Here is a 70674-nt window from a genome sequence, read left to right as displayed (position 1 = left end):
GTTTGCAGATGGGTCATTTGAACTCTTGAACGCAAAAACTTTGTTTCATGCCCCTCACGCGCTCCCACATTCTCCCCCGCAGAGATCAAATAAACCTGTTACTCGTCTTACTTGCATCTCCCTTTATGTTAGGCAACATTAGTTTTCTTGACCCAGCTCACATTGTTCACATCAAAGCATAGTATAGTATAGTATAGTATAGTACAGCACAGTACAGTATAGAATAGTTTAGTGAAGTATAGTATAATATAGCACGGTACAGTATAGTATAGTTTAGAAAAGTATAGTATAGTATAGCATAGCATAGTACAGTACAGTATAGTTTAGTACAGTATATTATAGTATAGTATAGTATAGTATGCATAGTGTAGCATAGAACAGTATATATCACAGTATAGTATTGCATACTATGGTATGGTATAGTATACGTTTGCACATTGTTCACTTTACATAGAATTAGATAGAATGTAAAGCTGCTACCTGACTGACAGCATCTGCTACTGACTATTGCTATATGGTCACTGTTTACCGGCTGCACGTCACTTTATACTGCAACATTTCAGCCATTAACATACTCACACCACAGGTGTGTCCACATGCACCTAAAGATGCATTGCACCTTACATATTTATTCCTCTGTAAATATGCTGTGTATCTCTATTTTATGTTATCTTATTCTATTTTATTTTATTTTAATTTTAATTTTTCCTTTTGATTTAGATAGCTTGTAGCAGAGTGCACACTGAATCTTGTTGTACTTGTACAATGACAATAAAGGTATTCATTTTTGTAAGTAATCCCAAACTCATTCAGTGATGTTGAGGTCTGGACTAGGGGGTGGTCAGTCCATTGTTCTGAGAACACCAGCAGCTTTTTGATTTTCTGATTTTCTTTTTTCAGTGAGGCTTCTTGGCAGCTACACATCCTTTCAGACCCATAGCACCGAGTTGTCTTCTCATAGTGGAAGGATGGACAGAAACACCTGTGGATTTTTTCAGATCTGAAGCAGCTTGATTTTCTCCTCTCTCTCTAAGATGAAAGCTTCAAGTGCTGTTTATCTGATGGGGACAGTTTTGATGGTCTACTAGGTCTTGCACGATTGTTAAAAGTCCCATTTTCTCTGTAGCTTTCAATGATTTTTTAAACTGCTAAACTGTTTTGGAAACTTCTGTTTTTTCAGTTGTTTTCCTTTGATTTTATTCTTCCTTATGCAAGTAGATTATCTTATATCTAATCTCTTCAGAAATGTGTTCTGAAAATAAAAAAAAAACTTTTGTGTACCAGTGTGTTTCATCAGAAAACAAAATAAACATTTCACTAATGATTAGCTTATAGGCCACTGTTTGTGTACCTTAATCTGTCTTTGATCATGGTGAGTAAAGCTAATAATGTATGAGTATATTTTTTTATTCTTTTAGGGGAAATAAAGGTGAACATATCCCACAAAATTTGCTATTACAGGATCTAATTGACGAAAGTGTTTAGGCAACATTGGTGGGCAGTGTATGAATGCCCTCCCTGAGTAGTTCATTTCAGTCAACTTTAGGCCACTGTGTACTGTGTGCAGATTCTAAATGTTGAACACTTGAATGCGTTGGTCATCTGCTGACAGAACACTAAGCAATGACACTCACAGGAGAACAGCTTCTTCTTTAATCTTTGTCTAATTTTGTCCCATCCTCGTGTACCCCCCCCCACAGCAAAATAAATAGGAGGGTGACAAACATTAAAGGGCTTCCTGATTCTTAAATGATGGAGCGAGCATCACACTCTTTCTATCAGCTGAAGTGACCTTAACACTAAGATGCTTTTGCAGAACTGGACCCATGATCTAATGATCTGGTGCTTCTTATTGCTTAGCATTGCTCTGTGACAACCAACAAGCAGTGCCATTTCATGGAGCAGGACAGCAGGTGCACAGGCACACGGCATGATTTCAGGAGCGCCTATGTAGAATGCAATGTGCTGATGCTGTCCCTGGCAAGCTGTTGCCTCAGGCGTATGTCCATGTTGTGTATGCCAGCAGTTTCAGTTCTAAGCTCTCCAGTGGTTTGACTGGCTGTCCCAAAGTGGGTTCAGCACTAATTAATGTCCACTTAGTAGTCAGATACAAGACCATTGGCTACAAATGACAAATGACCCCTCTGAAACAGTGATAGAAATTGACTAGAGCCATATGCCTAAAGCTGCACTATGTAAGATTTGTTCTTGTTACAATTGAAAGAAGTAGCATTACTTAGTCGTTTTCTGAATTTTCATAAATCTTGTTTTTTTTATTGTGCATTACAGGTGATATCAATCAAACTGCTGTTGGATTTTTGATTGAATAAAAATAACTTTAAAAAACACTTTTTAACTTTTTTTTAAATTAAAGTTTGTTTTTTGGCGAAAGCCAACAACTCCAATGACAACTGCCATGGTCATTTCATGTTTCATTTCAAAGTTAACCAAAGCCATGTAATATATACAAGTTTTTTTTTAAGTGCAATATTTAACATTCTTTAACATAAAACAAGCAGGTAAAGTGCTGAAAATTGTAATGGAAGCAGCTCATTAATGGATGATATTAAACATGTATAAGATCACACCTCGGAAAATTCTAAGGCTAAATCTCAAGTGGCTGCTCATTATATATTGCTCGATGTGAGTTCTAAAATTTTGGCTTTTGCACCCAAATATTGGTCTTGATGTCTAGTATAGAATTGTGCACATATGACTGAATTCAAAGTGTTTCTTTGTTAGACACACTGAGCTGTTTAGACACAGTATTTTTATTTTTTAAGACCTAAAACAGTTTGTGGCAGTGTTGCAAAACTCTGTGTTCTTTTTGGTCAGCAGTGGTTTGCGCCTTGCAACTCTCCCATGGATGCCATCAGTGTCTTTCTTATTATGGAATCATGCAAACTGACCTTAACTGAGGCAAGTGAGGCCTGTAGTTCTATAGATGTTCGACTGGGTTGTTTTTTGACCTCCTGGATGAGTAACTGATGCGCTCTTGGTGACATTTTGGTAGGCCACTCCTGGGAAGATTCACCACTGTTCCAAGTTTTCTCCATTTGTGGATAATGGCTCTCACTGTGGTTTGCTGGAGTTCCACAGCTTCAGCAATGGCTTTGTAACCCTTTCCAAACTTGTAGATTTCAATGACTTTCTATCACATCTGTATTTGAATCTCCTTAGAACGTAACATCATGTGCTGCTTTTTGAGATCCTCTAGCTGCTTCACATTGACAGACAGTTATATTTAAGTGATGTTTAGATTCAACAGGTCTGGCAGTAAGCATGCCTGGGTATGGCTAGTACCATTGTACCCAACAGTCAATTGAATTTGGTTAAATGCCTGATTTAGTATCTAAGGGGGCAATTGGAGGGGCTGAACAGCATTTTTCCTTCAATAAGTGAAATCATCATTTATAAACAGTGTTTTATGTTTACTTGGGTTATCTTCGTCTAATGTTAAACATAGTTTGATGATCTGAAACATTCAAGTGTGACAAATGTGCAAAATATAGAAGAAACTGGGAAGGGGGCAAATACTTTTTGAAACACCGTAGCTTTGAGTATCTTTTCAATGCAGAATGTTGTCTGCTCCAGTCAGGCAGCACTAAAGGAAAAACGAAATAACGGCTGACTGCTTTAATGTCTGAAGACTCTCAATCTGAATTATGGCAGGAAAAGGTGTGTAAAAAGTCATTACCCCTAATCGTGAAACGTAGAAGGTTTTAGCCTATATTTCTTGCGCTGGCTGCTAATTAGCTTAGTGATGCCATTCTCTTTGGTACTGTTTTATATACACTAAGTGAGAGTAGAAGCTGCTTTGCCCTATAACAATGTGAACAGAATGAAATGGGTGATGGAAGGTAAAGTGATACACAATAGATCTTGTGTTGTGATCCTTTTTGGGGAAACAAAGCCCTGCTTTGCAGTGTTCATGTTGGTGTCCTCCACCCTACATTCTCAGAAGGAAAGGTACTAAACTGTCCCTGGGATGGTACCCCTCTAGGCACTAGGGTGGTACCCTCAAGGGTATGTCTTCAGTATTTTCAGCTAGGAAACATTTCTATATTTTATTGAAATTATAGATGATTAATAAACTCTTAATAGATTATCAGTAACACATCAACAACATATCAGTGAAGTAGCAGTAGTGCAGCATCTGAATACACTGAAGTAAATATCTTGTAGATGTTCTGTTAATACATTACTTACATTAAGTAGATGTTTTGTTAATATGTTACTTCCATTATGCAAAACCTAACCTTACCAACCTTACCCAAAACCTAACACTCACCCTGGCCCTAATCCTAACCGTAACCTTAACCTCAACCCAAAACCTAATCCCAACCCTCATATGTTTTGACATGTTACTGAGAGTCTGTTTCATTTAAAAAGGACCACTCAAAATAAAGCGTCACCTTAATAGGAATATAACAGTTAAATAAAGACTGAATGCATAACAACATGTAATAGGAACAATGTGATCATATATTGGAGAGGTGCATTAGTCACTGGAATGAGTGTAAATCGTTGTTTTATAATGTGGCTTACAGTGTGGTGAACCACTGTATATTCATTGCTGGAGCTATAATAACAGTACAGTTTTGTGGAGAACTAATATGTTATGATTTAGATTTTAGATCATTTAGATGTCCAGTATATTTCTATGTGAAGATAAACATTGTTGAGTTTAACTATTTTTTTTATCTAGAAAAATTTTAAAAAGTAATGGTTAAAAAAAAAAACAGATTTAACAGCGGAGATTTGGGGCTTCAGACTGTTCCAGAGTGCACAGAAAAAAAACATCGCTTCACCAAAAACCAAGCTGTTTGGACGATAGACAAAACCAAAGCCACCCAAGTACTTTGCTGGCTATATTTGGTCATTTGGCAGCCTAAGCACGTGGAACATTCCGGTTGTTATGGACAAGGCCCTTTCATGTGTTACGTTTTGGTTTAGCCGTTTTATAACCAAGATTTGGGGATTTTAAATTGCGCAACACAAAATCTTTCTTCAAAACAGAAAGAAAAAAGAAAGCAAAGTCAAAAACATGACAGTGGAGACAGGCACTTGCACAATCAGTGCAAAACATGATGCAATTCAATCTTTTGCACCTGCATTTTAAACAGTCTTCAGTGGATTCATGTTGGCTCAGTGTTTTCAAAACAACAGACTGTTTAGCAATATTATACTCATACTTACAATATTAAAGAAGATTTTTTGTTACGTGAGGTACAGCAACCCTTGTCCACACCATAAGATCACTGTTGCAATTTACCCTCTCAGATGGTTGAAGTACTGGAAAAAGACATCTGGCTAAACTCTCACCCTCCTTGCTTGTATAGTTTGTATGTAAAGTCATAAATAGGTCAACAAGGGCCTTTACAAGAGGTGACTCTATAATAGCATTAGGGAAAAGTGCTTTTGGTCAACCTGCATTTTCTTTCAAATGCTTGGAATTCTTACCCCTCTGATTGAAGAAGTCTGACAAACACTCATGTATTCTACACTCATGTATTGCATCTATTTTCAAAACAGCTGGATACTCAAATCTGCAAACATAATATTTAATTATATTACACTATTTGTACTTTTGTAACCTTGTCACTTACTTTGTTCTGTGTGGTGTGTTTGTCTTTTACGAATTTAGTTTAATGTGTTTCAAAATTGAGCACTTGTGAATTTTTTTATTTTTTTTTTGCCAGTGTGAGAAGCATTATTTACTTATAGCATATTAGCATCAACCTGCCAGTGACTGCAGAGGAAAATGAGCCATTTGGCTAAAAAAGGAAACTGTACAAAAAATATAAAACATCCAGCAGCAGGAAGGCAAGACAAAACCTGCTAATTAACGGTAAAAGTGTGTTTTCTCAATGACAGTAAAAATCTGTATACTTAAACTCATTTAAACTGCTATTTACTGTAATTCAGCATTTCACTAGTTCAAAGTAGCCATCACGACTTTCAGAATTTTACCAAATAAATGTGAAAGTCTATGACATAAAATTGATAATTTGTTTTTGTGAATTTACATTCTACTTCTGTAAATTAAGAGCAGCAGTGTTAAAATACAGTATGTGTTTGGTTCATTAATGTGCATTTAACTTTTTTTCAAAAAACAGGTATTGACCATGACATTTTACAGTACTTTGACCATTTTTTGATGTTGGTTAATTTGTATTTTACATGTGAAATAAGCAACCAAGTAAATAAAATAAATAATAAATGAATAATTTCACAGGCAGGGGACCTCGCCCTGGGACAGAGCGAAAGTGAATGAGTGCATGCACCAGATCACTGAACCACAGTTGACTCGAGCTTGCTGCTCCTGATTGACACAAGGTCAGTGGGTTCAGTAACAAGCTGACACACATGTATGTGTGCACTGACACACACATACACACAGCTCCACATACATCAGACAAGGGTTTCTTGATGAAAGATGTTTACCAGCATTATCTGAGACCATTGATTAATTGACCTGCAGGAATGCAATCTTTTAACAACTTGTTGTAATCATGACACAGAATAAACATCTTCGCTGTCCTAAGAAAACCTGTCTGCTTTGCACTTTGTAGGACAAAGAAAAACATCCTTGAAAGTTCTTTAATTTAGGTGTTAATGCGGCTTGAAATGTGGCTTTACTTTTCAAAATGATTGTTGGTCCATTTCAAATGAAATGTTCAGTGGAAAGAGCAAATGGACCACCAGCGAAAAACAAAGAAAGTGAGTTTTTTTTAGGGTGGTGATACACTAAAATGTTTACAGAGCAGACATACATACTGTAAGCAGGGCACGTGTACATGTGTCTATGTGTACAAGTCATGTGTCTTCCTGACCGACAATTCAGTCTTTTTACAGAAAAAAACATCATAGTTTTAAGGCCAAATCGTCTCTTCAGTCTGTTACGAGACCTGAGTTCACTCTTCTAAGAGTCACATTCCAAAACGGCATCAAGGTGTCAACATACGTTTGCCTACAACATGAAAAAAATAATGAACTCACATCATCCAACTTAAAACACATGCACATATATCATCACTGTCCAAAGAAAAACTTTCCAAAGAAAGTATCCCCAAAATGGCAGCTTTACAGGAGAAGGCAAAAATTTTCTTTACTTTCAATGCAAGTTAATGTAAACATATTTTATTTCGAGCAATTTTAGACCATTTCTATTGGTGTGTTCATCTTAAAATTTTCAGGCAGCTGATTCTCTCACATTATGTCAAAAATTGAAAAATGCGTGGTGCAAAAATGGAGATACTTAACTTTTTTGACAGGGACGATATGTGAGCATGAGTGAAAAATTCAAAATACAATGGTTTCTTCTTTTGGTGGTATTTCATGGATGACGTGAAAAATAGAGCTCAGTTCAGAAAACCTCGATGAACCTAATGACCTCCTTTACAAGCAGCTACAGAAGAAGAGGCTGACGGGCGGTGGTGTCCCTCTGCATAAGAGACCTATAATCAAAGTCTACCTTTTCTCTACTTAACTTATCACACACAAGTACCAGCTACTCACTACATGGTCTAAATACCTAACCATTATCTGCTAAAGCATGAACGCATGAATTACAGGCTTCCGCTTGCTCATGATTGTGAAAGTGATATCAATAGTTTAAAGCCATTTTGAGTTGTCGCAACAACACCTTGTATCTCCAAAGTGGTACCTTTCTAGGAGAAGGAAACTAAGTTTTTAGCTTCAGCCTAGATTACTGGCCTAGATTACAGCTTAGATTACTGTGTCCTATGAAAGGCTGTCAAATCAATAAAATACTGAATCACATTATTTAGTGCAGGTATTCAGGAGTGCAGTTAATAGTGCAGTTAATTATTCACATTCACTTTATTTACTAAACTGCACAGACTTGTTGACGTGGTTTAGGACAGAGTATGATTCACTGTGAACTATTAAATAGAACAAAACTTTGAAAAAAAAAAAACATGTAGCTGAATGCTGCAGGCATTTGCAACAGTGATCACCACACAGAGGGAGGAATCTGATCCAAAATCAGTCCTGCTTTGTGAATAACAGCCCAGGTTTTGTCTGCAATGGCTGCCTTTAGCGGTGAAGTTTTATTTGTTTTTATTGTTCACAGTAAGTCATACTGTCCTCTGAATCACACCTACAAGTCTTTGCAGCCTTAATGAAAACCTGGATGTGGGTTAAAAGAAGTTTTAGGGATGTATTTGCAGTTTTTGTATTTGTATTTGCAAATTTGGACTCCGAACATTTTGTCTGACATCTGGGGTAGGTGGAAATTTCATCTTTTATTTAATGTTCCAACCAATAAATGTATGTATCATGTATCATATATAGAGTCAGTGGTTCTAACTCCTCTGTGATTGCAGCCTCTCGCTCTCATCCAGCTCACGGTTTCTTGGTACAGTGGACGCTCTCGAGGGGAACTGGAGCTCCACTTTGCTATTGCTTTTGTTAGTTTGCTACTCGTTGATTTATTCATAGGTCTCCCACAAGCACAGTCCAGCACCATCTGTTGAAGGCGTCAAATGTAGGGTGAATGCTGCTGAAATAAGACATTTTGAGAAATTCTTCTCTAACATGGTATCTTTGTGTCTTTGCAAAAATCAAGAAATACAAAACAGAGACAGAATGACCCTTTTTAGAACCTCTGCTGACCAAATCCAAAGTGGGACGATTTATTTCTTTACTTAAAAGGAACTAGATAGAAAATAACACTTTAATGGACATATTTTAATGAATTATTTTCTTTGTAGTATACAGAAAAAAATATGTTTATGACTGAAATCTGGGTGTTTGTGGAAGAAATTCTCTAACCAAAACTTTCCAAGTTTCTTTGTTGTATTTGAGAAACTAAGAAAGTTTTTTAATTCAGAAAAATCAAACACTTCTGGATCTGCTTTTGATGGGGTGGTAAACAGTAATTACCACTGATAATTGGAATTACTATTGTTGACAAATAAATAAATAATAAACACAACAAAAAGGTATTCGCCCATAAGCCCCCTTAAAATTACTTGAGTGGCTGTCATTGGTAAAGTTTGGCAGTAGAAAAATTGCTCACAATAAAACATTAAGACATTTGGAAATTATTTTCTACATTTTATATCTTACTTCGGATTTACAAACCCTAATTAAAGTTTTACCTCTGATTTGCCTCATGCTCAGCCCCCATGACCCTATGCAGGGCTACTTCTTGTGTCAAATGTGTTGAAACTCTTAAACTCCAGACATGATGTATGCTGTGTGATTTCACTTAATATTGTTTTTTACTGTTTTTTATAATATTGATTATTATTGTTTTTTTCAACAACATCCAACAATTTAAAAGCCATTTAAAAACTGAGTGGTTCAATAAGAGGATTACAATCACAAATTCTATTAGCTGGGCTTCAGTATGCACTACTACAGATAATTTGAGGGGTCAAACTAGCACGATGCTTTAATAAATGAATGGTATTGAAAAGAGACAGTGGTGTATTAACATGGCCCTAGTTGGTCCATTCGTCATGAAATGATCACACAATATAAATGGTATCTGGTATTTTCGAATGGAGTAAAAAAACACTGATGATATATTAAATTCATAAAAATATTCAAGTTGTTTGTAAGCACTAGTAAGAGTTTTTCAACTAATCTGCAGAAAGATGGGAAAGCAGATATTAGTGTGACAGTCAGAGGAAGGAGAAGGCGGATGAACCCATAAACCTTAAACTTTTCCACACAGTTTGGTAAGAGGTTTAAATGAGCCAAATCAATAGATCAACGGGTGCAATCAATAACCTGCCAAATCAGCTCCTCTTCTTCTTCTCTTGACTTTGCGCCCTCGCTCAGAGACACATCTGAAGTTTCAACATTAGGAAATGATTTCCTGTCAGCTCAGAAATTTGAAATCATTATGTTTGGCCTCACGCGACCCATTCTGCATATAAACAAGTGCGTCAAAAATTCACAAGGTTAGTAACCTGTAGTTACTGTCCTCTCATATTTATACCTCAAACAACAGCTGCAACAGGACCTCAGCTGTCTGATTGCAGAGCTCGTCAGCCCCCATGACCCCATGCAGGCTACTACTTGTGGCAAATTTGTTGAAGCTCTTGACCCCAGATATGGCGTATGGCTCACAATGTAGAAGCCATATTTACAACACCCTATTTACTTGTGGAAACAAGCAGACGTACCCCCTTACCCAGTCTTATCTTATCGTGTTATTGTTAAGCAAACATGCAGCCTGTGGTCAACAGGCTAGCGGCCCCTGACAGTATGTTCTGAACAAGACAAGCCTCACTGTGCTAATTTATTTCAAAGGGAAAATGTAACATGTGCAGTTTTTATAATAAAGTTGACTGGAAAAGTTTGATCCCAGTCAAATGACTTATCGTCACTGTCCAAAGAAAAACAAGTGTCTCCACGACTGGCAACTTTACAGGAGAAGGCAAAGAGGTTCTTTACCTTTAGCATGAGCTAATGCAAAGAGGTTTTGTTTCAAGCAATTTTGGAGGATTTCTATTGGTCCATTCATCATGAAATTTTCACACAATTTAAAGGGGAGCTGACTTTCTTAAATTATGCCAATAAATGTAAAAAATGACAAAAATAGAGATACTTGTTTATTTATTTACTTATTTACTTAAATAACATTATTACTATTTGAACAGTAATGATATTTTCATTGTGCTCTTTTGATTTTCCTCTACTGAGAACAAACCCAAATATGAGATTTTTTATTTCAAAGTTTAGTGTGCTATGTCTATTTATTTACTAAATTTCACCTACTAGAAAAAATAAAATATTAAATGTTTTATTTTTCCCCCAATATTTTAAATTCAGCAAATAATCAGAATTGTGAATCAAATTGTGCAGAAGTGAGTTCACTGTAACAGTGTCCTTTTGTCCTTTTGACTATAAAATATAAGCAAACATTCAGAATTGTGTCATCACTGTCAGAACAAAACACCTTTACATCTATAGCTTTTCAGGTGACGGAAAAAAATATAATTAAATTTTCATTTAGATTAAGGCTATACAATTTTATTCCTATTAATTTTGGGCCATTTCTTCTTCATATCTTCTTTTTCCACACATCATGAAATGTTCACACTACGTAAAGGGAATCTGACATTGATGATACTATTATTATTATTATAATTATTATAATTATTATTATTATTATTATTATTGTTGTTGTTGTTGTTGTTATCAAGAGCTGTTAAGTCGGTTATACATGGAGTTATATGTTTAGACTAATTAATATGTTTGGTTATCTGGGCTTCAAGTGAGAGTTGAAGCTTGATTTCATCAAGGATCAGTTTGTCAGTTTTCTTTGCTGTTCAAGGTCCTTCACCAACATTAAAGCTCAAAGGCATCAACATTTTTCCTGCCCTGCTTTTTACTGTCCAGATTTCACACCATAAAGAACTTCAGAAAAGAACATAGTCTGGACAGTCTTTGGTTGTAAAAAACACATTATTACATTTGTTGTTTAAATAATAATTTCAATTAAATATATACATTTTTTTACTACTTACTGTCCACCACTTTTACATCTTCATCATCAGTGGTAAAGCTTTTTTTGCATTGTCATAACCTTCATATTCACATTAAGCTGAAGACCAATGTTCTTTAACTTTCCTCATAAGGAACTTCAAGTATTCCAAACTTTTCACTATGAGTGTCGTATCATCTGCATATTGAGCGTTATTGAAGTTTCTTTTATTGATCTTGAACCCTTGATCATCTTCTTCCTTTCCTGCTTTTCTTATTATAGATCCAATACACAGATTGAACAAGTGTGGTGATAATGGACAGCCTTGTCTAACTGTCAAGATATCTAAAGTAGAACCGGTCTGTTTGTCCATTTTGTGCCATGACTGTGATTGTTGACCGGTGTGGAGAGCAATTAGGTGCTCTGGTATGCAGTACGTATCTCAAAGAGGCTGAGTCTTTCAGGAGTAAAAATGGGGGGGAATTCACTACTCTGTGAATGACTGCGACTGATTCTGGGGAGATCATGAATTTAGTTTTGCTTGATCTTAGTGCAGCCTTTAATACTGTTGGTCATAGTATCTTAATGAACAGACAGGGTGGGTTGGCATATCAGGGATTGGTCTAAATTGCTTTTTTTATTTAATAGACAATGTTCAGCGTTTATTCGAAAAAAAAAGTTGTTCCATCTTGCTGATCTTACCTGTGGGGTGCCCCAGGGGTCCATTCTTGGCCATGTTTTATTTTCACTTTTTAAAATTTTTTTTTTAATGTTGCTATCCACTTATTTATGCATCTATATATTCAATATATGCTCCATATATTTATGCATCTCTATTAAAAGCAATGACTTTAATAGATTAATCAATCTGAGTGTATTTTAGTGTCTTAAGGAATGTCTTGTAACTTAACCTTAAGTTAACTGGAGACAAAACAAATGTTCTCTGACCATATCCCCATGGATTTGCAGGTAGCTCTTGATCTCCTCACACCAGAAGTTAAGCTTTCAAGACACAGAGAGGATTATATATACATTTGTACTATCTCGTTTAGACTATTGTAATGCCTTATTTATGTGCCTCAGTCAAGGAGATACATCTCAGCTTCAATTAGTCCAAATACAGCTGCTTATCATCTTACAAAGACTAGATGTAAGGATCACTTTAGAATTGATTTGAATTTACTTGTGCTTACATACCAGGCTTTACATAGTGAAGCTCCTACATATATTTGTGAACTGTTTGCTTCCTATACAAGTGTCAGGTCCTTTATCAGGGATGGCATAATTCAGATCCTGATTAGGCACTTCCAGACTGTGGGAAGTGAATAAATAACCAGGATAGAACTCAGGCTTCAGTGAAAACAAATCCCATATCAGATGCTAAAGTTGTGGGCTGAGTATAGATGTCAAGACAATAAAAAGCAAGGCATGATAATGTATAATCTGTATTGAATCTGAATTGTAGTGTTGACCACAACTAGATTTAACTAGCTCATATCCAGGTGCTGACAGCACTACCCAACCCATTGGGCTTCCCCAAGAGGGATTGTGCAATCAACACAGTCACAACCACACATCGCAGAGCGGTCCCATTTCAGCACCTGACAGATGAAGAATATATTACCACTACATGTCGTCCACCAGGGTCATTAACTTTTTAGAAAAGCCATACCACATGGTCCAGCGTGCTTACAAGTGCTCGGGCAGGACTCCCACTCCCAGTTCTCAAAGCCATTCAGAGGTGGCTCTGTGTTATTATTATGAAATGTCCATAAACTTTTATGAGGAGAGTCATATGACTGCCCTGAAAGTCCTGTTGTTATCTAATGTTAGATACTTCACTGTGTACTGTTGAGAATACAAAAGTTAACTTGAATGCATGTTTATTTGAAGAAATCACACTTTCTCTCTCCTTCTAAGGTGCAAAACTGCTACCTTAACTGATTGGTAAAGAGTGACCATCGAAAGCTGTATAAAAATAAGAAGTATACGGTATATATTTGTTCATGTGAGCCCATGCACAGGATTACAGTCACCTACGGAATGGGCCCATGATTTATGACTGCATGCACTGAGCTTAGCACCAGTGTGATTACACCTCCCCACATACTACACCCGCATGGCCCCACATGAGAGAAGTGGGCCCCTCTTTCTCTCTTTCTCTCCCCTCCTGATCCTCTTTCTTTAGTATGGCTTTATTAAGAGATGGTGGCGCCTAACATAGGGCTCAAACGATGCGTGCTGGGAGCCGTGAAGGTTGTTTACCACTTTATAATAGACAGCTGCATGCCTGCTTACAAACCAGTTGTCCCATTGAGAACAACTGTTGCACGGTTTCCCATTAGTGTACAAAAGCCTGAGATCTGTGTTGACAACTACCGCCGATGTTTATTTGGCTTCTCGTAATGTAGAACGCAGCTTAGGAACATTCCGGGGTGATGCATTGAAATGTGGCGGAGGGAAAACCATAACAAACCTTTCACCCAATAGTAGTAAAAAGTATATGTTGTTGGAGCGCAGCGGAAAAAAACCAGCACCCCAGGCTCCAGTTTCCCTGTGGGCTTTTATTGAGCGGAAGAATTTGTGGTTGCACAATGTGCCCGTAAATACACACGTCGAACGCGCGCACAACATGAGGCCTACGTCGGCAGAGAAAACACAGAAAGCGGGGCAAAACAAGTGTCTCTGCAAACAGGTCCAAACAGGTAACGAGAGATCTCTGTGATCTGCAGAGCTGGCCTCAATGTACCAATCGGCAAACAAATGACTGGCAAAGTTTCTTCTGCTGGACCACGTCCATCAACACTCGTTTGCAAGGAGAAGCGTTTGTAGACTCTGTGGTCTGAAGTAACTCAGTGCTGTCATTGCCCTACAAAAGCCAACATTTCAGCCAATGGATTTGGTACCAATGGCTCTGCCAAGGTTGTGTTGATTTGGCCAGGAGATGAAGGGAGAGGTCAGCGTGGTTGAACATTAGGACATGACAGTGTGCTACAGCCACCGGTGCTGTCGGGCAGTGGAGCAATGTAGGGAGCCTAGAGTAGAGTGCCTGTTGACAACAGGTCATTTGCCTGTGAATTTGTCATATATCAAAAAATAGAAACACATTTGGCAGCTCGTCGGTCACTGGAAGCATAAGCGGCGATGTTCCTGGCCCTATTTTAGTTCACTTGTCTTGACGAGTCACTTTGGCCCCTTCATTGCACCATTGAGAGATCCCTGAGTTCATCTTTCGTCCTGGCAGGAGATGAGAGATAGTGAGTATGTGTGTGTTTATGAGGAGGGCGGCCCAGTTCTCTGTGTGCTAGGAGGCTACAAGTGGGGACCACTGGGAGGTTTTTGGGCCAGAGCCAAAAAGCAGGGTTCAAGAGGGCGGCTGTGTTATGAGCTCTGAACTCCAGCATCCCACCCCTGCACTGCCACACTGAATCATCACAGGCTGAAAACATGCACTGTATGACCTCCTCCAAGATGTAGAGTGGAGGAACACACCCCCCAGCCCCTTCTGTTCCTCTATAGGTTAAGAGCTTTGCATTTCATTTGCATCGTGATAGTAAGACAAACCCTTATTCATTCACACTGGTAGTTGCGTCGCGTGGACTCCTCATCTAAATGTGTTAAATCCTCGTTTGCTTTCATGCTAGTAAACCTTGAACCTGTTCAAATGAACAGGAAAGCACAAGGAGGTATGAGTCTGTGGGAGGTTGTAGCTAGGATGATACACTAATCTATTATTTTAATTGTGGCCAATTTAATGATGTAAATAAAGTGAGTTAAGTAAGTGCATTCACTTTGTATTTGAATGCTGCTGCTACAAAAAATGTTGTCTCATTGTGCTAAATAGCCAGTTTCCACTCACTCGTTATGTTCTACTTTATTTGATTTCTTATTAAATAAATAGACACCTGATTTTTCATTTGTAAGTACTGGAATATTAGTAAGATAATCTGTTCCATTAGCTCCCAGGGTATGAGTTTTGGGTATTTGGGGGGAAAAGACCAAAAAATCTACCATCTGCCAATTTGAATGAATTCGAATTCGGAATCAGCCATAAAAATGAATGATCAGTGCACCCCTAGTTGTAGCTCACTATCTTGGAATCTGCCTCATTGCATTTTTTGATTGCATTGATTTTTTTAAATAATAATACTCCATAATACTACAGCCTGTTTTTTTCTAGTTCAAGATTTATTGAAGAACTTATCTGTATGCAGATAAAATCAGACTGTGGGAGTTTTTTTGTAAACTCAGTCATTTATCTGGCATCAAAATTCAAATGATTTAAAAACTGCACACTTATAAATTGTAGGTCATTTTCACACAAAATTAAATTAACTGTGATATGTGCAAAACTTTGCAAAAGTCAGAGACTTTTTAGTTTACACTCAAAACAGTCATTAAGCACAAGTTATTCAATTTTCAGCATCAGAAAAAAGCAGAACACATTTAACAGAAATTACACAGAAGCCTCAGCAGCTAAATATCACATTTTTCAGTATCTAGTGTATATTCAGATTACAGCTTCGATGCTTTTCAGGGGACCTGCTGTCAGTTTTTCAAAGAAATCTACATCTGATGTTTTTCCACATCTCAAGTTCAGTCGTAGAAGTTGCTTGCATTTTCTGCTTCTCACAGTTCAGGAAATGCCAAAAACATTCCGTGATGTTGAGGTCTGGACTCTGATGACTCTTGATTTTCTCCTCTCTCTCAAAGATGAAAGCTTTAAGTGCTGTTTATCTGAGGAAGTTTTGGTGGTCTTCCAGGTCTTACACTGTTGTTAGGAGTCAGATTTTCTTTGTATTTTTTTCCCCTTTTGTCTTTCTCCTTCCTTATACAAGTGGAATATTTCCTGAAAATTCAATAACTTATACTTAATGGCCATTTTAACTGGCAATTAAGCAAATAAAGGCGGTCTCTGATTTTTGCACAGTACTGTATGAGTCTTTATTCAAAGTTTTGATATATAAATCAAATACAGTAGTTTTATTTTTAATATTTTTACACCCACAATGCATGAATTCCACTTGTTAAAAATTCTCAGTGAATATTAAGAGTTCAAATTTACATATTTTTAAATATACGTTTCTTTTTTTTTAAACCTCCCAGATCCTGAATAGATCACAAGAAGTAAGACACTCGCACACAAACACACACATCCTGTCCTTGTTGACTCTCCAGCTATTTGTCATCCAGTATTCAGCATAACAAGTTTATGGCTACAAAGTCTAGTGCGTTCCAGAGTCCAGCCTGGTCGAGACCTTGAGGAGGCATTTCACAGAGAGGTCACCATGGAACACAGAAACAGGACCTACGAAAGCAGGGGAAGGGGGCACGGCCTTGTTCAGCAGCAATGACACAGCACATCAGCCACCAACACACCATCCACATGTAATAGTGCGGAGTTCACTCACTCCACTGCCCTCACTGCACTCCACCTACATGAAGCCCACAGGTGGAGAGATACTAAGGGTACTGTCCCACATGCACACACGTCCACCACACGTCCAAACACTCAGACTGGCACCAGAAATCAAACACTCATACTGGCAAATTTGTACAATAGTAAATATTTAAAATAAATAGATAAATAAAATCGTGTTTGATAAAATGATATGTGGGCTACACATATTATTACACAAACATGTGGAAATGTTGGTCTGTGCAAAAGTTATTGCACATACCCCTATAGGTTAACCCAGCAAATAAGTATTATATAGATACAATAAATATACAATAAATACATATAAATTGTGCACCAATTTTTTTTTTGTGCAGAAAAATGTCATATTTGAATTTGATACCTGTGGACATTTATTATCACTTAAAAAAAAAATCTATTAATGTGACCAGGGTGTCCAAACCTTTTAATACAGCTGTATTTTCCCATTGCGTCCAAATTTTGAGCCCTTTTCTGCAGGCCCACTTCCTGCAGGCCAGAATGGAAATTGATTGGATAATTTTAATTTATACAGTCAAATATTTTCAATATTTTTATTTTGTAATAATCTTCAATAACATCTACTTTCTTGAAGTCTGAAACTTCCCTTAAGCAAATTTATTCAACTTGAAGAAAAACACTTGTTTCCACATGTAGTTAATGTTTTTAGGTTGGATGACAAAATAGTTACAGTGTAGATTAGCAGCAAATAAGCATTTTATGAATATAATACAGGTACAATAAATACATATAAATCGTGCACTATTTTTTTAGTACAGAAAAATTTTTGGCTCTGTGAAAAAGGGCATAATCTTTGCCTTACTACACTTTCAAAGCTTTTTGGGATGTCAATTAATAAGCATAAATCTAAACCACCAAATTCACAAATCAAAATTTTATTCCATCCTTCGTAAAGTCAAATCAGTTATCATGTTTTCCCCGTAAGAGGTTGGTACCTCTTACGGGGAAAACATGTCAAAGAGGTTGTAGAGGTTGTAGTGGTTTTTGTGGTTGTTTCTGATTATGGCTTTAATCGTCAAACCTACTTTTTCTTCAGTTACTTTGAGCAAAGGTTCATCATTACTGTAAAGGATAACCTTATCAGTGAGTCACAGCGGAACAGAAAAGCCCTTAAAAGCTTGTAAATGGCATTATCTCTGCACAGAAAGGGCTACGCTGTCATCACATTCAAGGACTATGTAACAAATTAGGTCAGTCACATAGATGACAATCCAATTGCACTAATCAAATCATTTCCAGATAAATACATTCTTATATGATAAGTAATCATAGGCAAGCCATTTTGTTTTCAAACCTCTGTGATTTCCTGTTGTTAAAGAGCTGTGGATAATGCTCTGTAATTATATGCTCTGAGTGTATGGGACAACCTCACTGAACTTGAGCTTGAGTCATTGACATTTGCTTTGTGGAGCAGATTTACTCAAGGGCATGAAGGGAGTGTGCGTGTTAATCAAAGCCATGCTGTGGTGGGTCGTGAAGGGCGCTGAGTTCTGGTAGAAGGTCCAAGTTTTTCTTTAGGAGCCAGTGTCATGTGTCAACACAACCTGATTAAATAAGCATTATACACCTGGTGACTCTGATCTTCGGTGGGAGGAATGGTGGTTTGTCTGATTTGCTATTTATCTCCACAAACATCTACTCAAAAGGGAGATTTAATTGTAATAGCATGTCTAGACTGAGCTCCCAACCAACTTGTGTCAACATGAAACATAAACAGCAGATTTGAAAACTTCAAGGAACTGTGTCGAACTAATGTAGATGAGATCAATGTACAGGATCCTGGTCTTGGAGTACCACTGCCCTTGCATGTTTTAGGATTTTTCCTGCTCTAACACACCAAGTTGACCTCAGGAAGGGCTTATTAATTAGTTCATTAGTTGCATCCGGTGTTTTGGGAAAGAGGGAAGCTCTAAAATGTGCAGGGCAGAGGGACTGCAGGACCGGGATTAAGAAACACTACACTATATATTTGATTTTTTGTTTTTAGTCATCCACCAGAGGGAGCCATTGATCATTAAGATAACTCTGAAAAGCTCTGATCGCCACACAAAAGCATGAACATAGTTTACTCCAACATACCAGCTGTGAATAGGAATAGGGTTGGAAAAAGTATAGAGAAACTGTACTTATGTGAAAGAACAGGTACTGTGTCAAAATCTTACTGTACACAGCAAAAAAATATCATTTCAAAAGTAAAAATGTACCAAAATTTAAATATACTCAGTGTATATTGGTACATGAAAGTTTTCTTTTTTGGTGTGAAGCAGTAGTTTGGTGCTGATAGGCAGAACTTGCACAAATACAAATTTGTATAGTAATGGGCAGTTTCATTTTAATTGATATGAAGGTGACACTTTATTTTGAGGGTCCTTTTAGATGAAACAAACACTCAACAGACTCTCAGTAACATGTCAAAAACATATGAGGGTTAGGATTAGGTTTTGGGTTGAGGTTAAGGTTAAGGTTAGGATTAGGGCCAGGGTTAGGTTTTGGGTTGAGGTTAAGGTTAAGGTTAGGATTAGGGCCAGGGTTAGGGTTAGGTTTTGGGAAAGATTGGGTAAGGTTAGATTTTGCGTAATGGAAGTAAGTAAGTAATGTTAAAGTAAGTTAGTAATGTATGAACAGAACATCTACAAGATATTTACTGCAGTGTATTCAGATGCTTCACTACTGCTGCTTCACTGATATGTTGTTGATGTGTCACTGATAATCTGTTAAAAGTTTATTAATCATCTACAGAGGGCCATTCCAAATAAAGTGTTACTGATATGACATTGGTTGAATGTTTTACATAAAAAATGGTGGGATTGGTGACAGAAAAACAAAAAGACTCCTAGCCTTTGAAATTAAAAACAATGTAAGGAGTAAAAAGTATGCTTGTCCTCTTGAGTATAAGCACAAGTATTCAGTTTCAGTGATACTTCAATAAAGTAAAAATCCTAATAATGCCTGAGTAACAAAGTACAATCACTACAATCACATTCCAGCCTGAAACTGGCGTAAGCCTCCAACAGGGCTTATGCGTAGTCGTAAGTGAAGTTGACTTTCTGACTTTGAGATCATTGCACCAGCTATTCATAAGGTGAGATTACACTCAAGCGTAACTTTTACATCTTGCTGGAAGCAGCAGTGACGTCGAAATTCTATACCGTTTCAAGGCTGTGGTAGCTGCTCCAAACAAGCTAACTCTCTGCTTGTCAAAGCACCACTCTGAGTGCAGCAGCACTCAAACAGCTGACTTCACTAACTTCTAACTTGTGTATCAACAGTACATAATTAGCTAACTACACTACAAAACGTGAAAAAAAGCACACATATTGCTTTGTTCAGAATGACAACTGACGGATTTTCATCCATACGTTCGGTAGCTGTTTTGGGTAATAAAGCCTACATACTATGAGTAGGAGCAGAGCTAGCACTGTAGCAAGAGTTTACAACAGAAGCAGACTGCAGAGCTGTTCTCCCATAGCTAATGCTCGTGTCTGCCCTGTAGAGAAATGTGAAGACCTGTGGTGACAGTTTTGGGTCACCAACCCCAAAACACCTCTTTGGAAGATCATCACTCAAAAGGTTTGAGAAATGCTGTTCTACTGATACATCTGCACATCTGCTAGCTGGAACTAATAATATAGCACACACTTCAACTGATCATCAAAGCTTTTTCTTTAATGTTCTGATCAACCATATGGTAGAGCACATTTTGAGTCATTATACATGCCACAAAGTGCCATCTCGACCGTTTGGTAGACGTGAATATTTTAAAAACTGTGGGGTCAAAAAAACAAAACAAAAAAACACCAATTGTTTTTATTATTGCCCCAAATAATTAAAAAATACAAAATAAAAAAAACATTACTTTCTTCTTGGTGAGAACATTAAAGGGTTAAAGGAGTAGTTCTATTGAAGAACTAGCCAAACAACACCCGCCCCCCCCAAAAAAAAAAAACAACAAAGAACAAACACTCCATTCCCCAAGTCTCCACCTTAAGCACTTGTAGTCTTCATAGTTATCAATATATAATCCACCTTCAAGATACATCATCAGAAATGGATTGGTGGGTTACACTGATGTTACATATATGGCCATTTCCAGCAGGAGAGGAGTGGACAATGAGGACCAAATTATGAAATCAGAGTGCACTCGCCCTCTGCTAGGTTAGATTCAGTCAGCTAACTGGCTTGCCATGCAAACTCTGCAATGCAAAACTTTATTTATTTTTTGAGAATTCTAAACATTAATTTAGTAAATTAGTAAATAATTGTTTTGTCTGGCTGAAGCTTTGTTTTACAGCAGTGTAGGGCCTTTTTGAAGTTAGCTGCATCGCCTTTGCATTTGAGAAGGGAAATGCATGGGAGTGCAGTGATTTCTGGTCAACATTTGCATTCCCTCAGTTCTTCACCCATCTGAGGGCTCCTCGAATAAGCTTCACTCAAGATAATAAAGTAATGGAACAGCACTGGGGATTCCCCCATGGGAAAATGAGGAGGCCAAGCGGATGAGGGTTTGGTAAAACCGGTATTGAAACAGGCAGCAGGAAATCTCACTTGAGACACTACTGCAGCACTGCTGTGAGAGGGGCATAGGCATGTTTACAACAGATATTCCAATGGCTTTTTTTATTTTGGCCGGAGTGTCCCTCTACACTGTTAGAAATAAAGGTTCTGTGCAGGTACATTTTTCGTTCGTCACAGTACAAACAATGTAAATGTTCCCTCAAAGGTACAACAGTGGTTTTAAGGTCCAACTGTGTACCTTAAACACGTTTTTCCAGGTGAAAAGTACATATCTGTACTTGTTTCAAAACAGAACAGTAAATTAAAAGCCTGGAGACGAGACGGGGTGTGTGGAGTCAACACAACTTAGAAAATATTATTTTAGTGGATTATGGTACAATTATGTTCCCTGACTAAAGGTAATGAGATGTACCATTGAGGGAACCACCCCATATTCTGTCAGCTTTTAATCAAGCAATGTTACTATTGCAGCGGTAATGAGATCTTTACATATTTTTCCTGGATAATGTCTTTCTGGATTGTTGTTGTCTCTTTTTCTTTGTTTGTCTTGATTTACCTTCACTATTCTGTTTCACCATTAGATGGCACCCTATGAGAGAAGGAATGCACATTGATGCAGCATGAGGATGAAATCACCTGTACATGTTAGTAAGTAAAGACAAAAGCTGTGCTTCTTTCAGATCTACAGACATTCCTTTCCCTTCCTCACTTCACTACCGGGGGCTTTTCAGATGAGTGAGTAATTCACACACTTAGAAAAATGAGTAAAATGATTGCATCTTATGTTTTTTTTGGAGTGACACCCTTCCTGAGCACCACTGCTAACAGATTCGGGGCACATTTTAAGTTTGAATCAGTGCTTTCCTTGTTAATTTTGCTGATGCCAGTAGCGGAGGGAGCAGCTTCCATTTGCTGTGATTGCATTGGATCTGACTGAACAAGTTGCAGCCAGTTTTACGAGAGTATTCCTGCTCCTAAATCCTGTGGCAACATGGTTTAAGATTTTATACTTACAGTAAAGATATGCCACAAAAACAGTGTTTATCTGTGTTATATTTAAGAAATGTATATAAATGAATATAATTTAATAGTAGACGATTCAATGATGCCTGCTCAGAACTGTATAACTATATGTCAGATCACATAAAATTTGACAGTGGTGTAAATAAGCCAGCACCAGTGGTGAGTGACACTGACCGTGATGTTAGAGATGGCACATGCAGCAGGCAAGTGTTACCCTACATCAGGGGTCGGCAACACACGGCTCTGGAGCTACATGCAGAATTAGATTTTTAGGTAAAAATAAAATAATCCTCGTTTGCAGTAAAATAAAGCTCTGCTGATCATTCTAACATGGTTTTAACAATAAACAGTCTTAAACGTTGGAGTTAATATATAACTGCATATTCACCCTTTAACCCTGAAGGCTGGTGCGCAGACTGCTGGTCACCATAGCAACACAGACGACAGTCTTGCCTAGTAGCTAGTAGCTAACAAAAAGGCAAAGAGAAAGGTTTAAGACGAACATCGACGATTTGGAGACGAATGGACTGATTTGCATTTATAATAGTTAGCTGGTTTCCTGATACGTTTAATCTGCAACGGGAAACTGTCAAACACTAAAAAGTCATGAGACTGAAGTCTTTTTGAATTTTCACATTCCACCTTGGTAAATGGAAATGGTGCAACAGTTAGCTACATAGTTAGCTGCATTCTGGCACCTCCTGCACCATCTAAGGTGGAGTGGGAAAATTCAAACAAGAAGCTGGTGAATGGGAAGCTGATTTCAGCCTCATAAAATTTCAAACGTTAAGAGACATTTTACAAGAACCTTCTAATCTTGAGTAAAAGTTTCCTGTGGGAGATGCAAGAAAAGCGGCTACAGCTGAGCTAAAGCTTAAAGGAGAGCAAAGTAAGCCTGGATTTTCATTTATATTATACTTCTTAGCAATACTAGGACATCAGCACATACTGAGACATTTTTACAGTCAAGATGGTGAAACATTGCTTCAATAAAATGGACGTGAAATGTTGAGACTCCCAAGGTGGTTAGATTTTTGTTGAAAATCGACAAAATGCCTTTTCTTAACATTTGGTTTGCCGACCCCTGCCCTACATTTGAGCCCCTCCTCAGAAAGACCAGTTTGCTCTTCTCCGCTGCTTTCTAAAGAGTAAAAAGTGTTTCATGGTCATTTTAGAGATCTAATTAGTTTGCAGCTAATATCAGGCTTTCATTTTATTATGGATCGATCACAGACGTATCGTGTTCTATATTTGCACTAATCAGCACTAATGCTATGTCCCTAACCTTCAGCTAGCTAGCTAACTGTTGGACGGTGCTTCTGAAACTGAGGTCACACTGAGCCCCTGCTATTAGTTGGCACAGTCACCTTTGCAGACAGGGTGGAGAAATTTCTCCTGTGCTCTGTTGTGCAACACACCTGTAAAGTGTGATATACAGGGGGATCTTGGATCCCTGAATGTCTCACAGTCAAAAATTTAAGGGGTCCCTGAAAATAAGCTTATTCTGATGTTATGCTGTCCAACGCTCAAATACAAATTCAGGGGAAGGTAATTGTTTAGCTGCTTCATCCATAACAGGGTGAGCTTCTGTCTTTGGTATTCTTAACTAACTATAGATGCAGCGCTGCTCTGCCACAGGGTGGCGCTGTAGCACATTCATTCACACAGTTGATCCTTCATAGCTTGGCATTCTGAAAAACTTTACTATGTGCTGGAATGTATTTGTAAATCTGAAAACCTGTAGATGTGTAAGTTCTTGATTAATGTATGGAAGATCACATTACCAAACTAGAAAACAGCATTTCCAAAAGAAGAACTGTTAAATCAAACACTTTGAGTTAGTGAGTGAGTGAGTGAGTGAGTGAGTTAGCAGCCAGCCAATGCTGGAGTAGCCTCCTAACATGGGACCCCCCCTGAATATCAGGGGGTCTTTCACACATTGCACACCTGTAAAGTACAATTGCAGAGAAACACTGTGAGCCTTGTTGGGGTGTAGCTAACGTAATACTAAACTAACACATTGTTTTATTCCTACAGTTAAGGTGGACCGCTAGCTATCACAATCTGAGAAATGAAGTTAATTACTTATAGTAGGATTCTCTATCAGGTGGCTACTACAAATGAGAAGAAGCATCTGGCTATGCTACAAACAATGGTGTAAGGACATTTTCACAGTAGTTATTTTCCAGACCCTGGACTGCTTACTTTGTGAGTTTGGTAAGTTGGGTCAAGTGTGAAAGCTGTTTTCGAGCCTGGGACCATGTTCACCATATTTCAAGCCCTGGACCATATCAGAGATATACCAATCACTGGCCTCCTGAAATCGGTGGTCTGGGGTTCGCATTCAGCGAACTCTAGCGTGATCCGCTGCATGTGTGGAAACTATCTGCTTCCAGTGCTGTGTGTGGAAACTTGCGCGCAGAATAGTGACGTATGGAATTGTGCAATCGCTCCACGGTTGGGATGGAATTCTTGTGTCTGAAAGCGAACTAGCAATAATAAGCCCCTCCCCCAAATGAATACACATACTGACGTACACATACTGCTAACTCTGATTGGTGCTTTGGCAGATCTGACATCACCAACCCCAAATTTAGCCTGCCTAACTCAAATCAAACAGATGAAAATGACAGGAAATGGACAACAGAAAACAACATTCCTTCTCTGTGCGTAGTAAAAATATCCCAAAAATCATAGATAATAGCTACAAGAAAATCATGACAATTAATAGACAGGGGCAATTAATTTATCTTTATTTTTCTAACATAATAGCCCATAGAAACAGATCAACAATAAAACCTTATATACAAATTATAGCTAGGTGGACAGGCAGTGTAATAGGCACATGCAAGCCAAAAGACAACCATACAGTTTCCATACAAGATTGATACACATATATAAATTTCAGTAAAGCTAATACAAAGAAACGAGAAATCAAATATACATCCAGTAACAAATAATACAGATCACCTTGGCCCAGGCACGTATCGGAGAGAAATGTAGGAGATATTGTCTAGTGCTGAAGAAATCACCTCACCGAAAAAAGACAAGAAAGAAAAATTCATAAGTTACGTAGATGATTGTCACCTCTAGCAATGGATTTAGCTTCAATACTTTGGCTATTTTCAGGGTTAGTCATAACACGTTCTCTCTCAAGAACTTTGGTGTGTTATTAAAAAGTTTACAGTACTTTTAACTCAGCATGTGTTCCGTATTTAATAGAACATCTTGAAGTGGTATATCGCACATTTCCATAAACCTTAAAGTTTCTTAAGCTCAGCTGAATGAATGGAGCAAAATTTGGATCATTAAACAAATTATTGCATTACTGACAGAAACAATCAATTAAAAAACACACACAGAGACTAAAAGTGTTAGATCTATGCATTTCTCAACTGATTTCAAATCATAAAGCTAGTTCCCCCAATTGTGCTTTATTTGTCTAAAAGCTATCACTGGATTTCACAGTTTAAGAAGTCTGATACACTACTTTTAACAGAACTTAGAGAAAAAAGACCTTTTTTCCTCACAACAAATTTGGTAACCCTACTCTCTGAGCTAGGTCTCATCTAAAGTAAACAATGTAGCTTTTGGTCAATTCATAGAAGAAGAAAAAAAGACAAGCATAAATATTTGCATACTTTAAACCCCGAAATTCTAAATGTTTTCCTCATCACAAATGATGCATATAAATCTGTCTTTAATGCACTTTAATGTCTCTTTTGTCAACTGAAACCCTTCAGTCTTTCAAAGCACTCTGGTCTTTGATGGGCCGCTGTCTTCAGTGCAATGCTCCATTGTGTAAAACTGAGGCTTGTCACAGATGAAGAAAAAATAAAATAAAAAAACGCTTTTCTTGGAGTGAGTTGAAACAAGCACATTTCCAGTAAGTTTGCAGCTCCCTGCTGATTGGTCCTGTAGTTCCTGGCTTGGCCATGTGATTACTGTTGACCGCCTGTGTCTAATGAACAGCGAGAGGCAACAAGGCGAAGTGATGTAGGGCAGATTCTGCCCTCTAGAGGTAGTCCAGCTCTAGTGCATGACTCAGTGCCTCCAGGTCTGCCCTGCATGTTACCCTCCAGAAAGGCATGTTTTTCTGAAAGGAATTAGGAGTGTTAATGCTGATGCAATAGTACAAACGTTGATGAACTCTAAATGACTTCTGTGCACTTTAATGAAAAGTTCTGAAATACTCCATTTCCCATTTTTCCACCACATGATACAACTAAACAGATTTAACAAAATTCCACATTAAGCCCTTAAAACAAACTCCCTAAATAGTTCACAATATTGTGCAATTTGGAAAATACCACTGTGGAGTGCTGTGCAACTTCACAGGTTTTAATTACAAATAATTAGCAGGACAATAGGAAGCTGTAAATAAACAGAGCTGTGGAAGATTTAACAATGACAGAAAAATCTGTATAACATTCAAAACTAAGTTATAATAAAATTTATATCCATAATTCATCATATTTCAAATGCGCAAATCTTTTCTCAAGGCAGATAAATTGTAAAAAGTTAAATGCAGTATATTACTCATCATTTAATGTCTTGTTCATAGAATTCCCAAAACATTGAATTGAACACCTAAAAATGCGGTGCATGGTTTGTAATAGTTAAACACATACTGAATAGGTTATAATTTTTGTCTATATACAGTAAAATAAAAAAAATGTGGTGAGTAATTTCAAACTTTTTAATGGCAGTGTATAATCATTAAGGCACTGATCATTAAATCAGTCTTCCTCAGTCTCACCTTCTTTGCCACAGTCTCCTCCTCCACTCCGTCTCCAATGACGACGTACACTGCTCGCCTGCCGAACCTCTGAGCTATTCGTTCGAAACAGCTCTCCTTACCTAGCACAATCACACACAGCAAACGCTCTGGTTACCATTCGAGTCTGAATTGGTCAAATCTGGTCTTCTCTGTAAGTCTAACTAGGAGGTACATACCAGTTTTGGTGGCACTGTAAATGTTCTCGATGGGAAATGCTCCTCCAAGACCATAAAGCAGCACTTTGGACAGAGCTGGGATAAGCTGAGTGGTGGTGACCATCACATTCACACAGTTTGGTCTGACGAAGGCAAAAGCTTTCATTAGTTCAACTATTAGTTTCCATCATTACAAAATGTTAACATTAGGTGAGAAATCATGATTTGAATTGATGAACAGGGACATGACAGTAATCCACACCACTCCTTTTTTTCACACTTTTACACATCAGTTTTATTCAGAATAATAAAGGCATAGTTTGACCTAAATAACATGATGAATGACCGGTAGCCTAATTATGGGTAATTAATTAAGCAATAGAACACGAGAGGGAGTGTGTTATCGCAAAATAACATCACAACTGTGATTTGGTCGCCGTAGATCATCACAGCTGTGATGTTATTCGCGATAACACATGACCTCGAGTGTTCTATCGCTTTTATACAACAGTTAAATAAATAAAGTAAGAAATAAATAAATAAATTGGGCCGTGAACGTGGCATTTAATATGTTTTAATGTCAGCAATTCCTCCCGCCAAATTATAGTTCCTTAAGAAGCAGCTTGTTGCTATGTCAGAGTAACGAGCTCCGCTTACTCGCTGCACAGCCGGCACTTCGTTCTCCAGCTCCTCACACAGACCAACTGACAGTTTGGGAATTTAGTGTAGTCTCATCATCAGAGTCTGACCAAATCGGCTGTCAGTCAAATGTGATCTTAAAAGTGTCAGTTTTCGGTTTGTGGCAAAGTAAGAAGTAAGAAGTAAAAACTTTCAAATGGCTTGAGCGTCTCCTACAGCTGTCAAAGTCGTTGCTTAGCAACGGCGTCTCAGTGGAGTGATACAGTGTTTGTGAAAAACCCGTTCCGGCCATGCAAGCTGGTTGAGAAGCATTCTAACCGTGATGTTATGGCGACGGTTAGAATGCTTCTCAACCAATCAGCTTGTGTGGCCTGAAATAACTGTTGTATAATAGCTAATTTTATCTTCTTATTAGTGATGTTTAAGGTGCCAGTGAACTAATGATGTTTAACAAATAATATGTTCTGTTAAATCTGCATGAAGTTTCTTTTATGGTGCCTTTCAAATTCTTGAAAATATTAGTTCATTCATTACATCCTCTGTGTTTACTGTGAGTACTTCTCACCTGGAGTTAATGAGAGCTAGAGCCTTTAGAGCATGTGTGAGCCACAGGTCTGTTAGCACCTCCATTTCCCTCCTCAGCTGGAGCCACTCGTCCCGCTTTGGACTGCCCAACAAACCTGCCAATCAAAGCACACGTAAGCCAAGTTTAGAAAGCCCTTCTAATTGTGCCTTCAGATGGTCTTAGTGTATTTTCAAGTCAAGAGCTCATGAAGGAAGTTGCACTTGAACAACTAACTACAGGACTTTAATCAATGCATCATGTAATGTTTGTAAATGATGATAACATTATTCTTACTTGTAGTGAATAGACAGGCCTTATTAGAATGCAACCAAAAAAAAATCTTATTTTATTATTCACAGTAAGTAATGTCATTGGTCCATGTCAGTGGATACATATTGTTTACATGATAAATTTACTAGTTTCTGATGTCCACCCGAACGCAAACACTTGTTACTAACGATTCGAGTTGATAAGAACCATCTGAGTGTATCACAAGACCATATAAAATTAAGTTCAAAACATAAACAATGAAATAAAACACTGCTGAAATTTGAAATATTATTAATTCTTTTCTGCATTTAGCGTTCTGCAGTTCACTCACCTCCTACATTGTTCTTGAAAGTATTGTAAATCTCTTTTACTCGTCTGTAGCGGAAGGCTAGTTTCCTCATCCAGTCAACGCCACCATGAACCCCTGAGCCTAGGCACAGAGCACCTCCACCTGCTGGACTCTGGAAGCCATCTGTTCCAAAGTTATAAGTGCTGCACAGACAAGCAAATACACATGTGACAGGGTTGTGAGCAAGAGCCTTATTAATAGTGCACTGTTATTTTACAACAATACAGTCGTTATCCTACTACTTGATTTATTGTTCACATGGGTAAAGAGCTGTTACATAACACTGGCATCATTCTTAAGAGCTGTAATATTTTCCTTAGAGAACATCTGTCAGTCTAAGAAAAGAGTTACATGATCTAACTGCAAAATCCTTCGTATTGGTTTAAGATGTAGTGATTATATAGAGAATACAGTGATTGCTATGAAGCCTTAATGCCTCTAAAAGGAATTTAAACATACAAAATGGCTTCAAAAACTATTGTGGATTTAGTACACAACTTTTGTTAACATTGAACAAAGAAATCTGATTATCAAAACTAACATTTTGCTGGCAGTATATTCAAAAATCTTTGTTTCCTTTAATTAATTAAATTCTGCCCAAAAAAGTACAGGCCTATTCACACTGAGTTTTATTTTTTTCAAAAGAAAATACAATTGCGATTTTTAACATAGTGGAAACATCACGCCAAGACTGATACCTTTTTGGGCTGTTGTATAAGCATTTGTGCTCTGCCACATAGAATATGAGCTATTCTGCTGCCATCGTTATACACAATCGCTTGGCCTTCAGCCATGACAACAGAGCTCTGATTGGTCAGCCTCATTTTTAATTCAATCCATGCAGTACAGAATGCAGATCCAGGTCGATTAAAAATGTTAAGCAGGATTACAGTCCGTCGGTTTCGGATTTGATGTGAAAGACAGCATCAATATGTGTGTGTGTTCATTTTCAAGTTGTGTTTTTTTGGTCTCGAAAAATCTCAGTGTGAATGTCTATTTCTGTCTACTCTTCTCCTTTAATAACACGACTTCTCAATATTGTGTTTGCATTTATTTGACGTGTAAAGAACGTGATCAAGCTGAAAATGAATGAGCTTTGAATGCTCGCTCAGAACATCCAAGAATAAAGGAAGCTTTGTGCATCAAACATGGCAGCACATAGAAAGCATTTTACCATGCTGAACGTAGACACGCGCTCACTGCAACCCCTCTGGCAGCAGATTTAAACAAGTTAAACAGGTCTCTGAATGTATCACTGTCAAGACATTAAGACAGTAACAATATATGAAGACTGAAGTGTGAAGTTTATTTGTGTTCATGTTTTGGCTTGATCCATGTCAAACTCCTTCAGGGCCAAAGCTCTGCAGAGATCAGTGTTTTTCATCTTGTAACACTCGTGAAGACTGGGACTGAGGACTGACACATGGTTTAAGTTTGTTAGATCACATTCTTTTTTATATCTACATGAACGCAACAACAGCATGGAGATGTCACATTAATGGAGAGGTGTAGATTAAGCCACAGAAACAGCTGCTTTTGTTGTTGACAAAGGGTTGATACAGATCTTAAACATCAGCAAAACAGGACTGCTTCCTAAGTATGCTAAAAACAATAGGTATTCATTCCTAATATGGCCATGGTATGCAGTGGGGTAAAAAGAGAACGCCATTTTATGAGGCATATAGTTCACTTTATTGGAATCCCTTGTACATGCCACAGCAGTCTCCCTGAGAGACTATACCAGCGTTATGAGGGGAACTCCTACCATACCTCAAGTCCTGCCCATTGTCATCTGAGGCCACATCATCGATATGAACTTGGTCACATTCCTGTGAAATTAAAGGAAAGCAGATATGTTAGAGAGCTAGATGTGTTTCAGCCAGGCAGAGTGATGTACTGTGTACAGGCAGGTTCACCTTCTACTGAGCCTCAGGGAACGATAGAGTGAGGGAGGAATATTAAAAAAAAAAAAATGACAACTGAAAGGCGGAAATAAGCTGCTAAGACCCAAGACATTCAGGCGCCTGTAATACTTGAGAAAAAGAAAGAAATAAAAACTTCCTGAAGAGGATGGCAACACACCTCCTAAACCTGTTTTAATAGCGAAAGCAGATTAGCTGTACTTTTGACCAGCTTTGCACACAAAACTGCCAACAAGCAGTAACTGCTGTGTTGTATTCCAGGAGAAAATTTGGTGTAAATGACTAACGATACTAGTGACATCGTATGGTAAAACATCCACATGAACAATATTCCGAATACACAGTCTTACAAGAGCCAGTCACTTCATGTTTAGACAGTATAGGTTACCATATTACAGTATTTAGCAAACAGGGGAACCTTTTCTCAACATTTCAAACTAGACTTCATTTCTGCTTTTCCCATCTTTCTCCCTCTTTATCCTTCTTTCTTTCTCTCTCAGAAACATACACAGAACTCTCTCTCTCTCTCTCTGCAGCTGCTCTCGTATTTCAGTTGGGTCTGAGGGCCCGACGCTACCTCATAATGCGCTCATATCTCAGCAGACCTCCTCTCACACTCCTGAAACTCGCAGCACAAGACCCTGTTTGCTAAGATCGTCAGTCATGCAGTCACAACAATAATGCCAGATGTGGACAGAAGAATTGTGCTTCTTCTTTGTAATACGCTTTCATAATCCTTTAAAGGGCCGATATCTTGCGTTGTCCTTTCTTTTTTTAGACTACTCAAATGTAGTTGCTTTTATATGCTTTTTACACTACTTTTATACACTTTTTACACTACTCAAATGTTAGAGACCACTCTTCATTTATTTAATTTCCAGGCAAAACAGCCATTAAGTATAAGTTATTCATATTTCTGGAGGTACTTCTGAGAAGATTAGATATAACACAATCCACTCGCATAAGAAAATAAGTGAAAAACTGTTGGTGATGCTTAAAAAAATGGAGCGGGCCACCGCAGAGTCCAGAATTAAACATCATGCAACACTGCATGTGTTTGAGATTCCTTGGATTGTGAGAGGCAGAAAATCCTCCCTAATTTCTAAGACTGAACTCTGAAGGTGTAATTTTGTGTAATTTATCTGCAATTTTCTGTTAAATGGATGTTTTCTCTTTTTTCCTGGGCTGTTTTGACTGAAAATTAAACAAATGAATGGTGGGTGGTTGAATTGGTGGAAATGCTTTTTTAACAATTAAAAAATTAATTCAAAATTAGCTGTTTTTGTGGCTTGGTTTCCATATATGGACTGTATGGACTGAGGAGTGAACAGAATGTTTTGAAGTATTAACACTGTTTACGTACTACATCGAAAAGCAAGGACAAGTTAGTTTTCCATGATATGGTCCCTTTAATGATGCTTTGTAAAGGCTTTTTTCATTTATCTTTTTTAGTAAAGTATTTTTAAAAAGCTAGGTATGGTTTGTCATTTTTGTAACATGAAAAATGGAAAAAAATGAAACAGTATTTTGTAGTAAGAGAAGAAAAAGTGAGATAGACATCACTTTTACTGGTTTGGCTTCTTTTAAAAACTCTGATTACTCAATGAATCATCAAAATAACTGACAGATATAATACAAAATAAAACAATAATTATCTAGCAGCAATTTCGCCCATGGCATCTCTCCATTCCCAGGCTGACAAGGGTCAGTGGAGATTAGATAAATCAGTCAAGAAGTTTGAATAGTGAAAAAATGAGGACGATTACAGGGACAAACCAGAAAAAAAGAAAGAAAAACCGGGAGGCAGAAGTGTCATTAAAACCTGTTGAAGAAATAATTGTGTGCTCTCTACCCCACCCCCCACTCCACTTTGAGCCGCTGTTCCTCCCCAGGACAAATTTTCCTTTCAGAGATGGCCACACACCCGTAATTAACACCTCAAAGTTTTGCACCCCCTCCAGAATTTAATCCCCTTCTTTGTCAGACCAAGGCAGAAGAAAGAGGAATAAAAAGATAAAAAAGGGCGCAAAGAGCAAGACCCCACAGTGCAAAAGGTTCACTCTGGCCAATGTGTAGAATTTTTTAAAAATTAAAATAAGTACTTTAATATGTAAATATAAAATCACAACATTTATACAGTGAGTACTGCATCACATAATGTGTAGCAAGACAACAGAATTTCATGATTATAATATGTTGTCCATCTCGCTTTTTCTGCTCTTACTACAAAATACCAATACATTTTTTCAGTTTTTCATTTTTACACAACTTTTCAGAATTTGTCCTTTGTATAGTATCCACATTTCATGACAAATGGATCAACAGAAATTGTTATTAATCTGGACAACATTTTTACACTGACATACAGTTTAAAGTTTAAAATTAAAGATGAATTTCACTGACTTGTTATATTTTTCGCATAATTTAATCACTGAAATGTAAACAGTCATTCAGAGTGGTTTGATGTGAAATGGTGCACTGTAGAGAGTTTACAGACTTTTACAGATTTATTTACAGTGGTGGTGATGGGAACCAGGGGTTGCAAAGGCTACAATGCAAATACAGCCATTTTATTTACTACCAAATGACCAGAGTAGACACATCTTCTCAGTTTTTATATGTAATGTTGATAAAATCGCGGTAAATCTGAAAAAAATAAGTTTCCATATTTAGACTTCTCTTCTGTGCCATAAATGGATTTTGGAAATATGTTTTAAACCAAAAGCGTACCTGAAAACTACTGTAAAACAGTGTCTCAGGTATCAGGCAATGTATAACCATTTCATGTAATTACTTTCTGAGGTAGCTTTTGGTGGCATTAAACTCTTCAGATGCCAGTTTCTGTCACCACCATTGTGAACGATTCTGAGTCTGCAAGAATGGTGCATTTCTCATTAAACCACTCTGAATGACTTTAAGTCTTAACAATTTAATTATGCAGAAATTTTGAAATATTGGTGGAATTTCCCTTTAAGAACACTACTATTTTGCTACGACTGAAAAAATAAAGTGTTTGTGCTTTGCTCACCTCCAGGTCATTGAAGAAGAGTCGTGAGTCTGCCAAGTTGAAGATCATCTCCTCCATCCACAGCCCCAAAGACACAGCTTTGGCAGAATCCTGGAACATGACGAAGGAAGCATATTATATTGTAATACTACAGCTCCAGCTGTCATAACGAATTTATTCATGAAGACAAATGACAGTTAATAATTTTGTTCTGTGCGTGTGCAGCAACGTGTTTATGGCAGAGCCGTTTTTTTGTCTTTCCACCAGCCTGACTGCATTCACGTCAATCATTCAGAAGTACCAATTTGTCACTAAAGTCCCTTGCTTTTGTTCTTTCTCTCTCTCTCTCTCTATCACACACATTCACATAGCCCCCCTACCTCAGTACATACAGCTGCTAACATAAATTTCACAGTATGGGTCAGGGTGCATGCTGACACTAGCTGAGTAATTATGAAGCTTGGTACCAGGCCAGGGCAGGTAGCTAGCTGGAGCTTTACGTTTGGCAGTTAATCAAGCTACAGGTGTCAGCCAGAGGTAAGTGTCAGATTAGCTTAAAGAGGCAGGATCCATCCCTTCCTCTCCACCCACGCAAGGTTCAAGTGAGGGGGGTGTGGGTGAGGGGATTCCGGTTGGGTTGGGGGTGTGGAAGAGGTAGTTCTTCCTTTAATTAGAATAATTACCCACAATCTACTGCTAAAATTGCCTTACTTTACAACAGGCAGTTGTACTGACTGTTTAATAAAGATGCCCTGAATCATAATTACAGCTGAGAAAGATTTCACAGAGGATTTTAATGAATTTAAAAAAAAAATGAAAGAAAAAGGCTCAGCTGAGCTTGATGTTAAGCTAACAACCAGGGTACACTGTTTTTTTCAGCTTGATGTAGGAAAAAAAAGAAAAGAGTTGGCCTGCGGCAAAAATTCACACGATAAAAGACCATACGTGCTGCTTGATGATGAATGAGATGCCAGAAGGGCTCTAATGAGAGAGTAAAAATCCTGTCGTGCTCTACAGTTCACCTCAGCTTCAAAAACACATTAAAAATGAGCATCTTTCAACACTCAGATTGGTTTTCGGCTCTGCACCTTTGGCCTCGCCTGAGGCCAAGCGCGGGCCAAACAGTTGTTTACGGTGATGGCCTTTAGGACCTTGAATTGTCATGGGAAGAAGTTAAAGACATCAGACTAGAAATGAACTGCATATTAAAAATGAGATCCAGAAATAAAATCTGAGCTTAAACAAACACAGAGCTCCACTTGGCAGTAAGCAGCTTTGTCATTAGACGTATCAAACCTGTTCATGTATAGTTCAGACTGTAGGTTCTCAATTACAGCTTTTTCCTTTGACCAATATCTTTGGTACATTCTTTGCAGAGGTATATGTTGGAAAGATGGTGCAACTGCAGAGCATGATTTTTGGAGCTGAAATTAGCCACGTTAGTCACGGTAACTCCTAAAATGGATGAACTCCCTTTTGTGTCCAATACTCTAGGGATCATGGGAACTCAAAACACACCATGAACTAGAAGGGAAAAAAAAAATAAATAAATAAACTACAGTTCCTTTTTTAGATGCTTCAGCAATATGTATAAGTTTAAGATCTGTCAATCAAACAGCATAAGTCAAATCAGATTGTGAAACAGAGTGCAGATCGTCATGAGAGGTTATGATCTGTATCCACGATGTGTTATTTTGGTAAAAAAAAAGCTCATATCTCTGACATGGTAACTTTATATGACATAGGAAATGTTCTTAACCTTATTGATTTAAACCTAAAACAGAAAGTGTTAAGAATTTAGAAAAAATTTAAAGAAAAGTTATAACAAAATTAAGAAGAAATATTCAAGCCTCTGCTCTATTTCTAGGTCACTATGCAAATGTAAGCAAATTTGTGACACTGACCATGTTAAGGCCTTTGGACCAGCTCAGATGGTTCTGATCTACTCATCAGAGGTTTTTTGCTCTGTGCACAGTCATCAAAATAAATACAAATAAAAAATTCCAAAAATTCATGTAAATATTTCAAAGATTCTACTGTGTAATGAAAAACTCTGTACTAAATTAGAAAAAATGCAATAGAAGCCAGTTCCCTAGTGGTCTCAGAAATTTGAACCCCACTGTATGTTAGTGTTACAAGGTCCGTTCATCTAATGTTCACACAATGCAACCACCAGCCTATGTTTTTATATTGTGTTAAAAAGAAAAAAAGAAAAATTGGAGTAATGAGATTATGTTATGACAGAAATGAGTGACTGTTGAAGCATTACTCACACATAATTACTGCGCATTAAAGAAATCTATAGTACAATGCGTACTACTGTGCAGTACAACAAAACAACTAATTAGTGTCAGATAACTGAAAGAGGGTTGGAGGGGACATTCCATTACTCAGAGCTAAAGTAAGAGAACAGGTTTTTACCTTGCCGAAGCGTGTGGAAAAAGACCCAGTGAGGAGTGAGTGGAAAATGATGATGGTTTCGTCCAGGTCCCAAATAAACACTCTCTGCGGGCAAACACACACACAGAAACCCACAACATTAACAAGAGAGCAAAATCATCTGCTGTCTACCCCTGTGTGATTACGCCAAAACAACACATTTCATCTTCTTGTTTTGTAGACACCAAAAATATGATGAGTCAAGGCTTTATTCAGTCCACACAGGCAGACATGAAACAAGTTTTCTTCCTTGAGAACCACACAGTCAGCTCACCACTGTTTCTCTCAAAGTGATGAAAGCCATTTAGAGTTGTGGCCTTAGGAACGTTTTTCCCAGACACAAATTATGCTTAGTCTTGGACTACATGGCCGGGGATGGATTATTGACTGGGCCAGCAGGGCCAGTGCCCAGGGGCTTCTGGCTGCCAAGAGCCTCGGGGGGGCCTCCAAAGCAATCAGGACAATCTACCACTCAGGACAATCCACCACAGATGTAAAAAATAGATGAATGAATAGCCCTTGATTATGTGCCAAAGGCTAAATGCATGAAATAAATCAATACATAGCCCTTGAATATACATCAAAATGCTGAATAAATGAAAAAATAAAGATAATTTGCAGAGGGCCAATGAAATCAAAATGTGTCCAAAAACGGTATCCAATTAGAGGCTCTGTGTCAGGTCGCCGGCATTTTCAAGCGTGTGACCTAGTGACGTGTTTTAATATGCAGAACAGAAACGATAACGGATCACAAGTGCTGGAATAGCAGTGGTTACAAGAGAAAAGAAAGAAAAGGAAAAAGAACGGGGGGCACTCGAAAGACACTTCATGAGGCTTCATGAGACCCTGATCAGTCCCTGTACACGCTGATTCACCATTTAAAATCTTCATAGTTTAAAGCTTAAGCTTAATCAGTATGTGAGAAAACTGCCCTTTGTGCATGTTAGTTGGACAGATTCAAAACCATTCAAATGTTTGGAATCATTGCTTTCATGAAAATAAAACCAATTTTGTTGCTGGGTACATGCATTAAAAATAATGATAATATGATGCTACAACTCAAATAATTTGTAGAAAGCTTTTAACGAAGATGACTGAGAAAACTATAACATCCAGAATTAACTGTATTTTAAAAGTGCATATAACTTATCAAGGAATTAGCTACAAACATATTGTTTATGTCCAAATAAAAGTGTGTCCTTTTTGCTAGATTTTTATTTTTCTACATCATCTGAGCATAATACATCGTGTGAAAAGTTCATGATCAACGGAAACCAATAAAAATGCTCCAAAATTACTGAGAGTAAAATCTCTTCACATTAACGTACATTAAAATAAATCATGTTTTTGCTTTTTCCTGTAAAGTTACCATTATGGACATATGGAGTTGTTTTTGGACAGCAACTGTATTTTACTGATCATTTAATAACTCTTTTCTTTTTAATAAATCTTGTTGTTTGCCAAAAAAATAAAAGATCTTACAATATCTACACTGTTTATTATTTTTATTAAATAAAATAATAGCACCGCGACCCAGAAGGATAAGCGGTTTAGATGATGGATGGAAAATAATAGCAATTATTCATGTGACAAGTAATTTCAATTTTTTGCATTGTAGTGTAGGTGTGTTTTAATAGTAGCTGTGCTCTCAGTGGTGTAAAAGAGACCAAAGAACAGTATGTACCTCAATGTCTGAGTCCAGTGGAGGTGCAGGGTCATTGGCCCTTTTCCTCCCCCGTAGCTTTCCATCCGACCCCCTTCTGGCTGGAGCTCCTTCCTGCTCCTTTCCTGGGGTTGGGGGGCTAGGGGGGGCATGGTACTCCACTGTTTCACATACACAAACATACAGTATTATCCTCAAGACCTATTTTCGAACACAATATAATGAAATTGTTAACAGTCCTTTGATTTCCACGTAACATGGTTGCTAGACTCTTACGTGTTGTTATTTCTCTGCACTCCATACAAAGTATTTCTGAAAAAATTACAGTTGTCAGCCAAGCCACTCTATTTACTGCTGAACCTCAACACTGCTTTATTGTTGTCTATTGAAAATGAATACAGGACTGATTTCATGCCTCTCCTGAAGTTGTGTGGTTTTGTCAACTGTGCTTTTTCCCCTATTTTTAAGTAAATATGACTTTATCATTATTTAACTTAGCCACATACTTCCTATCTGCTGTAGCTTCATTGTAAATACAAGGTAACTCATTGTTCGTAGCTCAGCAAGGACTACAGGCATACTCCTGTGGTTCCAGTTATGCCATGCTCTTGCAGGGGACTTTTTTAAATGGGGCTTTTTGAAACAAGGGTGTGGCTAGAACTTAAGAGTCTGTATGAACTCCAGTAAACCACATTGAGAGCTGCTTATGTGCTGTGCTAGCAACAACGCTCAATAATGCCAGTGTGCGTCTTACGGATAGCAGTGTGTAGACTGCTTGGATCTTCTTACAGTGGCATAATTATATTTGCTTTCTTTTATGATCAGGCACCCATCAGGGCTAGATTTTCAAGTTTATTTTTTTCATAGTTTATTCTTATACATAGAACAAATTAATTTGCATTTGTAATTCAACGAAATTTCGATCACCAAAAATTTTCAGCCGAAAATGGCTTAAAGTGGCACTTTCAGTTTTTGGATGAAAAAAAAAAAAGAATACTAAACTAAAGAAGAAACTAAATTAAACCGATCTACAATGAAGTGTCCAAATCTTCAACAAAGAACTTAAGTGCTAATAAACATTAGAAATAGTGATTAAAATTGCTGTCTGTTTCCTTTGCTTTCTGATGCTGGTCAGCACAGAGGCACTCAGTTTGAGCAGCAGTAGATAAACAGTGAAAATGTTGGCTGGGATCTGTTTCACAAGGAATATTGGACAAGCGATATGCAATCAATCAAACCAAGGTTCAAGTGGGGATACAGTGGCCAAAAACTTTTCCAGTACAGGTTTGATACCATTTGCAAACACACACAATATACAGAACACAGCAAAACAACAGATGCAAAATGGAAAGTTCCTGCGAGCACACAGACATAACATGTAGCTGGTTTTTGAAGTGATGAAAAAGTTGCAAAGTATAACTAAAAAAAACAGGAATTCACTGATGTGAATGACCAACCATTCTCTGTTGCCAAGGACATTGGATTTAATAGACACATTCTGTACTTCCTGTAATTATTTTATTAACCATTAATGTGTTTTCTCTTCATTACCCTAAGTTCCTAATCCTAAGTTTTGGTTTTGGCCAAGACTTCTCATTTTTCTGCATCACCAATTTGTATTATTGTATGGCTGAACATGTAAAACTAAAGTTTTTATTTATTAAGGCTTATCTTCAGACAAAGCATAGACATTTACCTGGGTGGGACTCCGGGCTGTGACTGGTTGTTACAGGAGGGTGTTCTGGATGCTGATAGGGTATTGCCGTGGTGATGGCTGATGGACTGATATTACTGCTTGTGAGGTAGGGGTTGTTGTAGTGTGTGTTATAGTATGGCGAGTACTGGCTTTGGCCGTAACTGGAATACGCTGAGAAATCCTGATGGAAAGAATGATTATTCATAGAATAAGATATCTATTAACATTGCCACGTTTTTTTTTTCAATTAAGAATTATATGGTCTAATTCACAGGTGGCTATAAGATGCTGTATGATGCTCCATGCAGTGTGCTTCCTTATTTGACCCTCTCACCTGCTGTGTGGGACTGAACGGCGTTGAGCCTGCGATGGCATTGGTTCCCTGGAAAATTCCAGACGAAATACTGCCGCCTGGAAAAGGAGCACATAGCCAGCCTTTAAAAGAACACTCATAGCTGACTGTGGCATAAGGCTCACTCTTACACATTCCCTGCGAGACACATCTCCAACACAAACAAGGCGATGCAACAGAAATGCAACCAGAGGCGGTTTCGGAATGGCTGTTAGCAAAATATAGATGTGTATAGCACTGACTGTCTGGAGGAAGTGTGACTGATTTATGGCTAAAAAAACAATACAGGTGGGAAAGTGTGGCGTACACAAGAAAGAGAATCCATCACTGCTATCAGACATGGAGAGGGAATGCTATGCTCCAGGCTCCGTCCCTCCCTTTCTCTACCCCTTGCTCTCTCTCCTGTCTCCGCATTCCCTTTTTCAGACCTGCCCTAGATGAATGACTGTGCCAAAGCTCAGAGAAATCTCAGAGGAAGCAAACAAAAGGGCTTCAAAAGGGGAAAGAAGAGAGGAAGGGGAGAGTTTGGGCCATGTTTCTGATTTTCTCCACAGCAGTGAAACGCAGGGACCTTTGACACGCAGAGACGGGTTATTTATTTTACGCTACAGCAGGTCTCCTGTTGAAATTTTCCTATAAATCACACAAAAACTAGCGAGATAGAACTTGAGGCATAACAACCACATTTCCCCAGACCTATTAGAAAGCCATCTTTTACATCAGAGTACAGTTTATTACAGTAAATGAGGACCCCTAGAAATTACAGTAAGGCTTTGTGTAATAAATCATATTCAGTACCAGAATAATTAAAAAATAATTATTATTTAAAAGACCCTGTGTCCTCATCTCCAGAATGACCACTTTGAGCAGCTCTTAAAGAATGAAAACATCCCTAATAACCCATCAACTCTGACCTTGGCAGAGAGAGGTCAATTTCACGGTGTGACTACAGCCATAAAACTTGCTGGGCTGAGGCTAGCGGTGGGCGCCTGTGGACTGGCTGGGTGGAGGGTTTGGGGGCGTTGAGGTTTTTGGGGTGTTGGGGTGATGCTAAAGCCTGTGCCACTCACACCCACACAAACATGCTCCACCAATGGGCCGCATGTTGTGTGGGGAGCTGCAGAAGGGCTTGACCCCCTGAGAGAGGAGAGAGAGACGGCTGACGCCAGGGCCCCAGACCGCAGCTAATGGGGAACAGGTGTGGAGGGGGGGTGAGAGAGACAGAAAAAGAATGAGAGAGTGAGCGAGAGAGAGTAGCCAGGATGGGCCATAGCCAGCACCTGGAAATGTATGTGCGGTGGTGGATGTGGGGGGGGTGGGCTCGGACCTCACAAACCACCTACCAAACAGCTTTTATTACTGCCAAGAACTACAGTGTGGGTGTTTGCGTGTCTGTGTGTGCGCACATGACTGTATTTTTGCTTATACGAGTGTGCATATACGTGGAGAGAGTGGCTAGAGGCCTCGTTAAGTACGCTAGGGCACCATGTAAAGATCAGACAAGCAAAAGAAAGCTTGTTGATTGTAAGACTGACCATGTGTGGAGTAACTGTAAAGGGCCTGGCTGGGAGGCGTGCTGCTGAAATTGGATGTATAGCCAAGCAGACTGCTCTGTCCAGGTGAATGACTCAAGCCATCTTCTGTTTTAATGTCTAAACAAAAAAAGAAGAAAATCACTCAATTTTTCCATAGAAAGAGGCATCATGTACCTTAAGCTATAGTTAAGTCAAAATAGCTAACTCAGCTAACAAGAAATGAAAGTGAATGGCTGCCAACAATCATAGTTGATGCCTCCCACCCTCCCTTCAGTATTAGCCATGTTAGCATGTTTGGGCAAACTGTTCCTGTGAAGCCAAGGACACACTATCAACAATCTTCCAGAGGAGCGTATAGTTTCCTAAACAGCCCCTATTGATAAAATGAAACTTCCTAATCAGTTATGTTTGAAAACAAAACACAAGTTTATCAAATTGATCCCCACAGTGGTACAGAACACGTACCACTGACGTACCAAGGGGAATTTCACCATTCAAAAATTCTGGATAATTAGATGCTTAAAAAGATATAAAGTCATTCACAGTGGTTCGATGTGAAATGATCCGTTATAAAGAACTGACCTGAGCCAGAATCATTCACAGTGTTTGTGATAGAAACCAGACATCTGAAGCATTTAATGCCTCACAGAAAGCTATTACATGAAATAGGTATGAATATGATGCCTGAGACATTGTTTCACAATAGTTTTGATAAGTTAGATAAAGTTTTGGCCCAAAAAAATTTTTGTTGAAGAGAGCTACACGCAGGGTGTTGCAAGACAAAACAATCCCCAAATAAAACTTACTTTTTCAGATTTACCACTTTTTTTACCATCATCAGAATTACATAAGAAAACTCAAAAGACATGTATATGTTCGCTGGTTGTTTTGAATAGTAAAGGAAATTATTTTAATTGACTATATGACTATTTATATCTGGATCCTATCATCACCACTGTAAAGAAATCTGAATCAGTAAATATCACTACAATGACTTTATCTGAATGACTTGCAATGGGGGACAGTAACTAAGTAAATGTAATTCGTTACTGTACTTAAGTAGTTTTTTTCGTGTATCTGTACTTTACTGAAGTATTTCCATTTTGGGTGACTTTTTACTTTCACTCCATTTCAAAGTCAAATATCTTACTTTTTACTCCACTACATTATGTGAAATCTGTCGTTCCTTTTGGCTTATATGTGTATAAAAATGTAACGTCAAAACAAAAGAAGCATGAAGGAAGCACACCAATCAGGGCACAGCGCGCACTTTGTTTGAGCTTGTTTTGACCTGTTGGACATACCGACCTGGTGCAAGCATACGGTTCAACGTCAGTGCAGCACCGTAAAATTTTGGGAGTGTCTATTCCAACATAAATGATGGAACTAACCTAACTTTGTGTAAACAGACCAAAATATAGAAATATGTACACATATGCAGTTCTGACTGGCATGGTTCTTTTTTCTGAATTTATGCAAACACTGTTTCATTTTATATTAAATTTGTTTTTTGCTAGTTTTTGTTTATGAACAGAGACCTACAGATGCAATATAGTTAAGGGAAAACTCATTTGTGAACCTATGTTTAAAGTTTTTATTAAATTTAAACTTGTAACTAAGTTGTAAATAAATCTTAAACTGAAACTTTGCTTGTTTGCAAAAAGGTATTTCAGAGCCACTCAGTTCTACCTAATGGAAATTGTTTGCCTTCAGTGTTTTGTTCTTATGATACTTTTAATAGACATCAGTGACAGACTAATGACATTCTATTAAAAGACTGGTTTACCAAGAGTGACACTGGAGTATTTTCACCTAAAATGAGTTAATGAAGCAAGAGTCTTGTTACAAAAATCATAATAGGACATAATTCATCTTTAAGTACTTTTACTTTCGATACTTAAGCACATTTGAAGGCAAATGCTTTTGTACTTTTACTCAAGTGGAGGTCTAAAGGGGGGGACTTTTACTGGAGTAATATTTTATCTTGGATATCTCTACTTTAACTCAAGTACATGATTTGTCCACCACTGATGACTTGTTTACGTGTTAAATATTGAATTATGTAGAAGTTTCGAAAAAATTGGTTGAATTCTCATTTAATATGCCAAGGGGTCAGACAATAATGAGGGTTCAGAGCAAAATGTCTCTAAAAGATGCAAAAGTGCCCTAAAACTTGAAAGTAAAGGGGCAAAAAATGGATCTTCCAATAGATCGCTGATACTGAGGTGAATTTTCATAAGCTTGAGAGTGAGAAACAGCATGTTTTATTAAAAAACTAAATAAATAAAAATAATAATGTATTTCGGTATAGCAGTTAGGGTGTATTGTACACTGTTTTTTTATAGCAGCCACTGATTTAAAGTCAATTGAATAATTTCAATTAAATGATTTAATTAAAGTGTTTGGGATAACTGGATTATGATTAATAACTATTCTTTAAATAACCTAATGAAAGGCCACAAATGTCCCTGAAAGTCAAATCCAGGTGGTAAAACTTTGCCATTCACAAAAAAAGTTTCTGACCAACTAACATGTAATAGCCTGTATCTGAGAAAGAACAGTAGACATTAGGCAGTACTCACTGTAGGAGGGCATGCTGTAGCTCTGGGTGTGATGTGTGTATGGTGTGTAGGGGCCCGCGGGCTGTATAGCAGGGCTGTACTGTGTCTGTCCGTAAGCAGCCATCACTCGTACTTGGCACAGCTGCACTAGAAAACATAGAAAATCATTGAGTACTAATGTTAGAGACTCAGCATTTCATGTCAATTCCATTTTGATCCTACTAAATTCTCTTTCAATTTGACTTACACATGAATTCTGTTCGTCCACAAACACAACAGCAAAAGTATGAAATACTCACATGCTGTAATATGTTGAATCTGTTATGTAGCACCCCTGGGAATAACATGTACGAGAGGAAAGATGAAAAATAACTTCTGGAACATTCGTTGATAATAAAGAGCAAATGTATTGGAACGGAAAAATGACAGACGCCACGTGTAACGATAAATCTAACCTGGCACTGAAGACGGGTTGTTGTTTTTTTTCCTTTTCCTCTCTCCTGCTCTCAGCTCCTTGCCATCAGCTTTCCTGAGGAAACAATACAGGCCATCAGTGAAAAGGCAGCCCACACAGCGCTACACACATTACAGTACATTTTCCATGGTAGTTTTCTTCCACAGTAAATTTTCTTGAACTTTATTTCATTTTTGTGCTTTTCACAACTCAATTACCTGGCAGGTCAACTAATCTTAGCTACTGAGGGCTTGTGTGCTCTTTTTACTTAGTTGTTTTAGAATAACAAGGATTAAGGCTTGTTATTAAACCTGAAGCTTTCACTTATACATTAGAGTATCTGCTAGCTAATAGGGGGGTAATAAGGCAAAAATATATGCTTAAAGACATTTTCACAATACAAGATATTTATCACGCTATAACTTTTCTGAGGTTTCATCATTTGGAAATGGGGAAGTGGAACTATCAGATACAATGAGTACAAAGATTTTTACCCAACATATTGCACATTGCACTGCATGAAAACCAACTGAACAGCATTAAATATGCTCTTTGTAATGAAACATACAGTTGGTGTTCATAAGCACTGACGATATCCACAATATATTCAGAAAAGCATATTGTGCTATAATGTATCGGTAAAATGATAAACATTGTCATATTGCCCATCCCTTCTAGCTAATTTAGCTAGTGTACACAAACATTCAAGATATGCTAATGGTAAGCTTAGATAACCAAAAAACCTAGTAAAACCTTGAGCATCGAACCTTTCTTTCTTATTTACTCTTACTTCATTTCATTTATAGATATTTCCTTTAGTAATACTTCTGTTCAAGGCACTTATCACTACAGTTGCATTATTCTCAGATATTTTGGGCATTTCAATACTTCTTCTGTCCATGTCTGCACACACTCACTTCGGAAAGAGCTGAACCTAAGGACCTGTTTAGGGCAAACAAAAAGTTCATGACCTTATTTACCTTCTATAAGGAATTACAGTAACAAAAATGGTAACAGGCGGCATTGCTCAAGGCACCTGAGGTTTACATAAATAGAATTCTGTCACACAGACAACAATGGCTGTTTGCATAAACCTGCTTGGTGAGATTATGTTCCTGGAAGAGAACAATGTGTTGACCTGCTTTTCTAACCTGGCATAATTTGGCAGAAAACCACAGGCACTGTGACAAGCCAGCAGCTCGATGAATAATGGCGGACAGGAACAAGTCACTACACTGCTGTTCTTATACCTGAAACACAACTACCCCCATGTTGTGTGCAACTGCAAGTGGGAGCGTTGTACGCCCTGTGACAATGCAAACTGTTAGTGGAAAATAATATGGTGGGGGAGGGAGGGGGTTTTGGTGTTATTAGACCTGTTTTCATGTCTTAGACCTGCTACCTCTCCTACCTTTACCTATGACCTCTCTTTAGTCTTTACTATTTTCTAGATTACATGAAGACAGTAGCTAAACCAGTATTTCCATTGTCACGGTTGCAAGTTTGGAGCATTTCTGTAGTTTTTATTTTTGGTGCCTAAAAGCTTTGGAGCGATGTTGTAGAACCACTTTTGGTTCTTTAAAGAATCATCCAACATATGGTTCTCTAAAGAACCATTGTTTGTAATTAAGATATGCAGATTGTGCAGAGTGTAAAGAACCTTCTTAAAGTTGAAAAAAATCTACCAATTGTAATGGTTCTATACCAATTAAGGCTTTTACCTAGAACTGTACACACAAGCATTTACAGTTCTACAGTTCTGAAACACATGGCGTACAACGCTCCCACTTGCAGTTGCACACAACATGTGGGTGCTTGTGTTTCAATAACGAACCTTCATTTTTAAAAGTGTATACTGTTTTAGATTTATTAAAGTACATCTTATTGGCTCCAACACTTGTCCTTTATATTCTGTGAACAATTCATGACAAATAGTCCGACGGACCATTTACTGGCGAAGCAAACCATTTAAGCAAATACTTACATGAACAGATAAGGATTCAAACTATTAAATCCCTTAGGCAAAATGACTTACCTTTACATAAATTGACAACACTACCAAAAGCTTGCTTTCTGAAATGCAAGTACATCTAATATAAAAATGAATATAACCTCTTTCAGGCTTTCTAGCGTAGCCAAAGCCTGGTCCACCAAGCTAAAGACAAATCTCAAAGGAAAGTAGCACTATCAGGTGTGAACGCACTTCAGAAGTGGTTGAGTTTGAGCTTTGACTTGAACACAAGCAGAAGACTGTTCCTCTCACTCACTCCCACTCAAACACCCCCTTCCTCAGGGCTAATCAATCTGGCCAGGTCAGGCCACCGTGGCCCCTGATCTGACAGCAGAGTGCCACAGACAGAGGCTCTAGCCATGAGCAATGTCAGCAACAGCAGGGCCAAAGCATCAGAGAGAGTGACTGCTCTCCAAAGCACAGCAGCTGAAAGGGTAATGAAAAAAGGGGAAGAGGTGGGGGCGGAGGGGTTGAAGTCTAAGAAGAGAGAAGATCTGCTGATTTGCTTTTTCTTGAACCTTTATTTTGTTTATTTTGACTGAACATGTATGTGAACTAGTTAATTCTGCATCATAACTGAAATGAAAGGGGTTTTGAGATGCCTGATACTATTTATTTTTCTTTCTTAATATTTGGGCTTCAGCCTGTTCTGACAGAAATTGTGCAAATGAGGTAAATAATATGTTTTGGCAAGACTGTATGCTGAGGCCTTCCACCCAAGTTTTAATAACATGCAAGTGTGACTCATCTTAATTTGATCTGTTTTCTTAGTAAATCACAGATTTACTACTGTACAGTAACCTTTACGTCCAAAAAACAGTACAGTGACTGCTTCAATGAGTGTGAGCAAAGCAGACATAATACAGCCATTAATGTTCCACACAGTAAGGGGGGAGTTGGGCTTGAGGGGTGCCATCCGTGAAGAAAGGATTACACGCACAAGTCTTCACAGAAACTGGCAAAATGATACAGTGTGTGTTCTAGTGCCTAACTAATATACTGAATGTAATACAGGCACAGAAATGATTTGTACTTGAGCAAATTGTTTAAAATCATTTATCTGGGAAATAAATATGTTTTGCTTGTCGATATGTTTTTAACAATAGAATTAATACAAACATACATCAATGCAAATTCCATCATCAGCTCTCTTGATTCAACTGAAAGAAGCACTGATGCCAAATCAGATATTAGATGATAACTAAAATAAGCTGGGCATCCATTTTGTATATACACAATCTATTCCTGACAGTGAGGATATCCACATGTGAATTACTGTACAAAATCTTAGGCTGGCAAGAAAACTGTTCAGAACTTGGCAGTAAGTGTGTTTTGCAAATAAAGGATTCCATAAGCATTAATACAAATAAACATACACACAGTTAAACATAATATGTACTTATTTTCAAAACATGAATTGATATGTTGGTTAGAAGAACATCAGTTTGGTTCCTGACTTCTCACTGCACTGCAGCCATTGCACTGATTTGTCTAATTCCATCAGCAGCACCTGAAGGACTGATTAGATAAACTAGGTATTGGATGTTAACTGTAAATACTGGACTACCTTGAGGAGAACTCTGGAAATGGTTATTTATAAACAGCTGTACACATCATTTTTCACAGTTGGCCTAAGACCTTTGCATGTTGTTGTGAGAACAAATACTTTTACAAGAAAATATTCTTAACTTTTAATTTAAGTTAAATGTAACAAGATTTTATTCACAGTCATTTTAGACCATCTCTGTTTTTTGCTCACAAAAACATTATACAAAAAAAACATAAATACAAACATTAATACACCAAGTAGTGATTCTATGTAGATCAGTGTTTACCAATTCCAAACCTATTCTTGCGGAAAAGTCGGGAACCTAACTTGTGTTCTTCTGACCAGCTCAGAAGATACTGTTTTTACACTATTTATGTTTATTTGTGTTTATTCAATGTTATGTTGTGTTTTTAATGGCAAAACCACACCGCTAAGAAAAATACTTCTAAACAAGGGGCTTGGTTGCCTAAGACTATATGTATGTTAAGCCAAACCTCTAATCTAAACCTTACCTCAGTAACCAAAAATAAATATTTTACTCTTTCAGAGCTTTTGTAAAAACCACTTTACAAAGTCAGAATCTTTTTGTTGATCTTGATATTATAGTAAAGGTAGGAAATGCGATATTTTATCATTACTGTGATAAATTATGTTACAAAATACTTTTCATATCATGTAGTGATTAAAGAACACTGACAAACCGCACATTTCATTACAAAGTGAGCACAAATACGCCAGTTTAATTGGATTTTGCACATTTCTAAAACATTGAGTAAAAATCAGTGTAGTTGTAGATTTATTACTATTATTATGGTATTTTATATATGTGGCAATATAGGTTCTTTTTTATCTGTTCCAATTTATTACATTTCAGAAAAAAGAAATACTGTGATGCATATTGTGTATCTTGAAAATGTCCTGAAGTATCATGAGATAATATTTTTACCATATTACCCACTCCTACTTTATAAGTTAGCCTATTTTCTCTGGTGTTATGACATAGTCAGGACATCTTGTCCAGAAAATGTAAAAGAAACACACACACACACACACACACACACAGAAACATACTGCTCCAAACAGCTGGGTTATCAACACAGAAGATCTGCTCTTCTCCGGGTTGAGGATGCAGGGGGTTCACACTCTGACCCTTTTACAACAATACAACACCTGCTGACTCACCAGAGAGAGGACGAGAGAGAACAGGGGAAGGCTTCTAGAGAGCCAAAAGCATTTAAAAAAGGGAATGAGAGTAAGCGTGGATGGGAAAAAGGAGTGAGGGACACTCAGTGGAATCCTCACTTCCTCCCAGAATTCCCGCCATGCGCAGCATGTTTCCTGGTACGCGCCCGTCCCAGAGTGACGGGGCATGGGAAAGATCAGGCTACCCGCTCTGGACACTGGTAAACTGAGCTAAAACAAACCCCGTATGGGGCAAGGCCAGTCCAAAGCGCTTCACCTGGCCTTAGCCCTGTTCTGCTGGAGCAGCCTTTTTTCACGGGTATCACCTTCCACACACAGCCTCGCATCATACATCACTGTGGCCTGTCATGTTCCGAACCCCAGTTTAAAAAGAATTAGCCTCGGTTAAATATTAATAAGATAAATGTCTTGTCCCTGGATAGCTGGTGGATCATGATCAGGCTACCCACCTTGTTAAAAAAACTTATAAAGAGCAGGATCTAAAGAAAAACAATTGTAAATATAGTATATATATTATATATTCTTTACAACATAGTAAACAATCAGGTAGCACTAGCATAATTAAATAGCAAAACTAGCATAACAACAATTGTTGTAATACCACTAAACACACATTTAAAGAAAAAAATACCAGTGCTGTCTGACTTTTGTCTATGTTAACACCTGTTTTGCTCATATTCAGTCATCCACTTTTTACATTAGTAAAAATATGTATGCTTTCCTGCTTTTCCAACTTCTTAGACACTTGGACTGAAGTAAGAACTGAGCAAAACAAGATGTCACTATGACAATTACTCTGAAAGAGTGCTGTGCTGACAGGAGAAATATGAGGCAGGTTAAAAGGGCAGGCTGGATAGCTCTGAGGTGAATCAGCACCCGTGACTTCTCCATATGGTGCTCTATAGAGCCATCCTTATGTGCTGGTCTAAAACCATCTCTCTCTATTTAAACCTCAATCTGAACATTTACGAAAAAAGCACATATGGCACTCTCCCCTGGCACTGGGTTAGTAGAGGTCTGTCACATTTTTTAATGGGTTATAGACTAGAGCATGGTGACCCTAGGCGAACAATGCCACTCCCACTCCCATACAACTGGACTAGACCAGAGTCAGAGGAGCCATCTGGTATTAATGCAAAGAAATAGCCCATACAGCTCATACAGTATAATGAAGTATGTTTTCATTTAACCCTTATCAAAGAGGCACTGTCATTCATGGGCCTGTCACTATTATTACATAATGGCCTTAATGACATTATTTAAGCTGACTGCAATTACAGTCGTTAGCTTTCCCCATTGTAGGTTTCCATCCTTTAGGTTGAGGTAAATAGTTGTAAATAAAAGAAAGCAGAAACACATTTATTAAGTTACATCGTAAGTATTTAACTTCTAACTGGTGCAATAACATTTCGAGGGCAGCACTGAGTAATGTTTGTTTATTTGAGCCGGACTTGTGTCTGTCATCAGTTGGAAGCTACTACATGTCGATAGCTAGAAAGCAAGACAGCTAATCACCCAATGTGGCCGCTTTAGGCTTGTACCCTAACAGCGGCACGCAGTTAAAAAGACAATAAAATTGTTAATTGTTTTTACTTTTTATATGGCAATTAAATGTTACCTAAAATTTCATAATCGGATAGGCCTAGTCATCTGTTCTTAAAGATAAGGAAAAGAAAACATATTTCTAAAACTGACAAAAATTTATGAGAAAAGCTTTATTTATTCTAATGTAAAGCAATTAAATTGAACCTAATTTATTTCAATTTTTTCTGTCAAGGCAATCCACTGTAGTCGGTCAATAAACACCAGCTGTTAGTGTTCTGGTCTGTGTTTGTTATTCAATAAGAATTTTCCTATGCTAATGTTTCATATTTCATTTCATGTTTGTACACAGTTCAGGTGGACACCCAAAACACGTAAAGATGAAGACATATTTGTGTTCTTTCCATATGCCAGATCTGCTGTCTTTGTGTTTACGATGAGTACAGACTGCTTTGTCAAAACTGTGTTGGGAAACACTGTAAATTTTACAGTGAATGTGCCTCTATCTCACAGTTTTCTCCTTTTATAGTTTAGCATTTTATCTCAATATTTAGTCTATACTATCTTTCCTTTCTTGCAAATTCTATGTACCGTAAAGGTCTAACTGAGCTCCAAGTTACCTGTCACCTTATCCTCACCGCTAGGAAAAGTGTCCTAACAGGTAACAGCTTTATTTTACCCATCGTTTTTATCTAAAAATAGATATGTAGCCTTTGTAAACAATGTGTGATTGTCATTTATCATCAACTGTGAAGGTTTCTTGTTCTTTTTATGTTCAATTTTTTAAATAATTCAGAGAATATTTAGGCACCTTGCTAAATCACTGTGTTTTTTTTGTCTTAGTATTTGGTTTTGGTTTATAAGTGACTGATATATTTCAGTTAAATTTCAGTTCCTCCTTTGTTATGCACTGCAACCTAATATACACAGAGCACGCAAAGACGTACGCACACACATGCACACACAAGCTGCCTGGCTGCACAGCGCCTCTGGGCTTTTGCTCGTCTGCAGCCTTTGAACCCAGACTCCCATAAATAAAGAGACCATGCCGCACACGTCCGCTCTTTAGGCGGCTAATGGGAGCAGATGTGGGAGGCGATAACGGCCCAGTAATGGCCTCCTGAGATGACTTATACACCACGCTTACCTCACCGCCGGGGGATTTCATTAACACTAGAGCACAGCGGAGCATGGGAACTCTCTCTCACTGTGACAATGAAGACATACATACAAACCTTACTACTGCACGGATGACCTGCTTAGAACGACTTCCACAATGAAGATATTTCTCCTCTCTCATTTAAGGGTTTTATTTTGATGGATTACTGATTAAACTGTTACTGTTCTCTAGAGGTGCACAACAAATCACTGGGCAATACATTTTTCTCCGAAGAATGGAAGTTAATTATTATGACCAGATATTGAAATTACAGACAATAATTCCAACTGATTATTAAGAAAAAAGGTGCTACAAAGGGTTCTTTAAGTGATGTTATAAAAAAATACTTGCGTCTTAAAATCTTGTCTGAAAAAGAGATTTGTGTAAGGTTTAAAGAACCTTGACCAAATGGAAAGTTTACATGCCATTTTAAGAGTTTTTAAGGGTTTTTCAACTTAAAAAAACAGGTTCTTCACGCTCACAGACTAAGAACCACCAATGACAGGTTCTCTGGAAAACCAAAAGTGGTTGTTCTATGTCACAGTATAAAAAACACTTTTTGGTATTCTATTTTTAAGAGTGTAGGTGCACATGTAGCCACAAGCAGCAGGCATTTCCATCTTTTCAACTCACTCAAATGGACAGCATAGTGGATAACATCATGGAAGACAGAAAGTTTGACACCTCATCCAGACACTGAACAGTGTTGATATACCAGCACAAACCCTTGGACAAGACTCCTAACATTACATTCACCTACTACTGTTAGAGACTCTCCTAAATGATTTAAGATATTTACAGAAAATAAGGTAAATTATTTTTTTTTTAAATGCTAGAAGTATAACTATCGGATATTGGTAACAACCACAAAAAGGTATTAATTATCGGTTATAGGTAACAACCACAACAAAGTATTAATTATCGGTTATTGTTATCAGCCAAGAAACTATATTACTGCATTTCTTCTATTTTCCAGTCTTTCTATTCACAGAAGCAAGTAAAAGCAACAAAAGTAATGTATTGCATCAGCTCTACTACAGAAAAGAATACATATATATATATATATATATATATATATATATATACACATGCACATAAATAAAAGACCCATCCCACATTTCAGACTCACAACAAGCTATCACTTTCCTCTCCTGAACAGCCTGTAAATTTATTGGCTCCTGTTATTAAAAACGCACAGCCTTGGCTGCCACCTCCCCTGGCCATCGTGTGTGTGTGAGTGTGTAACACTAGCCCGGCTGCCATGGTGGGCTCCCTTTTCCACATGACGGCTTCCGAAAGCAGAAAGCCCTGCTTTCATGCCAGCTTTGGAGGACAACCACCCCCTCTACTCACATCTCAGGCCTAACTCAGCCTGTGCCTGTAATCGACCCCTTCGCATTCAACCCTCTTAGTGTCCCATCAGCCTCTGGCCCTCTGCTCCCACCCCCAGTCTGGCGGACCGCTCTCCCTCAGAGCACTGCCCCGAGACGTGGGTCAGAAGACGGGGACAGCTGGCAGACCTCCCAGAAGCCATCTTATGTGAGCGGAGGGGTGGGGGTGACCTGCTCGGTCAGCCGGTGGTCCTGTTCCCAGGTAACACATCTGGTGCGCTCCGAGCCAAAGAGTCAGAGAGCCAGAGATACAATCAATTACACAAGGATGTGTGTGCTACTAGAGGACAGGCAATGTGACAATATATTATTGCTATATGAGTATTTCAAACTACATCACAAATTGCTTTTCTAAGCATATATTTTTCCTATACACTATTTTATTTATACTTTTTTATACTGTTTTATTTATAAATGAAGAGTTTTATTTCAAAACGCTGTACATTTATTTGTAACAATTTGGAATATTATAAGTTTTTGAAAAGGATAACAGCTGACGTATAAGAGAAAATCTCTCAAATAAAGGCGGTATTAATCACAACATAGGACTTATAATTCTTGTGTGTGTAAAGTCAATGCCAGGCAATGTATATTATGAAAAAATGTGAAAGGTGCTATATAAATAAATACATTTACAATAGTTATTGTGGGCATTGTCACGATCAATTATATTGAGGCTTTTAAAAACCTCTGTGTGGTAACTGTATAAATTACATAGTAACAAGTAGTAGCTATTATGCTTTCAGCTCATTTTGCTATTATCTTAATTCATTGATTCAAATACTCCAAATACTCTTTTTTCAGATCTGGCAAGACCCAATCTAAATATCATGAAACATGTCATGTAACAGGAAAATGTCTTCAAGTATCATGATGCAGTTTTGTTATATCGTCCGTCTTTGCATGATACCAATCACATTCACATTCTTTCCTCAACTGTTTATTTCAAGCCAAATTTCACACTGCATTGCACACTGCGTTACCTTTCATGAGAAGAACAAATATGCTGTAACAAATGAAAACCTTAGTATGCAATACTTATCTGGAAGACATCCTGCCATTATCTTGTTAGGATTGGCCAGCAACCCTTCACTCCAAACTAAGACCTGAATCAACACTACCACAACACACAACACGACGGACTGCAGTGCTCAACCTATTAAACAGCTTTTGCTATCAAATGTGCAGCACCTTTTTCTGCAATATGCTGTGAGAAATGCTGGAGGCAAGAAAAAGCTGTAAATCACAAAAGCAGTTTCCTCTGCGAGCAAAATTTAACTCTTGGCCCCAAGACAAGACAAGCAACTTTCCTGACACACTTGCTCTTGCAAGGCTGGCGAACCTTGGCTTGCACTCTAATCTGCCAAAGACAGTGACTGAGTGATTTATTACTTTATCAGACAAGAGCCGTTGAAAAATGGCCTGCATATTTTGCCCTCAGGGAGATGCTTGTGTGTACACTTGCTGAGAAGCCAGGAAAGTGGGGTGGTTGGCTGGGAGGGCTTACTCAGGCAAACTAATTTGTTTATATTGTATAAGAACCAAGCTTTTCAGTCATCAACTTCGTAACTGGACTGAAGGAAAGTGAAAGAGAGGCCGAGCGAAAAAATAAATCACAATCTCATTATCAGATATGTGAAAACGCAGTTCCCATTTCTGCTGAAACTGAAGATTTGAGAGGAACTGTGGTAAAAAGGATTAGGATGTTAATGAGGGTACCGGGGTTGGTGCCAAATAGTACGCTCAACAAAAGAATATGCATCATTACACTGTGATACAGATGCTTAACCTTTACACATCCACTTTATGTTTCACACTGCAGTTTTACTGAAGTACTGCGATGAGGACCACAGGAAGATGGTTACATTAGGATTACAGAATGAGCTTTAGCTTTGTGTTTGTTTCTAAACTGTTGAATAAGGCCCCCCCAGGCAGATTCTGAGGCAACATAATAGCTCAGGAATCGACAGAGAAAGAGGCCGGGTGGGCTAGATTGTGTGAATCCACATCCTCGGCAGGTTTATGCTTCAAAAGAACAAATCGATGATCTGCTATCAGGCGAAAACAATGAAATCAGTGCTCAAAACCCCACAGAAGAAAGGCCAAAACCCCTTGGTTTATCAGAAATTAATTCATTTAATACTTCATCACATGCCAGCTCAACAGTAGAATAGGAAGTATAATTTGATTCAAAGACAGGTATAGCTTTAGGACAGTAGACCAACATCAAAGAGAGGGGTTCTGATCAAAGAGAGGGGTTTAAATAAAGTTCACCTCGCTGTGGTTGGGTTTTTACTGTAGTTTTTCTCCTTCCTTCGCAGAAAGGAAGCAACTGTGCTGCTCCCTTTTAAGTGGACAAATTTGGACAAAATAATAGACAGCTGCATTTATTTATAAAAAGGTTTACGAACTGAAAAAATGTAAAGATTTGATTTATCTTTCTCTCCAGCCAATGTATTGAGTATAAACTGTACGACTATGTGATTTTCTTCACAGTTTTATCTTCGCTGGCCATTTACTAATTGCGAAAGAAGTGGGAGTTCAGAAGCACTCAAAAGAAAAGTAACAGTTATAACTTTCTGGCAATGTGGCACGGAGATAACTCGAAACAACGGCTTTCGCAACATATCAAATTCGCTTGACCAATTCTCGCTAGACTTCCAGTACACCTCACTGGGCACCGGCTAAATATTTTGCTCATTACTACTAAGGTTATCTTCCATCTGGGGGCTGGAAGCAGAGGATCGGTTGACTATTCAAAGCAAAGCTTGGAGTTCAAGGCCTTCAGCCTCACCCCGAAAGCGAGGGGTTAAAGCGGGCCGCCCAATAATGAAACGGACGCCGATAAAGTCAGGAAGAGCCGTGCTTCCTATGAAAATATTTATCATTCCAGGAACCTTTGGCTACAGAGGACTTTAGGAATTAATTTGTGTTTTCATAAGAGGGGGGCGCTGGGGCCGCTCAGGATGAAGCATTCTCCACACTCGCTGATTCCCCATCCAGAACTTGTGCAGCTTATTCACAATTTATTAGGGCCAGTAATAAGAACCATGAAGGGAAGAAGGTTTGGAGAGGAGGCCTGAAACGCGGCGAAATGAGAGAAACACCCAAGCACACATGGCCACTGGAGGAGCAGGTCCTTCCTCCATTTTCCCAAAGCTATAAATGTGTGATAAAAATCAAAACGGTGATGGAGGGTTTGAGTTTCGCGCCATGTTTTGTAGCATGAAATTTTACAAAGTGGCATTCAAGATGTATAACACTGGCGCAAATATATAACAAAAATAGGTCCTTATTTTATTTAAATGCAGTTTTATTTTTTTAAATGCCAGAAATGGAACATTATTTGCCTTAATATGTTAGTTTTCAGATTATTATACCACACTCACGTCGTTATTGTTCCTAAAAAATAAACAATTATGTCATTGATGAAACACGTCCTACTTGGAATGACGTTTTCATGCGTGATAGGCTTGTGAAGCTGGAGCAGTGAAAGCAGCCATATAATCAAGAACGAAAGCAGGAAACCTAGAAGAACTTTTCTGTTTTATGTCTCCTAAGAAAAAAGGAAAAAAGGCCGGCCTTTGTTTTATTGTTTCTGAAGCTTTCTGTTCAGTTGAGACTGTTTAAATGTGGTGTTCTGGAAATGGATTGAGGAGGGAGAGCTCTGCGTAATTGTGCAGAAGTGATTTGAGTGCCGGCCAGAGGAGGGTGAAATGCATTTAAATGGGGGGGTTGTGAGAAGACCTTGAGGAGTATGAATGGTCCTCTTTGAAAAATGCTTAGCAAGGCACCCTAAAATTACCTTATTAGCTTCCTGGCTTCAAACATCGCCTCAGTGATTTTGGTGTAATCTTCTGCCTGAATTTAAGCTCAAGAAAAACTACTTCCAACAGTATAAACACTGAACTTTGCAAAGGAATGAATGACGGTAAGAAACATGTATCGACACATATTCACATATTAGTTTGATTTTAGAGAGAAGCTTAGAAAAAAAATAATAAAAATGTAAAAATAAAAATATCTCACACCCCTTTGTTTTGGTAGATTTTAGAAAAATTATGTTTCACATATATTCTGGAAATATTAAAGAATGTGAATGTACTCAAACTGAAATTTTAAATATTGTTTTTCTAGGAATAACAAATACCAAATGAAGAAGAGACACTAATATAGCTCAACAGAAAATACAGCTATTAATAATGAAGTAATTTGAAACTGGTTGGTTAGAAATGGCTTTATTATAATAAAACTCAGTCCATCTATAACTAAATGCTCTTGAAATTATTATATATTTTTTTAAATAAGATAAACACCACAGGTTAGATTTTCTGGAACATTTTCAACATTTTTTTTTAATTTATTTCCATATTTCAACATGGATTCCTCCCTTACATTTCAACAAAACCAGATCTTATCAGTTTTTAAATAAGACATTGCATCAGATAATCCTGATTAGCGAATCTTAAATCCTTAATCCTCAATTTAATTTCACTGAGGCGTCAATCACGTAAAATAAGCCGGATAAATGTATTTTTTAACCCTTTAGACAAACTCAAGATAACGAACTAGACTAAAAAGATATATTAAAGGCGAAAGTTAGTTAGACCTAAAGCTGTTTTGCCCCAGTTAAAATAAAACGAATAAACGAAATTAAGAATGAAGCTGATAAAGTCGTAAAAGGCTAGCTAAGTTTGGACGAGTTGTAGCGTCAATTCTCATCACTAAAACGGTGAAAATATTGTTTGCTACATAAAATTTAAACGTAATTAATGTGAAATGTCCTGTAATAATCAGCGGTTTGAGTTTGACTCAGCTCCACTAACGTGAACGTTACTCCTGACACACTGACAGCAAAGTTTACGTTTATACATCCAGCAGGAATTAGCCTAGCAACTCACTATCGCCCTTTCAACAAACAAGAGGACAACACGAATGGACAAGACCGACAGGACTCACCATATTTGCCGTGAAATGTGGGTAGAAACCGCTCTTCAAAATAGTCTCTCCATTCCAGCTGCAAGTTGGTCAGTTCTGAAATAAAACCTCCGCTCGCTGACAGGACAGTGGGCGACCGTCAGTGCTGAGGAGACTCGCGGGGCTGCCGAACCATAGCTAATGTGAACGTTAACGCTGCGCTACCAAAACAAAGCTGAGCGCGAAGGAGGCGAGTGTGTGGTCAGGCTGATTAGAGGGATGAGTGAGGTCTGTCCGTCCCTCCTCCCAGCGTGAGCGTGTGTGTATGTGTGTGTGCGCCTCTGAGAGCTGTTGAGCAGAAACGCTGAATAAATGAACGAGCCTGTCGGTGGTCCCTCCTCCTTCTCCTCCTCACTGCGAGAGCCTGAGAGCACAATGCGAGCGCCTGCTCTCTCCCTCTCTCTCTCTCTCCGGAGGCGGAGTGTGCAGTGAGGGCTCAGGTCTGCGTGTTTGTAAGCTTTGTCTAAGAGTCAGCGTGGCGCTAAGTTAAGCTTAGCTCCCAAACAAAGGCTATTTCATGCATGTTAAGTAGCCGTGTTTGTGTTTGTGTTTCTAGCTAATGAGTTTAGCTACTGAGTGATAGCTCGGCCGCTGTTCTTTTTATGCAAATTGATTTGTCTAATTTGCATAGAAGCCCGTTTCAACAGCGGGGGCAAAACGTATAGCCATTTATTTATAATGTTAATAATGTCATAAAAATCAAAAGTCATAATAATGAGAAAGTTTTCCCTGTTTGTGACTTAGTATCTCAAAATTGTGACACAGCATATGATTATTATGACTTGCTATCTTATGATAATGAACTTTTATCTCATAATTATGACTTGCCATCTCATAATAATGAGCTTCTAACTTATCTCATAATTATGACTAGATATCCCATAATAATTGCTTATTATCTCATAATAATTAGAACATTTTCTCATAGTAAGTCATACTTATGAAACAGTAAGTCATAATCATGAGAAGGTACGTCATATTATAAGATGCAAAGTCATAATTATGAGAAGGTACTTTATAAATATGACTAAGTAAGTCATAATTGTGAGATGCTGTCATAATTATGAGAAAAGTGGTAATTATGAGATTTTAAGTCACATAGAAGATAAATCATAATTATGATATTCTAAGTCATGATTATGAGAAGGTAAGTCATAATTATGAGATGCTAAGTCATAATTATGAGAAGGTAAATCATAATTGTGAGATGCTAAGTCATAATAATGATGTCACAGAAGAACCATTTTTGGTTCCCTATAGAACGTTTCAGATTATCTGTGAGCATGAAGAACTTTGTTAAAGTTTAAAGAACCTCTACATTAGAAGTGGGCAATATGGCAAAATATAATATAACAGTACTTCAAGAACTTTCCATGGTACCCTGTATGTACATCTCTGTCATGAATGGAGCAAAAAGAAGTTTTAGCCCAAAACTTTATTCTAAAACTATTGTAATACAATGGCTCAGGCATTAGGCAGAGTATTCATAACTATTTTATGTAATAATTGTATACGAGGGAGCTTTTAGAGGCGTTAAACTCTTCAGACGTCTGGTTCCTATCACCACCACTGTGAACAATTCTGATTTGATAAGTTTCTTTAGAACAGAACATTTCACGTCAAATCACTTCAACATTCAATTGTACAGAAGTCTGGAAAGCAAAAGGATGATTTATGTGTCATGGTTGTGTTTTAATTACTCTCTTAGGCAGCAGTTCAAGATGCTGATGCTCCCAGACATCATTATTAAAATCACGCTGCCAGTTCACCAAATCACTCATCAATATTTTATTCAGTGTGTTGAGATGTTTTTACATTGTGACTACAATAGGCCCTATGCACAGCATGGATGCGTCGGCAATGGTGTATTATTTTCATAACCGCAATTAAACTGTCGTATGTTCAAATTTTCCTATTCTGCAAGTCTGTGCTTTCTTAACCCAATTTGCCAAAGGCAGATAGTAAGGCTGGATAAGTAGGGAGTGGGTGGATTATGTCATGTAGATGGTGTGGATTCTTCACTTCCCCCAAAGCACAGCTCCGCAGGCTGACCGTGAGAAAGTTAGGCTATCTAATGAGGGCAATACCACAGTACTGTAATAGTCAGTGTGTATAGGTTAACTGAGAGAAGAGCCAAATTTTTTAAAAGGCAAACAAACAAATAAACCAAAGATGGGACCAAACGTCACTGACAAATTACAAACTACACATGATACGTAATAGCCTGAGTGGTACATTTATTGAAGAGATACACATTAACTAATTATTTTCTATAGCTCATATACCTCTTCATCATCACTATACTACTTTGGAATCATATCATCAATGACTAGATTTAACCGTCATTTCAAATGGATATTTACTGATGTATTTATTGTGCTTTTGAAGAGCAGAATACTTAGGTGATGCTCGGCCTCTGTGCTAAAATGTGAGCATTTCATTCATTTTACTGCATTTGTAACCCTACAGAAATTATATTTCTCTCTAATGCTAATTCAAAGGAAATTTAGTCTTAATTTTGCATTTTATGAATGTTTATAAATGTTTATCAGAACTGGCTGCTATATACATGAAATATTGGACATCAGCCCATATCAGTACATCCCCAGTAAATAGTATGAACATTATTTAAAGACGCCATATCCAACATTTTTTCCTATATTTAATTTTTCCCTTAATGTTTGTGCTATTTTAAGTACCAAAAATGGTCATAATTATTTTTTACATGACCATTAATGGCCATCCTTTAGAATAAAACAGGCTGTTTTTTATTGCTGTGCCTTTAAGACTGATATATGTAAAAGAGCTCTGTTCTGATCGGCTGCCTTGTATTGTACCTCATTCCAAAAGCAGTCAGAGCTGAAACACTCCTTTTAACTTCAGTGGGAATGGGTGGGGGCTGAAGTACTGTAGGCTGGATAAGTAGGAATATGTAAATGAGTTGTTTTTGTGACATCACAGACATAAGGAATTCCAAATAGGCAGTTTTTCCAGCCTAGTTTCCTTTGCTTCCTTCTGAAACTTTAACAATGTTACATAGCGGAAAAAACTATACATATTGTGACATATTGTGTATCATGGAAATTTCTTGAAGTATCATTATATTGTATTTAGCAATATCGCCCATTTGAGGTTCTTTAAACTCTAACAATGTTCTTTACGCTCACACATCATTTGAAATGTTCTTTTGGGAACCAACAATCATTCTTCTATGGCATCACTGAAATGGTGGGCATATGTAAATTCATGGTTCTTGTGACGTCACACATTTAAAATGAGTTATTTTGTCCATATATGGACCAAGAAGTAATTGGTACCTTTTAAAACTAACTGCGTTGTCATATTACTTCAAACTCATTTATTTCAAAAAAGGGAGGGGAATTCAGTTTTACATCATATGGGCCCTTTAACTGATTAATTTCAAGTAGGTTACTATTATATACTTGCAAACAGAAATAGAATCCAATCCTTAATCCAAAGGAAGGAAGATTAACATGGTAATAGATGTGAATACAGTAATAGATGGAACTATTTTTATGTTTCTTTCTTGATGTTTTCCATCACATATTAAATTTCATAATTTTTTTGGAAACTAATGAAGTGGGACTTGCACTCATCACACGAACACGTCAATAACAAACTGCATGTTCCCTTTCCCTTCCCATAAAATATGAATGTCAAATGAAGTTCATGAATGACACGAGGAAGAACACTGTAACCCTACCTGTGCCTGCAGTTAAGCAACACGACCCAGACATGAATTTGTCTGCTTGTGATTCATTTTGCAAAGAGGATGGGCAAGCTCCAGTTCTACGGAAGAATTTGCGGCCGAGGAAAATAAAAGCAGCCATTGTCTTTGTCTTCCTCGTGCACCAGCCTCTCACACTGAAACCACAGACACAGTCTGAATCGACTCCCTGAAAATTCCATCCTGGGTCATGCAAATCTTTAGCCAAGAGCAAGCGTTCAAACATCATGTAAAATATCTCTGTAAATAAACAATCAAGGCCTAAAATATGGTCATAATTCTATAATATGTGCACCAGGTATGCAATCAAAAAGGTTACTTTAGTGATAGGAATTTTAACTGTTATTGAGAATATGTTTTTGGTTGTAGCTTCCCTGTTGCTGATTGACTGAGCTACACTAGTTATAATGCGCTTTACTAAGACAGCTGTGTAGTGTGAATATGTGTTGTAGAAAAGTTACAGTAATCCTGGCAGGATATTTATCCTCTGAGCTAAAGAAAGCTGTACATCGTGTCTGTGCTGCTGACCTCGGCTCTGCTGATGTCTCACTCTACTCTCCTCTCCTCAGCTCCTTCCCTCTGTGGTCTTATAAATTCATCAGAGTACTTTAGCGTATGTTATGATCTGCACACACAATTTAGCGGGGAATTCCAGTGATTTTTCTACACTGCTGCTCAGATAAATTATTAGGGTCTTAACAAAGTCATTCAGAGTGGTGATGTGAAATGTATAGTTCTAGAGAAACTTACCGAATCTGAGTTGTTCACAGTGGTGGTGATAGGAACCAGACATTTGAAGCATTTAATGCTTCTAAAATCCCACTCACAAAAAGTTATCATATGGAATGATTATGAATATACTGCCTAGTGCCTTTGACATTAGACAATGTCACTTGCTTAAACTAAACTATATTTCACAAAATCCATTCATGGTGGAGAGGTACATGTAGGCTATTGTGAGGCAAATATTACCTAAATGAAACATATTTTTTCCAGATTTACCATTATTCTCCCATCATATAAAACTCTCAGAACACATATGTAGGTTCACTGGTCATTTTGCATAATAAATAAATAAAATTTAACTTGTGTTTCATAGCAAATACATTTGTATTTGTGTTGTAGACATACATTGCGACTCCAAATTGTGAAGTCCAAGTCAATAAGTTTCTCTACAGTGCATCATTTGACATCTAATTGCTCTGAATGGCTTTGTTTACATCTTAGTGACCGATAAAACCTTTCACATTTGTTTATATTTGGCACATGGCTTTTACTGGTCACTAGCATTTAGGCCCAATATTTGCAAAACATTTTGATGATGTGCACATGAACAATGTTTATATTGATCACTAAGCATTGTTTAATAAATTGATAGTGGTTAATTAATCACTAAATCTTCAACTGATATGGATTTGTTACTAGTACAGTTAGATCCCAACTCTGTGACTGAGCGGAGGCTAATAAAGTACAATTCAGAGCAACAGTGAAGCAGGGCAGTACCAATAAACACTCTGAAACCCCTCACAGCAGGCCATTCTTCTGCAGTAATAAACTCCCCCTAGCTCTCTCTCCTTCTCTCCGGTGATTTAGTCAGTAGTTCGGTGGGCAGTCCTTCCCCTTTAACCCATCACACGCTCGTTCCTCCACCCCTCGCTGGGCACCCCAATACTGCTCCCCTTGTCCCAGGAATGTGGAAATGATTTCCCCTTTAATTTTATAACGCGGGGGGCTCCCTTTGGTTCAATTTTCACCCACGCCATAAAAAACGCAGCGGCTGTAAGAACAGCGCGGACATCTGTTTTTTCCATCGCCAAGCCTTTAATGATCAGGTAATAAAAGTTCAATTTGACAGAAATTACAACAGATGTTGCAGACCATAAACCTCAGATATAAGCGACTTCTCGGGAGTTGAGGCCGACCCTGCATGGCCACCCCTTACTACGCACCTCACTTTCAACTCCTTTAAAAAGCTCTGCTATGGAAAGTGACTTGTGAAGTTTTCATACTTGTATGCAGTCAGTGCGAATTTACATCACAGTTTTTTGGCATTGACCATATTGGCATAATCAAAAAGTTTCATTCTGGAAAAAAAGGTGAAAACAGTCGGCACATTGTGTTGTAAATTCTGTTGTTATTTCATCTGTAACAGATAAGGTGGTATTTTGAGTGATTCTTAAATAAATTCAGTCTTAAAGAACCCATATCCTACATTTTTCTTGTTTTTTATTTTCCTTTTCCAGAGTATATGTACCAAAACCATGATCATTTTCCAAACTCTCTTTATTCCTTAGAACTAAACAGGCTATTTTGCTACTGTGACTGATAAAGACTGATAGAAATGATCTCTTTTCTGATTGGTTGCCCTGTATTGTGCCTTGTTCAAAAATCAGTAGGGGCTAAGCTGCTGTAAATGCACTGTTTTTTAGTGACATCACAAAAACAATCAATGCAAAATAGTTTGTTTTCAGCTTATTTTCCATGTGTGGACTGAAGAGTGAGCAGTATGTTTTGAGGCATTAAGTGTTTACACACTACATCAAACTTTCATTTTAAAAAAAGAGAAAATTTTGTTTTTCCATGATATGGGCCCTTTAAAAGTGCACATCATCATTGATCTAAAATCAACCCACAGAAACACATTCTCAACCACTGTCACCTTCGCAGTGATTGGTCTGTTCAGCTCCTCATTCCCATACTTTAGAATATCAATAAACACTCATAAGTTGTTAAACGTTTCCAACTATGCACTGTCGGAAGCAGGCGTGTCCAGGTTTGACCTGCAGGCAGGCATCCGAGACGGCTCTGTCGGATTTTCCCATGGACTCCGCTTGAATCTTGTCTCGTCAACTTGTGAACTGTGTCCTATTTGACTGGTTGCTGTTTTGGAGCCATAACTTACAGCTACACACAGACAGTTCACTTGATAAGAATGATAATTAACCCCTGAAACCCTAAAGGCTTGTTCGGGGGCTTTCCCCTCTATTCTTATTCATTCATTACCACACAACCTACACATGCCAGCAGTCACTGTTTTCATTAGTATGATACCAGTTTGTTGAAGCATGTAGAAAATGATTCTGTTATGGTGCTACTGCTCTACAACATCACAGGTTTTAACTATTTAGTAGGAAGTTGTAAAATGAAGCAACATGAAATGAGTCTGGAATGATGAACAGAGCTATAGATCATTCATAATGACTGAGAAATCAAAATGCCTCATATTTGAAAAGTGGTGATCAAATCTCAAGGCAGATAATGTATTAATAAATGACTCAAAATGAATTACAGTGCATAGTTGATTATTTAATAACCTAACCTAACCTAAATTCTAAGGCATAAAGATAAGTTGGAAAATTGTCATGTGAAAATGAACTATGACTCTTTTTGGTACATGACATTCCAGAAAAATGGAGGTTATAGGCCCTTTAAAATACTTTCTGGTGTCTAGCTTACAGAATTAATGTAGAAGTTATTATTGAAAAATAGCTACAATTATTAATACACTAACATATGAGTTTCATATTTACATTTGGATGAATGAATATCTCTTTTGTCCATCTGAACTGCTGTTTTGCTTCCGTTTCATCAAAAAAGTTATGTAGCTTGAATGAAACCGGTTAAACTGCTTGTTTCCACATGAAGTACTTTTTTTAGGTTGAATGACAAAATATTTTGCACTGTGTGAGAATCTTTATCTTTTATCTTTACATGATTGTCAACCTAGAAGGTCTTTTGGCCCTCTTGTAAGGCCCCTATTGTTGCTATGGTGATAGTGTTTGATTGACACTTGTTCTGGCCTGTTGAGATTAATAGGCCCCAGATGATTTGTAATAAAGCAGGGCCACGAGCAGGCTGAGCACTTTATGATGGATCGGGGCTCCGAGAGAGGGTGTTGTGTTTTGTACGTTCATGTGTGAGCGAGTGAGTGAGTGAGAGAGGGAGAGTGAGAGAGTTTCACTCAGTTTCATTAGTCCAACCCCAGAGGTGAGAGAGAGAAGTTCACACGTTCAGCTTTTTTTTGGTTCCCACGGCAGTGAGAAATGCACCTGACCCCAGGGCTCACATACAGACGCTCTTTTTTTATTTCATCCTGAAAGAATCAGCCGTGTCAATAGTGTGTTTCTGCTGTCTCTGTGGGCCAGTGAGGCTCAGCGGAGTTTCACACAGCGTGGAGTGTGTTTACTTTGATTATAGACTCGGCATGTGCTCGCCATCACCCTCTCCTGCTGTGTCACACTCTGAGTGCTTTTCAAAGTCTGCATGTGGAAGCATGTTAGTTTGTTATTTTTAGTTTTATTTGTTTATACATCTTTGCATGTGCCTGTGTGTGCGTGTTAGGGATGCAAATTTTTTGTCCATTATTAGTCGACCGTTAATCATTAACCAACAAGCCTAAAATCAAGGATGTGAGCCATCAAAATGTCAATCATAAGCTGACTGCGTGAGCTGTGTTTGAAGCCGTTGTAAAATACTTGATACACACACACACACACACACACACACACACACACACACACACACACACACACTTTGAGCACACACATCAACTGAATTCTGTATGAATCTAGATATCAAAAAGTGTTGCTTGTATAGAACATGTGATAGATGGGGCCTTTTTGATTACAGTGTTGGACAGCATTTAGACCATAAAACCGTTGTAAAACGATGTCTCAAACATTAGGCAGCACATTAATGTAATTCTAATTTAATGTAATAACTTTCTATCAGTGAGCTTTTGATGGACGTCTGGTTCCTATCAACAGCGCTATGAATGGTTCTTACTCTGTACATTTTTAGAATGGACTAGAGAGTGTTTACATTCAGTTATGCAGAAATGTAAAAAAATTAAACCTTTCCCCTTTAAGGTTTAGGGTTAAGCCTAATCCTTTTATCAAATATATATTGTGACTAGGGCTGTCAGTCAATTAAAACATTTAATCACAAATAACTGCATTATTTTGAGTAGTTAATTGCAGTTGATCACATTTGTCTTGTCTGCCAAAATTTGACTAAAGACGTTTTTCAGTTTAAAAAGCAATGAATTTCATTATAGCTAAATAGGTGGACGAAAATAATTTTATGACAATGTGTAATTCACTGATTTAACTTTATTTGTGTTGTGTTAATGCAGAGTTTAGATGGACCTGAACATGAAAATCACATGATTTTAAATTTTCAGCACCAGTGAGAGCAACAGTGGATGCATGTTCCAAAGGTATCACTTTAAAAGGCACTTAAAACCTGTATTTGAATGAGAGGGCTACAATCAAAAATTCTATCACATATTTAGTGTACTGCATCTGGGCTTCAGCCTGGAATACTATGTAGGATTTAAAGGGTCAAACCAGGAAAATATGTTCATGTCGTTAAAACAAACCTGGTGTTAATAATTACTAAATTAATGTGCTATTCTTGCATTATTAAGGCATTTTTAACACATTCACTTTGACATTCCTATCTGTACCATATTACTACATATGTAGTTTACTGTCCTAACAAAACAAAATCTCCAAAACATTCATGTGTGAATGCAACAAGAATTTTTTCCAAGTAATTTTAAACCAATTTTTTAGTTTTTTTAGATCTTATAGAAATGGCAATGTAATATAAAAAGCAACAGGTGTTTTCAAACTGTATAAAACAACTGAAAAAGTTGTAAAAGTCATTTGACTGATATCGTCAATATGCATGAGACATATATAGGAACCATTGTTCTGATAAGGCATAAAAACGAGCGTGCGTGTAAGGGAGATACTGCAGTATCAGCAAGCATTGTTTTCAGGACAATGTGTTGTGCGTGTGATGGTGTGTATGTGTGTTGCTGGACCCTCTCAGGATCACCCTTGGGATGCTCCTGTGCGAGACAGAGCATTCTGAACCCTGCTTCAGGCAAAGGCGATGTTGTGAGTGGAATAACAGAGCTAGTTGTGAATAGCGCTGTCTTTCTGCTCGGGCTTCGCCTCCATAAGCTGACTGCAGCAGCTAGGAGGGGCTCTGAGAAAAATGGAGCCTCAATGACCTGAGGAGGTAAAGCATTGTTCAGCAAAACAATGCAGCAGCTCCTGGTATTAGCGCATCTCTATGTGAGAGCCACCAACACAACAGTCAGCAGGCCAACAAAAGCAAAAGCACGCTGCTGAAACCGGAGAGAGGCTGGATTTTAGAACTGGCTGGAAGAGATTCTTCCACCTCCCCACCAGGCAAAAGAGAAAAAAAAAACATGCTTTTATGGAAAACATGAACAAAACAGATGAAGCCACAAATGTGTATGACATTATAGGCAATGTTGAAAGATCACAAATGAACGTGGCTATGCATGCCGTCTGACTTTTATTCTGTCTGATATGTGCGTGGTCTGACGTACACACAAGAAAGACACATAAAGTCTCTCAGAAAGTAAGAAAAGAAAATGTCTGTTTAGGATAACAAGGCCCCATTCTGTGCTATGACAATGCAACAAAGGGGGAAATCCCCCAAGTGTTCTTTAGGGACTGCTGATGGCAGCCTGAGGTGGAGTGCTGGTAAACATCAGACAAGATCAGCCCAAAGCTCCATGTTTTCAGCTGCTTTTGGAAGTTCTGTAACAGATCTGCACAATGGACTGTGTGCTAGAAGTGAAGGTCATACACAGGTCATCACAATGGCAGTCAAAGAGTGAATTTTCATAAGATGTAATTTACTTTGAGGCTGCTTAATCAAAAAGACTGGTTGAGTGTGGTAATTGTCGAAGAAGATGGTGAGGGAAGATTAGTTTCTATTTATAGACCCCTTTCAACTTCTTCAAAGATATATTGGAGGGATAATATAGGATAATTAATACATTTGATCAGAGGTCAAGTCACTAAGTTGCAAGTAACAAGTACGTCTCAAGTCTTGACACTCAAGTCCCGAGTCAAGACAGTTGAGTCTTATTTCAAGTTTTGAGTCAGTACAGGTGAGTCTCAAGTCGAGTCCCAAGTCAATAGTCCTAATCTTCGAGTCCTAAACAAGTCAGTCTGCATTCTTCAGCAAATTTAAGGCCATGAGACTGAACATTGGCAGCAGTACTACAGCCTTTTAATGACAGCATGTTAGCAGTGTGTGGCTGTATATTCATTTTTTATAAACTTTTACCTTTCCAACCTTTTTAACCTTTCAACTAAAATACAAAATCCACAGTACACAGATAACCACACTCTTAAAAAAGAATGTGTCTCAAGGGTTCTTTAGTATAGAAAATGGTTCTATATAGAACCACGAACACTCAAAGAACCCTTTACATGATTAAAGGGTTCTTTGCATGGTGAAATGGTTATTCAGATTGATGGAGAATGTACTGTAGATGGTTCTATATAGAACCTTTTTGAAAAGAGCTTGTAACAATAGAAGAACCCTTTGGATGCTATATAGAGCCCTTTTCAAAAAGGTTCTTTATAGAACCATCTACCGCATATTCATTCAGTTGTGGTTTTCAGCCTTGTCCTTTACGCACAGTGATTTTCCTGGATTCACTGATTTGATGATGTCATGCACCGTAGAGGGTGAAATATGTAAAATCCTTGCAAACACTCATCAAGTAATATTGTTCTTAAAAAGCTGGATTTTTGGTTGAGGCCTTTTTGGCCAGCGGTGTGCTTTGACCCCTTCTTGCTCATAAAGGGCTAAGCCTTTCCTGGATCCTCCTTTCATATCAAAGCATGATTACATCAACTATTTAAAATGTTTTCTGATCATTTAATAATGTTCCTAGTCATACATTGTTTCTGTCCCAACTCTTCTGGAACATATTGCAGGCATCAGTTTCAGAATGAGCGATACATTATATATTTATTAATAAAAAGAAGTTGATGAGGTAAAACAATAAGTATGTACTGCTTTTATTTGAATAGAGGTCCGTAGGTTTATAAGTCACTGCTTTCTGCTTTTATTTGCATTTTATATTTTTTGTAATTGGGTTTGTAATACATACATTGTGATGAAGCTTAGTTTGTCCACTCATATAGCTGTAATAAAATACACCTCTTCTTAAATGGGAAAAAACAACCTTTTTTAAGGTCAAATTTGAGAAAATTAGACAAATGTGATTTGTCATGATTAATTACAAAAAGAATCTGATTGATCGCAATTAATTATTTTAATCATTTGACAACCCTTCTCTGATGTAACTTGAAGTTTGCATAAAATGACAATCAATGATATAGATTCATGTAAAATAAATCAAAGATGATTGTGATGGTGCATTGTGGCAGTACACAGTTGAAG

General features: G+C 37.8%; 1 protein-coding gene across 2 annotated transcripts; it reads right to left on the bottom strand.

Annotated features, from left to right (window-relative positions):
- Positions 1-25200: 25200 nt before the first annotated feature.
- eya2 (EYA transcriptional coactivator and phosphatase 2) lies at positions 25201-59067 on the bottom strand. 2 transcript variants are annotated; one of them, XM_036571230.1, is made up of 16 exons: positions 58665-59067; positions 44852-44925; positions 44696-44730; positions 44418-44543; positions 41836-41952; positions 40283-40359; positions 39949-40129; positions 38274-38413; positions 36572-36655; positions 34172-34261; positions 30992-31050; positions 29204-29364; positions 28603-28717; positions 27420-27541; positions 27223-27323; positions 25201-26559 (listed from the first exon to the last, which is right to left on the bottom strand). In XM_036571230.1, the coding sequence occupies exons 4-16, from the start codon at positions 44518-44520 to the stop codon at positions 26479-26481; spliced, it is 1431 nt and encodes a 476-aa protein (XP_036427123.1). In that variant the 5' UTR covers positions 44521-44543; positions 44696-44730; positions 44852-44925; positions 58665-59067; the 3' UTR covers positions 25201-26478. The 2 variants fall into 2 exon arrangements, with proteins under 2 accessions (XP_036427123.1, XP_036427125.1); XM_036571232.1 differs by having other exon boundaries at positions 44418-44538.
- Between the last annotated feature and the right edge of the window lie 11607 nt (positions 59068-70674).

Source organism: Colossoma macropomum, unplaced genomic scaffold (assembly GCF_904425465.1).
Source record: "Colossoma macropomum unplaced genomic scaffold, Colossoma_macropomum, whole genome shotgun sequence".
NCBI lineage: Eukaryota > Metazoa > Chordata > Actinopteri > Characiformes > Serrasalmidae > Colossoma > Colossoma macropomum.
This window is presented reverse-complemented; position numbering and strand designations above follow the sequence as displayed.

What these genes read in the sequence shown, in the direction of transcription:
- eya2 (XM_036571230.1), bottom strand. Translation starts at nt 44,520, where the DNA reads ATGGCTGCTTACGGACAGACACAGTACAGCCCTGCTATACAGCCCGCG. An exon ending in GACAATGGGCAGGACTTGAG is followed by an intron (nt 29,365 to 30,991) that starts GTATGGTAGGAG and finishes TTGTCTGTGCAG; the next exon opens with CACTTATAACTTTGGAACAG. An exon ending in CTAGCTCTCATTAACTCCAG is followed by an intron (nt 27,542 to 28,602) that starts GTGAGAAGTACT and finishes TGCCTTCGTCAG; the next exon opens with ACCAAACTGTGTGAATGTGA.